The 63,687-nt window shown below is 56.1% G+C and overlaps 2 protein-coding genes across 7 annotated transcripts in view; both read left to right on the top strand.

Moving 5' to 3' along the window:
* The first annotated feature begins 3,287 nt into the window (after positions 1-3,287).
* On the top strand, positions 3,288-36,419 carry ATP9B (ATPase phospholipid transporting 9B (putative)). The gene is made up of 15 exons (XM_073890122.1): positions 3,288-3,337; positions 4,085-4,385; positions 5,073-5,165; positions 8,981-9,064; positions 9,321-9,491; positions 12,059-12,157; positions 13,773-13,862; positions 16,638-16,782; positions 16,974-17,038; positions 17,757-17,912; positions 17,995-18,059; positions 22,912-23,020; positions 30,045-30,102; positions 30,742-30,945; positions 35,911-36,419. Exons 1-15 carry the CDS (start codon positions 3,288-3,290, stop codon positions 36,045-36,047), a joined length of 1,827 nt encoding a protein of 608 aa, XP_073746223.1. The 3' UTR covers positions 36,048-36,419.
* Positions 36,420-54,250: 17,831 nt separating this feature from the next.
* The window catches only part of NFATC1 (nuclear factor of activated T cells 1), a 102,252-nt gene continuing 92,815 nt past the window's right edge, over positions 54,251-63,687 (top strand). For 2 of the 6 annotated variants that reach the window (XM_073890125.1, XM_073890126.1), the window contains exon 1: positions 54,251-54,733. In XM_073890125.1, coding sequence (XP_073746226.1) covers positions 54,607-54,733 — 127 coding nt within the window. In that variant the 5' untranslated portion in view covers positions 54,251-54,606. Of the gene's footprint in view, positions 54,734-58,742; positions 59,046-63,687 lie in introns of those variants that run through there. The other 4 variants (XM_073890127.1, XM_025860240.2, XM_025860237.2 and 1 more) reach the window with 4 other exon arrangements.

Genomic DNA, 63,687 nt, shown 5'->3' with positions numbered 1-63,687 from the left:
GTTAGGAGCTGCTGCCTGGAACGGGTCGCAAAGTACGTAGTAAACAGATGTGAGTCCACGAGTGTAGACTGCTGAACCCGCCTGGAGGGGCACGGAGGAGGTGATGGGGCGTCCACAGAAGCATGCAGTTTACCGTCAGAATGTAAGAGTCCCCCGTTCCCAGTGGACGTTCAACATTTCACCTGGGGAGTCCTGGGTCATTGGCACTGTATATCGAGGTTTTATAGGAAACGTGTCCAGTGTGCATTTCCTTTTCCACCTGAACTGAGTTGCAGAATTGTTCGCTTGCCCCTTCTGGATGTGCTCTTTCTGTTGACGACCACGTGTCTTTTTGTAGTACTGTAATTTAGAGCGTATTGCTGGTGCTCTAGATTAGAACGCTGTATTAGCCATACGTGGTTTTAGGGTCTTGGCAAACTTGAGGAGCTTGGGTAACACACTGGAAAGCCAGAGATGATGAGCTGCGCGGTGACTCACTGCTCAACAGTCTGCACGCCTCTGGGATGCTGGACTCATATCTGACCCAGCCGCTCAGCTCAGGAGCAAGACAGCCCCCACGTGTTACTGTTCCTGCAAACAAACCACCCAGCATGGAGCCTGGGGGGTGGCCGGTGGGGAGGAGTAGAAAAGAGCCACTTGAGAGCACTCCTGGTGCGTGGGTCTGGAGTCGGGGGCTCACCCAGCCTGCGGAGCGTGTGCACCCCGGGGGGCCGCCATGGATGCCCCACCCCAGGCAGTACAGTCAGCCACGGAGACCACCCTTCGCTCAGCAGCCTGCGGGGGGCGTGTCCACCCCTGCGGGGCTGTCCCATCGTCTGGTGCTGAGTGGGGACCTGAGAACATGTGAACACTTAGGCCCCTGCGTCCTCACTGCCGTGGGAAGACCTGCCTGCCTTCAGTTCTGCCACATCTAACGCACAGTCTCCACTTGTGGCCCTGGTCACCCCGATTCAGACATGCAGATCCTTTCTAGGACCAGAGATGTTGCCTTTCTAGATGGCTTTCCTTAATTTTAAAAAGCAGTGAAAAATCCTGGCATCTCCACGCGGCTTTTCCGTTCTCTGCCCAACCTGGGAGTTCCCTCTCCTGACCCAGTCGGGTGGCCCTGGGGAGGCTCAGCTGGCGGGGGGGTGGGGGGGGCGCGTCGCTGGTGCTCGGTACACACGTATTCTGCATGTGGTCAGACACGCGCTGCGGTTTGGGGTCCACGAGACCTTCTGCCGGCCTGGGTTCACCAGCAGGACTGCGCAGCCATCAGACTCACTTCACGGCGATGACCACAAGAGGACAAGTGGGACCAGTGTAAGGGGTGCCCAGGCCGGGGTCCCTCCCCAGGGGTCCTGTGGACAGCGCTCACTCATCAAAGCAATGATGCGTGACACCATGCACAGAGCGCTGCCAACCCAGGAAGCCCACCTGAGCCTTGGCGTCCAGGGTTTCCACTGGGGGTCATTTGTGTAGACGCGGGTGACCCCCACATGGCTGACCTTCGTTTCCAGCCCCTGCAGGTCAAGGGGACACCACGAGACTGGCGCCCCTCCATAAAGCACAAGGATGGTGCCGACCACGTGTAGCTGGCCCCCCATTCCCAGGGCTCGTTCCCGTGGCGTGGAGGTCACCCCCAGAAGCACAGGCCCAGCAGGCCATAGAGTCAGGCAGTCACCCTACGCAGGGGAGCGTTCTGACCTTGCATTCGCTCCCCGGCAGAGGTCAGGGGTCACAGCGTGCTCTCCTGACTCTGTGACCCTATCTGAGGCAGCTTTGGGCCTTCACTGTTTTCCGGCAAAACATTTCTAGACAGCAATTTCTCACAGTATTTGACAAACATAAACATTCAAGTTGTTACTAGTTGTCTAATTTATCTAATGGAAAAAGGAGTACAGAGATCTTACTGAAACAGTTAATTAAAATAGATAAAAGTAAAAGTTTGCTCATTTCCTTTATTTCCCAGAAAAAGGGGAGAGGCATCAATTACACATTGAGAGTGGGGCTTCACATTTATAAAGGTAAGGTGCTGGGTGTTCCTAGAACAGCGGGCTCCCGAAATGCAGCAGAGGAAATCCAGCATGTCAGACATGGTCTGACCATCCCGAATATTGTACAGATTCAGGGCTTTGGGCTTACTCTTGTTTCGAGTATTGCCTTAGCTCTTTAAACTCAGTCTTCCAGCCTTTTGAGCACATTGTCTCTGGTCAGTGGTTTTGGGTACCAGGCAGGTACCTCCTATCTAAGGACACCTGGTAGTGTCCTGGCTGCTCCAGGCACACAGAAGGTCAAGGTGGACACAGCAGAAAAGGCCCAACGTCAGAATTTTCCCTTCAGTGAGACCGTGGGAACACCCCCTGACTGGGGGTGTCTGTGCAGATGCCCTCGTGGGCGGGCCTGGCCCAGCGCGTGTGGACGGGACTCTCCTAGATGCCAGAGCTGATTGCACGGCGTTGCTCACAGCAAAATGAGAATCCTACACCATTAGATCTCACTGGTTGGCAATCTAATATGTAACATTTTGCTGTCTTGAATTTATAGGTCAGCTAATAGTATGATTTTATTAACTTAAATGAAACTTGTATCTTTAAAGGGAAAATTGGGGAGCAGAAATTTGCACACTGCACATACCTGTTCCTACCTCACCAAGCAGACTTGTGCCCAGCAACAGGCGGGGGGCCAGGCGTGGGCAGTCGGGCCAGACATCGTTTCTGGTGTCCCGTGATAGTTCTTGCCAGCAGGGCCCAGAATGATGTAGGGTGATGCCCTCAGCTGTGTTCCAGAACGTCCGCAGTCCACGAAACCTCTCTATAGTCCTAGAAAATATTTCACTTCAATTTTTCCTACCTTATTATCTTCAGATGCTCCCGGCCTTCACGGGGTGGCACTGGGTCAAGTTGGAAGCATTAAAAACAGCAAGTATCTCCTCACCCTCAGTTGACAGCTGTGCTGGAACTTTCCAGTAGTTAGAACTGCTGGAACTACCTAGAAAGCCCCACTTTAAAAGTGATTCCTGGCCTGCCCAAGGGACATCTCAGATGGCATCTGTGAGAGAGGATGAAGGGTAGAACCCTAACATCAACCCAGATGTGCTGAGCGTCCCCGGTGACTTTCACGTGCACGGTGTCCTGCTAAGTGGACCGGCCACCACCCCCATACAGATGAGGAAGGGGGATGGGGGCTGACCTGAGTGGTCCTGCCTCAAAGCCGGAGCTGCCGAGCCTTATCACAGCCTGTCCTCACATGACTTGGCAGTGGACGCTGAGGCTCAGCAGTAACGTTCTCACCAGACAGAACCCACGATGCTCCTGAAGGACTTGATTTCTCCAACCCTGGGTGGAGTGCTGGACCCGTAAGCGGGGAATAAAATACAAGCAAGGATGCGGCGCTGGGCCAGGGAGAGACTGTCACAGGAGGCCCGCGCTGGCCCCCAAGGGGGAGCCAGGCAGGAAGGCAGGAAGAGTGCTGCCTTCTGCTCGTGTGGCCATCCTTGCTGAGCGTGGGATCAGCAGACCTCGTGCCAACTGGTGAATCTCTTGTCCTGAGATGGCTTTTAAAGGCAAGCTGATTTTTTTCCAGAAAACACTGTTCATAAATTAACCTTGAAAATTATTCTTCTGTTTATGATTTTCACATCCTAATAGTGAACACTAAATAACCATAAATAAGAGCACTTCTGTGTTTGCGTGCTGTCAGGGAGGTTTGATCTTTCAGATCCAGAACAGTGTGCGCTGTTTTCCCCGTGACAGAAGAGGCCAGCAAGGCTCCGTGCCCGGGGCAGCTGGGGCCGCTGGCGGAACTAGGCTCCGACTTCTCAGACGTTCAGGTGACCTGTGTGCTGTCCTCAGTCACCCACTCAGCTCTTATTTTAGGAAGAGCAGGAAAACACGAGGGACGTGGCGTTGTGAGGCCGCCGGAAGTGCTTGGGGGGCTGGGCGTCCCTGGCAGCGGCGTTCTGTCCGGATCTTAGAAGCCAGCCTCTGGGCAGCACATGAACACAACTAGCCCCAGAAGTGTGATCAGTAATGGCTGTTCTGCTAGAAGGTGCGACCAGGGGCTCTCACAGCGCCGGTCCTTTAGCCTTAACGTTGTTATGAAGTGCCCGACACGGTCACAGCTGCCGCAGCGCTCTCGTGAAGGCCTTGGAAGCGGCTGGTGTGCGCGAGCTGTCCCGCCACTCACCTGTTGCTTCCCTTCCTGCGAAGCGCGTGGCCTCACGTCTTGCTGGTCTCCCCCAGGTGGCCCTGGTGCAGTGGACGGAGAGTGTCGGCCTCACCCTGGTCCGCAGAGACCTCGCCTCCGTGCAGCTGAGGACCCCCAGCGGCCAGATCCTGACCTACTGCATCCTGCAGATGTTCCCGTTCACCTCGGAGAGCAAGCGCATGGGGGTCATCGTCCGGGTAGACTTGCCGCTCGCGTTCCCTTGGGCTTGCGCGTGGCTCGCTGTACGCACCACGCTGGAGACTCGGGGTGTTTCTCTTTCACTGCCCATTCAAACAATCTGTGCTTCTTGCTTATTTTTGAAATAAGATCTAAACTAAGAATTTATACTGAGAACCCAGTGAGGCCCCAGCAGTAGTGATTTAAGGTAACTCTCCCAAGACGACAAAGGCAGAGCAAGTAAAAGGTGTTAGCGATTAATGTTTGAAATCAGCTAAAGCTGTTTTGTTTCCAACAGCAGTAGCATGCCAAGGAGCTTTGCTGGGGAATGATTTATGACAACAAAGTTGCTGACATGCATCTCTATTAAATTTTTTTAGCAAATACCAGAAACTATCTTGGAAGGTGGCTAACCAAGGAAAGCTTATCAATGAAGCAATGAAAATTTGAGAGAATTAACCTTTACCTTGCAGTTGGACTTTGTTTCCACAACCTCAGCACAACATCTCAAGATCTGCATTTGTGTTCTTGGTCTTGTCTGCCTGAACAGCTAGGGGCGGACGTTGCCTTGCATAGAAAACTATTTGGGTAGCTCACTGCAGAATAGGTTCAGGGAGAATGGCGTTCCCTAGTGGGTTTCTGTTCGCGCGGCCGTCACTCCCGGGAGCAGCGTGGCCTGAATGTGCCTGTGTTTCCTTCTGTCCCAGGACGAGTCCACTGCAGAAATCACCTTCTACATGAAGGGGGCCGACGTGGCCATGTCCTCCATCGTGCAGTACAACGACTGGCTGGAGGAGGAGGTAAGCTGCACCCCTGCCCTGCGCGCTGTGCGCCACCGTCCCTGGAGGACGTACGACATCACCTTTTAACCAGACAGTATTGCTTTTCCACCATGTTATTTTAAGTGATTCCGGTGTCTGTCAACTTCATGAAGTAGGAAGGACAGGAGTTTTATGTAATTACAAATGGCTTACTTTCTATATAAACAACTACTGTTTTTGGTTTTTGTGTGACTGCGTGTAGATATATAAGTAGGTCCTTATTAGTAATATTTTGTTTATATTAGTGAGGAGGTAGCATTACTAATCATTCACTAAAAATCCTAAAGTAATATATATACAACGAAAGTTATATTTTAATATATTTATTTTGTAACCTATGTTATTTGCAAGATTTTAATTAGGATTTGAATGTCATTCTAATTTGTGTGTAGGATTCACTATAAAAATAGAAAATAAGATACAAATATGATCAATCCTACATTTCATCAAATTCTCCCTGAAGAGATAGGATTTATATTTAGCCTCATGAGGTTATTTTATTGCCTGTATGTTTCTGTGCTGACAGAAAAGTTGGATTTCAGAGTAAAACTGAACCTCTGTCTTACATACGGGTCACCCCGTCGTGGCCCAGGCATGGTCAGTCAGTGTGGGGGCTGCACGCACCCCCACGTCCACAGCAGTATTGGCAATACGAATCAATAGCTCCTTCAGGCACTTTGATTTAATCAGGCACATGAATAAATTAAATTCCCTGAAGACCTAGTAAAATGCCATAAAAATTACTTTTGGTCATAATGATGTGCAATTAATTATAAAATACTTGTTTAATTTATTTAGCTTTATGAGGTCAAATCAATAAATGTCTTGCAACAGACAGATAATGTCAGATTGTTTTTCACAAAGATAACTTTATTAAAAATCCTTTGTGCGTTTATTTTCCCAACGTTACACTTTCTTCCCTTAGATGAATCTTTTGATCCTCTGCACATGTCTTTGCTGGAATACTATTATGGTTTGAAAGCCTTTACCTTATTTAAAACAAACACAAACATAAAAAACCCAGCATGTTCTGGGAGCCTGAGCCTGCACGGAGCTCCTCTGTCTCAAGCAAGCTCCCCACATTGGATTCTTGGCTATAAACTTTTATTCTCCACGAATTAAAACAAACACATGCCACCAGCACTTCACTCCACACATCCCAGAGCCAATTCTGTAAAGCCCTCACTGTGCACAGACGTGGAGTACCAGGTCCCGGACGCAAGAGGTGCTCGGGTACTCGGCCTCCTTGCTCTTCGTGCAGGTGTGTAGCGCAGGTCAGCATCGGGGATCTGGGACGGCGTGAGCGACTAGCGCTCTGCTGTCCCCAGAGTGTGTGTGAGGCGGGAGCTGTGCAGGTCCGCGTGCTGCAGCCCTCGTCAGCCAGATGGTTAGGATTTCAGAAGGAAGGAGTAGTTTCTACTCTGTATTTGCAGAGATTTTAACATCCTGCAGGCAGATGTGGTAGATGAGCTTGGTTAGACCCGAGCGCCCCACCTCGAGAGAGGGGCAGGTATGTGCAAGCACCAGCCTTCACCCCCGGGGATCGCGGGGGAGGAGGTCTGGGCACATGGCCAGGCAGGGCAGAGTCGTGTGCAGAGTCGTGTCTGGACGGTCAGTCTGTGGGCATGACATTTCCACTCAGGCCTCTGATTCTCAGTGCATGGAAGCTCAGACGCTCCAGGTCACGGCTCCCTCAGTGGCCGTCTGCCCATCTGCCCCAGGCACTGGCATCTGTGTGCCCGCATACGCGGGCAGGGCATCACACGGGGGACGCGCTGCATGTCCGAGCTTCCTAATCACTGCATCTCCTTTTCACTAACAAAAAAGCAGCTCATTGATTTGTCTGGGATGTATTTGCTTAAATGTGTGACTCCAGCATCAGGTTTGCATCTTGAAGTGTACTCGGGAGACACCGATTTTGATTGGCTGTTGTTTGGCTCTAATGTAAAGTCCCGTGCCCCTTGGTGTTTGGTAAAAATGCTTCAGAAGATCCTCCTTCTGTCTCTGGGGGTCCTGGCACCAGCCCTGCCCAGAACACCTGCACCACAGGGCTGCAGCCCTGAAAGACTCACATCCAAAGCGCACTGTCCACCGTGGCGCTCTATGTCATCTGCCAAAACCGGCTACACGTGCTACAGTTGGGAGCTTTAAAGCATGGTCAAAATGTGAAATAGTTCCTCAGAGTTTGAGATTTAAGAGTCAACAAGAAAGAGGTGAAGGGGCTCTCAGGAGCCGCCATGGCCTGGATAAGCCTTGGCTAGTTGGTGGTAGTATTCCTAATGTGTAGACACTGTGGCTTCAGAGAATGGTACAGCTTAGCATTCACATTGTTTTTTAAACTTTATTTTTCATGAAAACCATTATTCTGAAATACTGCTGTTGACGTTCTCAGTTTGGGCATACCCCGGGCAGCACCTGGTCATCAGACGTCCTGTGTGTGTGTCTGTCCCCACCAGCCAGGCAGCCAGGGCCTCCCTTGGGGCCCCGCTCAGCGTCTTCTCCCCAGGACTCTTTCTCTCCCTGTTTCTCCCTGCTCTTCACTTGGGGGCCCTCTGGGACATGGGCGCCGGGGACACGGCCCTGTTTGGCTCACCTCGGAGTCTGAGGACGGTGACCAGCCCAGGACGCCTGGCCCTCTGCACGCGTCCTTCACCCCGGCCCTCGCGGTTCTCCAGGAGAGGCTTATGTTCGGGGTGAGACAGCTGCCCGCCGCACAGGGCTGCTCCCAGCCTGCAGAGACGACACTCACACATTTCCACAGCATGCGTTGTGAGGGCCTCAGCAGGCTTCATGCGTGCGGCAATGTCCCGTCAGTGCAGCCTGAGAGAGAGAATGCACCATCACAGAAGGCAGCGGTGCGGGGGGCCCGGGGCTCCGAAGAGCCGGCATGTGCCTCAGTCTCTGCCGGCACGGTACCGCTTTGTGCACCACCTCAGGCGAGGCTCTTCGGCGCCCGTCAGTGTGTGCGTGTAAGCTGGAGAGCTTCCGGGCCCTTTCCCCGGAGTGGCCCCGCGGCCACCACCCACCAAGGAGCTCGGGTGAGCCTCCTCTGCGAGTGTGGGGCAGAGCGCCAGCCCGTTACCTGATGGCAGGTTGGGACCAGTCCCGGAAGCAGCCTAGAATCAGGCTGTTTCTCTCCCCCTTCATCAACTAAAACTGCCTAGTTTTTCCTCTAACAGCTGAAAAATACCGTTACTTTCTCTACATTCTCTGTGAGTGGAGTTGATATGTTTCCACACACTTGTTGAATGCATTTCCATTTCTTGTTTCCTAATGCACGCCTGGGCCTCAGGCCTCGCTACGGGCCACTTGCCCTGCAGGGTAGGACCCAGACCCCAGCACAGAGCCCCAGGACTCTCAGCGTCTTCCCCTCCCCCCACCGCACTGCCACGTGAGGCTTCCCTGTTCCACACCTTGCCCCTCCCGCCCCAGCACCAAGCATCCACACTGCCCGTGCTGCTGCGTGCGGCCTGCTGCAGACCTTGCTCGTGAGACCATTTTTGAAAAGTCTAGTCGAATGTGGGAAAGCAGTGTGCTTGTTGTCTGAGGGCTGCCCCGTGCCCGCCCACCCGCGGAGATTAGGGGAGCCAAGCCATCCTTCCGGCGAGGCTGTGATTGCAGGACATGTCCGCGGAAGGAGGCGCACTGAGAAACCGTGGGTAGCTTCCGACGCGGTGACAGACCCGGGGGGGCAGGGCCCTGACTGCGGCGCAGTATCGGCGAGTGCCACAGGTGCCAGGCCCCATCGCGGTCAGCACCTGGGGGCCGCATGTGACCTGCATCTCCTTTTCCAGTGTGGAAACATGGCCCGGGAAGGTCTGCGCACCCTCGTGGTCGCCAAGAGGGCACTGACAGAAGAGCAGTACCAGGACTTCGAGGTGAGCCGACTGTCCAGCCCCTTCTGCCCCACGGGCATCCACCCCTCAGACACGTCCCTGTCAACGTGGGTGCGAGCTGCTGGTGTGGACACGCACACGACCTGGGGCTGCCTGGCTGCCCCCGAGCGCCGGGACATCCACTCCAGTCTGCTGGGAAAGGGGTGTGTCCCCGCCGCAGACAGGCTTCTGTGATGGGGCAGATTTCTGTGCCCCCACACGTCCCCCAGGGTGACCCGCACCCTCCGTCTCTCCTCAGAGCCGCTACAGTCAGGCCAAGCTGAGCATCCACGACAGGGCGCTCAAGGTGGCTGCGGTGGTGGAGAGTCTGGAGCGGGAGATGGAGCTGCTGTGCCTCACGGGGGTGGAGGACCAGCTGCAGGCGGACGTGAGGCCCACTCTGGAGATGCTGCGGAACGCAGGCATCAAGGTACGGTGCAGGCCCTCGAGACGGACTGCTGCTGTCCTGGAAGCGCCGGCCAGCTTCTTCCTCCCGGGACGTCCCCCCGGACCAGCCTCACCCAGGCCAGTGCCCCCCAAAGTCACCTGGGACCTCCCCTTGCCGCTTGCCCCAGAGGAAGCCCAAATTGTCCTGTCACTAGCAACAGTCCCCCCTGCCTTTTCTCTGCCCCGCCCCAACCCTGCCCCACCCCTGCCCCATCCCTGCCCCATCCCTGCCCCATCCCTGCCACCAGGGTCTCAGACTCACCCACCGCCCAGCTTTGTTCCTCGAGACTTTTGTGGCCTTGGGCATCCATCAGGTGTGAGCTCAGGACAATCCAGGCCTCAGGAGACCTTGGCTCTCACACGGGATGTGCTTCCCTCATGCTCCAGAGCTTTCTGCTCACAACCAGATGTTACCACGAGGGTCCCTCAGCTCCGCTGTATCAGCTCATTTTGCTCTCATTGCTGGGGTCCCTGTAGGCCCTGTGACTTGATGCTGAGTGTCCACCTGCTGACCTTCTGTCCTGCCGTTTTCATACTGCTTTGTCCCCTTCATGTCCAGGGAAATTAGCATTGTGCTCTATGTTTTAGCTTTCAGGGAACTGCTTTCTGACCTTATGTACCATTAAAGCCCAAAGTTCAGTTACAGACGGGAGAGAAAACCTATCCTGAGGCTGCCCTGAGGACTGGGGCCTCGTGTTGGAGAATGAAAACAATCCAGCTCGAGTTTCAGAGAAAAACTAAATAGCTCGACTAGAGCGACAGAAAGGAAGGATGGTATCGGAGGGAAAGCTGCCTGGGGCTGCAGCCGAAACGCACACAGTGGGTTCTGACGGAGGCGCCGAGTGTGCACAGCGGGTGCACCCTTGCCTGCAGGGGTCTTGGTGGGAGAGGAGACCCCCGTCCATGCAGGACAGCAACCTGGCAGGAGGCGCATCTGGTTTCAGAATCACAAGAGCAGTTCAGACTCAGGCTTTGTGCTGATTGTGGTGCGCAGCCGGCACTTGGGTGAAGAGGAGGTGTGAGGGCCGCAAGCAGGGCACTTGCTCGTTTTCCACAATGTTTCATACACTTCGTGTCCCTCCTTCGCCGAGCTGTGCGCGCTGAAGCCGCGGGTGCTCTTGGTGCACACAGTCTGGGTATTTCTGTTGATTGATTGCTAACCCTAAGTGTGTGGGGTCCTGCCCTTCTTCCTTCACATCTCCCGTCTAAAGAAGAGGACCCTGCATCCCTTCACGGAGCGTGAGGTTGTGATGTCAGGTGGCGGTTTCGCAAGTCACACGTGCCCCTGAGCCACTCACAGCTTCACCAGGGGTGGTTGCTCTTGCTGTCTAGCGTGAATTGTTCCCAGGTTTGTCTTAATGACGTGTCATAACCTGAGGTCCAGGCTCAATAAGGTGAATATTAGTTGTGCGAAATAAATAAAAAGCACAAGTTCTCAAACACTGAGAAGAGCCACAAGCAGATGATGCCTGAGCAAAAAATCAGTATGCCATGAGTTTTTGTTTCCTGTGTCCAAAAATGCGTATTTATATATGATACACTAGACATCTGAGAAAATCAGGTGTCAGTGGGAGAGCACTGTAAGTATTTTGCTGTTACATGAAATATGCGCGTGAACCGTCCTGTCATATCTCAGATGTCTGGTTTTGTTCTCGTGGTGGTCTAGCGATATGCTTATATGTATAATACGTGAAGTCAAAGTAGTATTTGCCATGTTTTGATACAAACAAATTTTGGCTTAACCGTTTCACCTTTTTGAACCTCAGTTTCCAATTGAAAAATTAGCAAGTTGGGCTAAGGATGTCTAGGGCGCTCCTTGCTCTGCGGCCCGTGACCACGTGGCGTCTTCCGGGCCGGCTTGTGTGGCTCGCAGGGCGGGTGAGCCTTGCCCTCGGGTGCACACGGGCGCCTCTGTAGCCTCAGAGTCTGAGGTTCCTGAACCCCCACCATCCCCGTGCCTTCCCATCTCAGCTGCTTCGTCTAACATCATTTTGCTCCTACTTGTTTTAGCTAAATAAGTCGACAGAGACGATTCTTTATTGTGGTAAAATGTACATAATGTAGCATTTATCATCCTAGCCATTTTTAAGTGCACAGCTCATCGTCACTCAGTACATTTGCACTGCTGTGCAGCCGTCCCCAGACCGTGTAAACCTGAACCTCTGTCCCCACGAAACACTAGCTCCGCTGCGCTCCCCCAGCCCTGGCGCCCCCATCTGCCTCTGTCTCTGTGGGTGCGCCTCGTCAACAGTCCTCCTACCAGGGCAAGCCCCACAGCCTTTGACTGTGTGTGGGGGGCTCCCTTCACTGAGCTCAGCGTCCTCCAGGCCCATCCATGTCCCAGCAGGTGCCAGAATATTCCCCCCTTTTCAAGGCTGAGTACTGTTCCACGGCATGCATGCCGCATTCTTATCTGCCCGTCTGTCAGTGGACACCGGCTTGCTTCTTTGGTTTGGCTGCTATGAATAGTCATGCTGTGAACATGGGTCTGCAAGTGTGTGTTCAGGAAAGGACGCTTCTAAGGGTTCTGCATCTTCACTTGTCCCCTAGGTATGGATGCTAACAGGCGATAAACTCGAGACCGCGACTTGCATCGCCAAAAGCTCACATTTGGTGTCTAGAGCACAAGACATTCACATTTTCAGACCAGTGAGTATATGTCAAAAAGCACTTTGACTATTAAATGTTTTATCTCACAATCAAAACTTGTTGGTTTTGTGAGAATGTATGTGCAAATATTTAGTAATTACTAAAGAAGAGAAATATAATTTTCTTGCTGAATTTATAAAAACATTGCAAATAGGTTTCTGTTAGCTGCTCACATTGCATGGGATGAAAAAGCTACATTGTGATGGAGTAAAACAAGATCTAAATTCAAAAGTGTTTTTCTGTTGTACAATGGAATTAATTATTAACCAAGTATCTATTTTAGAATAGACCTACCACCATCGTTTTCCATTCCATTTACAAAGTGTATGTTGATAAAAATTACATTTTTGTAGTAGCTACGCCCATTAGTAGGAATGTGTTTTTAATCTATCATTTTCAAGTGAAATGTTGTTTAATTATCTCAAAGAAAATTAGTAAAAATGGTCTAAAGTTTTGTTTTTACTGTATTACTTATGACTAATGTTTATAATTCAAACAAAAATGCAGTCTCCCGGGTCTTGATTGATGGTGGTGAGCAGACACGGTCCATCTGCATCTGCTCTGAAGGAAGCACTTGGACCTACAGAAAGAGTGATTTGAATATAATTTACATGTAAATGTCATTTGTTTCAAAGCATCAGAATGGCAAATTAGGCCCTGCAGATGACTATTTGCCATTAAATTATTAATGGTTCTGATAGAACTTTAGATCAATTTTTGTTGACTTTTCAGTGTTTACAGCCGCAGATTGAAATTTCCACAGTAAAGCCTACCTATCTAAAGAGGAGTCTGAGATTAATTTGGACCACGTGAAACTTACTTCTCAGTCCTGCAACGTAGCATTTCTTGTATGCCCCATAAAAATCCCTGCAGAAAGAATGTCAAAAACCAGTATGGGTGCTTTCTGAAATGCTTTCATTATAAAATTAACAGTATTTCAAGAATTTGACTTGATTTTACTTTTAGATTGTTTAATCCTTCGAGTGTTTTTTGCTTGAACTAACAGAGAAAGTTGAAACCCGTGGCAGAGAGAGCAGAAGCATTTCATACGAACATTCTGCATCACGTGGCATTTACAGAAAGGGGCATGTTCAGATGAAGTCTGGGCTTGAGACCACGGCCGCTGCGTGGGCAGCCTGGGTTCTGGCCTTGGACGCACAGAAGTGTCTAAAGAACTGTGTCCCTACTGCTGACAGTCACCCCCCAGCACATGGCTACCCTGTGAAAGTGCCAGAAACTCCCCCCATCTCTTTGGGGGGAATACCCCGCACACAGCTGGATGCCCCCCTCATGGCACAGCTGTCAGCACCTGGGTCCCCTGCCCTCTGTCTCTTGATGAGCCACCTCAGGGCACTTTATCTCACGGTAACTGTGTCCTGCTTAGAGTTGTCACAAATTGGGAAACAGTCGGTGTTAAGCAAGTAGGTATTTATTCCTGGCACCGTAAGAGAAATTTGAAAGAGCACTTTGTTACAAGACTGGACTGCTTGTGTAAAGCACCTTTTGATTTTGAATAATGTGTCTAAAGATTTCACTGTGATTCATAAATAAGGGTTGTTTGTACCTCTGATTTAGATAACACTGTAATTTGGGTGCTTTTCTCCCTTTTGTGGAGGTAACCAGTCGGGGAGAGGCCCACTTGGAGCTTAACGCCTTTCGAAGGAAGCATGATTGTGCACTGGTCATATCTGGGGACTCCCTGGAGGTGAGGCTGGTCTCCGACCAGACACCTGTCTGTCTGTCCGTCAGTGTCCCTGGGGGTGAGGCTGCTCTCCGACCAAGCACCTGTCTGTCTGTCTGTCCGTCTGTGTCCCTGGGGGTGAAGCTGCTCTCTGGCCAAGCACCTGTCTGTCTGTCTGTTCGTCTGTGTCCCTGGGGGTGAGGCTGCTCTCTGGCCAAGCACCTGTCTGTCTGTCCGTCTGTGTCCCTGGGAGTGAGGCTGCTCTCTGGCCAAGCACCTGTCTGCTTTTCCCGCCCGTGGGCCAAGGGTTTTCTGAGTCAGATGTACTTTTTCAGTTATTACTATCCGGGTGGTGGTTATGCAAGTTTCATGAGCCTTTATAGCCTGAAGAACTGTCATGGCAATACCAGAGGGGTGACTCTGTCTGTCCTTAACTATGTTCGAGGTTGACCTATTTTAGGCTTCTTCAAAGTTCTCCTTCGGCGCTAGGCCTCAAGCTCATTGTTAATAGCACAGCTCCCCGTGGAGTCTTGAGTGTGGCACCCACTATCTTGGCCTAAATGTGCCCAAACCAAGATTTCTAAGAGTGGGCCGTGGGACACAGGAAATGGGCTTGCGGCCCTGCAGGAGGGGCTAAGCCAGGTTCCGGAGCCCTGGAGCCTGTGCCCCAACTCCCTGACCTCTTTCCCTTCACCTGCCCTCCCGCCTCCCTATGGGCCCTCCCCAGGGATAAGCCCCGGCTGTGCTGGGGCAGGAGGTGCGGCAGCCTGCGGCCTCATCTCGGCTGTTTGTGTGTGCCTGGCCGTGTGCTGGCGTCGCCTGGACCCTCTGGCGGGGCATCCGGCACTGCGGCTCCTGGGCCTCACCTATCCTCAGCTGTCCCGCTGTTGGCTCAGAGGATTTCCCAGATACCGGGTCGCGGAGCAGTGTCCCTCCGCTTCCCAGCACTCAAACGTGCACTCCTCCTGCCCCCAGGCCCGCCTTAGACACACATGTCTTTTTAAAAATCTCTCTTTACAGTTCTGTCAGTGTGGTTTGTGAAGGAGCAGAAGTAGCTCCTTGTGTTAAATCCACCATCTTTTATGAGTATGTATTTTTAATTAACTGTTCTTACTACTTTGGTCCCCACCAGAGCTACACATAGTCGGTCAACACAGAAAACTGATGGTGGAAGAGCCCCCCGCCTGCCCCTCCCTCCTCCGGTCCTGCTCCCCAAACGCCCCGTCTTCCATTTCTGTGTCTGGGGCTTCTGGGGCTTCTGTCTGTCATCTCAGTGGTACTCTGTCCCTGCTTCATCATCCGCCCAGTACCTGCTGGTGGGGGACGGAGCTTACCGTCCCAGGTTTTAGGGGAAAGTGCATGAAGCCTCCCCTCGGCCCTTCGCGTGGCCGTCTGTCGGTGGCCCCCATGCACTCTGCACTCCGGAGGTTGGCTGAGACGCGTTGGCCTTCTGCTGTGCACACGGCACACGTGCATGTCTTCCACGGGCCACCGTTAGTGACGTGGGTTCTTGGCGCGGTGGGAGACCAAGACACACGCTGGTCTGCCTGTCGGAAGAGTTTGTTGTAATTGATCCGATGGTGTGAGCTTCATGGGTCTGAAGTAGGGCCTGCGGGTGGGGCGTGTTGTATCCTGTCTTATTAACGAAGTTTTTAGACTTGAATTGTAAGTGTCTGAGGGTGACGCTGTCGCCTGGGGGCAGTGTCCTAACCGCCTGGCACTCACTTTGAGCCCTGAAGAGGGTTGAGATGCGGAGCAGGAAGTGCACACGGGCTGTCGGGACAAACTAACGTGAACACGAGAGCCGCGGAGCCAAGGGAACATGGGCAGAGGAAGTAAGATCCAGTTGGTGCCAAGACATCCTACGGGGACGAAGCCGTGAGGGCCCAGGGGGCCGGAGGGGTGGCCGCGAGCTGTTGGCCACCAGGGAACAAGAGAAGAGAAGATGGAGGTGGCTGCAGACCCGAGGCACCCGGGCACAGTCCTCTGCTGTCCCGGTCCCGGCCCTGGTCCTGGTCCCGGGGAGGAGCATCCGCACCCCTGAGGGGCCCTGTGGGGTCAGGGGAGCATTGGTCCAGAGCGGGCGCAGTGCACCAGCCGTCCTAGGACACAACAGCCCGCGGTCCCCGGCAGGTGCGCATGCTGTCGGCGGTGGTGGGTGCCGTGGGGCCTCAGAACCCGGACCTCTGACAGGATATCCCACACACAAGGGGGCCCCAGGGTCTAAGGCAACTTTAAGGGGGTTTTGTTTTGCCGACCAAGTTGGAGACTTAGGTTAGAAACAGTATTTTATATTAAAGATCTTGTTTAGCCAGGGTGGGGCTGAAATCACCTGAAAAGAGACAAAGACTAAGCAGGAAGCTGTCTGTGGTGGGATCCCCCACGTCGGTCACGCAAGCAAGGCGGCATCCGCCAGCCGCGTGCAGACCACAGTGGGCCGTGGTGATGCTCAGGGTGAGATGCGGAGTCGTCCGCCCGCCCCGACCCCAGCTGCCCGGCCCTGCCTGGACCCTGACCACCACACGCTGCCCATCCACACGGACGGTTGTCTGTGCAGGTGCCCCGCTCCTCCCGTAGGGCCTGGACACCGGCCCTCCCACCTCACCCCTGCCTCCTCTGCGTGCCTGCAAGCCCTGAGTCCCCAGCCAGCCAGGCAGGGCGGCCATGAGCTGGGGAAGGGCACGCAGGCAGCGTGGCCCCGCATATGCCGGCATGAGGCTGTTGCGTTCTCCCCGCTCTACCCCTCGTGCCCCCGCAGACCATGGTGGGTGGCAGGTGCTCAGAGGCTCTGTTTCGCAGGTCTGCCTCAAGTACTATGAGCACGAACTCGTGGAGCTGGCCTGCCAGTGCCCGGCCGTGGTGTGCTGCCGCTGCTCGCCCACCCAGAAAGCCCACATCGTGAAGCTGCTGCAGCAGCACGCGGGAAGACGCACCTGCGCCATTGGTGAGTGCCCGGCCCACTCCGTCAGCAGGGGTGCTCGGAGAGAAACGATCTTCAGAGCTACGGGCAGCGCAGTGTGTTGTCTTAATAGCAGGTGGATTTCACCTGGGTGTTTTGAGACAGCTTCTCCGGGTAGAAGAGAGGCCAGGATGGGGTCTCGATGTTTGTGTCATCTCCCATTTCCGTGCCCCCAGGTGACGGAGGAAATGACGTGAGCATGATCCAGGCGGCAGACTGCGGCATTGGGATCGAAGGGAAGGTACGTGTGCCCTGTGGTCACCGTGTCCTCTGCGTGCTTCCCACCAGCCCTGAGCTGCACACTCGGGTCACAGGCGAACCAGCCGCCCTGTCTACCCCTTAGGAAGTGCAGGTAGGACGCGGAAGCTGCCAGCGCCAAACCCCCCACGTCCCCACGTCCTCGCTGTTCTTCAGGAGGCCTGGGACTAGTGCCCTGCAGTCTCCTCCCCGCCAGGCTCAGCTCAGGTGTCGCCAGCCCTCTTGCACACCTTTCTTGCCATCCTGGAACCCCCAGCTTCTTGCTCACCTTTGCACATCTGTGTCCGCAGCCAACCATGAGCTGTGGTTGGGGTCTGTCTTGTGTGCAAATGAGCCTGATTGCAGTCTTCCCCTCGGCCACTGTGCTTCCTGGTGCCTGGTGGCTTCAGGTAGCAGCCTCGAAAGGGCTCTCCTTGCCCGCCTCGCGCACCCCCCGCGGCTCTGGGAAGCGGCCAGGCGCTGTTTCGGGACCCCAGGGCAGTCTTCAAGGCAGGTTCGCTTCTCTTCCTCGTTTCTGTAATACCGACAGGCTCCTGCCATCCTGGCCGGCAGCCGCCTGACGTGCCCTGTCAGCCCGTCCCCTCCGAGGCTGTAGGGACAGCTTCCACCTTCAGTCGGTGGAGGCTGAGTTCTAGAAGCCCCTTCTGGAGGCGCCTGCTCCGCATGTGCCCTGTTTCAAGAAGGCACTGTGCTTGTTCCAGGAGGGCAGACAGGCCTCCCTGGCCGCGGACTTCTCCATCACGCAGTTCAAGCACATCGGCCGGCTGCTCATGGTGCACGGGCGGAGCAGCTACAAGAGGTCGGCGGCGCTCGGCCAGTTCGTCATGCACAGAGGCCTCATCATCTCCACGATGCAGGTGCCGGAGCCTGGCGCCCAGGGCGGGGCGGAGCCGTGGGGAGGGCAGGTGTGGGACTAACAGGCGCTCCCCTCTCTTGAAGGCCGTGTTTTCTTCTGTCTTCTACTTCGCATCCGTCCCGCTGTACCAGGGGTTCCTCATGGTGGGGTAAGTGGTGCAACTCGTGCATCTCAGCAGCCTTGCTTGGGGAGGACTTCTCATTTCCAAAGACGCTGCCAGAATGTTGTCTGAGTAACTCCACACACAGTCGGTATTCAGAGTGAGAACCCGGTGTCAGGCGCAGGACCCCCGCACCATCTTATTGTTGCTTTGTCAGGAGAATGTCTGAGTCCCTGGGGGGTGCCCGGGCCCCGTGGTGGCCCCATCCCAGCTGGGATCGGGGAGGCTGGGACACGGGGTCATGCCGGGGACATGACCAGCAGCAGACACACAGGCACAGGGTGCCGGGATGGGACACGACACGCCCACGTGGACAGGGGCAGAGTCTCGTCAGTAGTAACAAGATCTCATCTCTGAAGGTCCCCACACGGCAGCTTGGAAAAGTACGTCAGAGACTGCCGCTTGTGTGCAGTTTATGATTAAAACCGCCAGTGTTCTGTTAAAGGTGAATGAGTTAGAACTTCTCTTCCCCCCATCCTCACGCCAAGAGATAAAACCAGTGTGGCTGTTGGCGTGGCGTAAAGTCCACGTGGTGCCTCCTGACGCCTCCGCACCGGCCCCACGGAGCCCAGCACCCCCGATGGCCAGTGCGTTGCCCATGTGTGCTCACGCTCGGAAAGCAGCAGCGGGTCACACCAGTGCTGCCTGCACAGTTCAGAGCGCTCATCCCATCGGCGTAGCGTCCCTGTGACACGGGCAAGGAAGGAGGTGCCCAGGGACCCTGGGAACGTGCTGGGGGCCACAGGGCTGCTGGGGGACAAAGCCTGGGGCCGGCCTCGGACAGGCTGGCTGCCTTCCCGCGGCATTTAGTGTCTTTCCAGGGCTGCAAAGAACAAACACACGAGCTCTTTCGCCCTTTGGAGCTGTTTTAAGTACACTTTCTGAATGCGTTTCATCGGACAGCTCCCCGAATCCCAAGGTCCCTGATAATTTGAATGAGAGATGGAGAGCAGCAGGCTGGGCCATGTCAGGCTTTGCCGAACACGTTGGTGCCGTAAGTCGCCAGCGTCCCAGGGCAGAGCCGATGGCAGATGCTTCCTGCCACTCCTGCAGCTGTGTGCGCTGGGGCCCGGGCTGATCTCCCCGCCCGACGCCGGGCCGGACCTGAGGACCTGCTTGCAGATGCCGGTGCTGCTGTGACTGCCCTTGGTCTGGGCCCTGGGCCTTCTCACCTGCTGTCTCCCTGGCTGGGGCTCCTCCTCAGGGCGCTGGAGCAACGCCTTCCTGCAGGCCGCTGCGCCAGCTCTGCGTTGCGGCCCCCATTCCCGATGGGCCAGGCCCAGGGAAGGCTCCCGTCATGGCCTCGGCTCTGGCTTCCAGGGCGACCGGCGCCGTGCGCAGCTGTGTGCTGCGTGGCCACCAGCGTGGCCACCAGCCGTCCGCGGCTCTGTGCCCTCCCCGGGACTTTAGTTCCCCGTGGCCTCAGCCTTCCCAGTACCCCTCCCGTGACTGATCTTCAGAAGGCGTAGGATTTGCACCTGACGTTACTGCATCTGGAGTTTTTCCAGCGCACGGCTTCCCTGGCGGCAAACAAACACTGTTTCCCATTTTAAAACCATGGATTTGAAACATTCGGAGGAAAACTTCCGGGGCAGTGGTGATTACTCCTTAGACAGTAAAGCCCAGGCCGGTGAAGCCGCGGTTGTGGGCCTCACTGGATTCTTCCTTCGTCAGCGGGAGCTCCGAGTGCTTTTAAAGCTCCTGTTCGTGTTGGCTTTATTCGAGGTTTCTCCGCGTGTCCGTCATGTGAGGCATCTGTAGTTTTCTTCAGCATTTGGTGGGAGTGAGGAGAGGTGCTTTTACGTGAAGCTTCTTCACCGGAAAACCTTAAAATCAGTTTTGCCGTCACCTAGAAAACAACAGTCGGACGTGGGTGGGAAGGAAAGTGATGTTTTTATCAAAGTCTAAGGAGACCAGAGTCATGTCCTGAGATACATCTGTAGTGCCTCAGGGCCGTTGATGAACTCACCTCCACGTGTTTCAAGGTTTTTATCCTCCTTCGTGTCGTTGGCTCAGAAGGGCCGCTGACGCAGGCGAGGCTGCGTGGTGCCCCCAGCACAGTCCCTGCCACGCACTGTGGCCTCCCCTCCAGGAAGCACTCCTTGGCAAAGTCCTGGGGAAGCCCCGCATATCACAGCCCCTCTGAGAGGCTCACCGTGCGGGTCAACAAGTGGACGTCTCCACACGTGTCTGACCTTGTTGCACCAAACCCGTTCTTTGCCCAACACCTATCAGCATCGCACATTCTGAGCAGTACCCTCGGGGACAGGCCGACCTCAGCTGGCTGCAGGGCTCGCTCGTGTGACGGGTGCCCCATGTTGCGGGGGGGCCCGACGCGTCCCCATCTGCCGGGCTCTTCAGCCCTTTCAGCCTCCACATTCTAAGCAGGTGGGAGTTGTTCCGAGAAGACTGACAAAGTTAGGAATTTGGAAGAAAGGGGCGCCTGGGGGGCTCAGTCGTTAAGCGTCTGCCTTCAGCTCAGGTCGTGATCCCAGGGTCCTGGGATCGAGCCCCACGTCGGGCTCCCTGCTCAGCCTGGAGCCTGCTTCTCCCTCTGCCGCTCCCTCTGTTCTTGCTCTCTCTCTCTGACAAATAAATAAAATATTTAAAAAGAAAAAGAAAAATTTGGAGGGAAGTTTGGGCCGTAAGCCTGTTTAACCTCATGCAGGACTGACCACTCTGAAGCACATGGATTTCCGCCCCCGGGGGCTTCCACGGGCACACAGTGAGAGGAAGCAGGCTGAAACGCCCTCTCTGACACAGTGTGCCCTTCGTGACCCGCGGCCCTGGACGGGGCAGCACCGCCTGCACCAGTGACCGTGGAAGCCTGTCCGAGGAGACTGCTGCTCACACATAGAGCTTCCCACCTGGCTCTCCGCCCCTGGGTACCTTCCCGACACCAAAGCTTTCTCACAGGTGAAAATGTCATTTAAAAGAAATTCAGTCCTACTTCAGGAAAAACAACATAAATGCACTTTTCCTCGTTCCCTCTGTTGAGCACAGCCAAATTCTTGCAGATGTCCCAGATGGAACACACGTGTGCTCTGGCCCGCCGGGTGGAACACGCATGTGCTCTGGCCCGCCGGATGGAACACGTGTTTGCTCTGGCCCGCGGGTGGAACACGCGTGTGCTCTGGCCCGCCGGACACACAGCGTTCAGACAGCAACCCCTCTGCTCCAACCAATGCCATGGAAACGCCACCCCCATCTCCCTGCCAAGTGGGGAGCCGGGACCCCACACACACACACCCAGCAGCAAGGAGCAGCCCTCATCGGTGTCCCACAGAACTTGGGGGATGGCAGCAGCGCCGCTTCCCCCAGAGCAGCACCGGGAGACCCAGCATCCCAGTGGCACCCAGATGTCAAGTTTCAGTAGAGAATCACTCGCCACGCCCAGAACCAGGAAGGTGTCAGAGTTGGCCAAGAAGAGAATAGATGCCAGCCCCGAGGTGCCGTTGGTGTTGGAATTGTGCAACACGGTGTTAAAGCCGCCACGCGGACATACTTTAATGAGCAGCAGGAACACTCGGGGCAAACAAAGATGAAACGTGTCCGCTTAGAAATAGAAAGTAGAACCAAATGGAAACTGACCACCAAGCCCATCGTGACACGGACCCGACCCACAGTGGGGTGGAGGGCCCACTGAGGACACAGGACACGGGACGGCGGTCCTGTGAGCACCACGAGAGCCCGGAGACCAGAGCCTCAGGGGCTGCAGCTTTGTGTCCCTGGGGCTCTGGAGGGAGGACGGGGGTGCTGGGCTGGAGGAGAAAGAATGGCTGAAAACTTCCCAAATGGGTGAATTCAGAGACATCCACACCAAGACGTGCAACACAGAGACTCAGGAAGACAGAGGACAAACGGCATGAAGGGGGCGAGCTAGGGGAAGAGCAGCCCCAGAACCAGGCAGGAGGGAGCGGTGTGGGCACAGACGGCCACCTGCAGCGAGCTCTTCCTTCAGGAATGATGGGCGTACGCACACACCACACGTCCGAGAGCTTTCAGGGTCCAACAGGAAGAGAGCCTCCAGTTAGCAAACGGGCAGGAGGCACAAGCAGACGTTTCACCCCAGAGGATGTCGATGGCATGTGAGCGCGCACACAGATGGTCCCCGTCAGTAGCCGTCGGGGACATGGGGAGGGGGGATGCAGAGAAGCAGGGCCCCCCGCACGCGCCCGGCCCGGCGGCACAGCCCCTGTGTCCCCACAACTAGACTCTTGAGCTGATGACCCCAGGTGGCACTCCTGTTAGAATAAATGGAAGATCTCACAAAACGATCCGTGCGGTGAGTGTTCATAGCTGCATTATTTGTTTCAGCGAGCGGGTTACAGAGGCGGGCACACCCCCACCCACGGGGGTGAGCACGGCCACAGCAACTCCTGGAACAGCCTCCTGTTCAGGCTGAGGGGAAAGGCACGCGTGTAGCCTCGCCAGGGGGGTTACAGAGGAGGTGGGAGGGAGGTGGGTAGCGGGGCCCCCGGGGGTGGTGGCGGTTCTGTGTCCCCGACACCCTGGCGGTGAGACTGGGCTGCAGGTTTGCAAGATGCTACCGCGGGCAAACCAGGGCGAGGGCACACGGGATCTCTCCTACTTCCTACACCTGCCTGTGGGTCTACGGTGACTTCCAAATAAAAAGTTTAATTAAGAAAGAAAAATGGATTCCTGTGAGCATTTATGGCTCACAGACCAAGTTATTATATTGCAGGGCAAGTATTAAGTTGTAGGAACAATCATACCTGAATTTGCTGTTGAGGCTTTGAAACTGTGGCCTCTGATTGTAGAGGTGTATTGACCGTGGCACACGCCCCTCCCGCTAATCTGCCTCCCTCTTGGTTGTAAGGTATGCAACTCTGTACACCATGTTCCCAGTGTTCTCGCTAGTGCTGGACCAGGACGTGAAGCCGGACATGGCCATGCTCTACCCAGAGCTCTACAAGGAACTCACCAAGGTACGGGCACCAGGCCGCTGCTGGTATCCTAGCAGAGTATTTACTGCAAGAAAAAGTGCCAGTTGTGAAGCAGCTTCCAGACAGGTTTTATTTCTAGTTATTGCTGACATTTTCCTTTTGAGTTGAACTTCAAAAAGGGAAAACAATTGTTTTCCCGAATGTTTGCAGTAAAGCTCTGATGTCATGTTTTCAATTAAAATTTTAAAGGTGCTCTGAACCATTTGTGGGCCTGTGGTGACTGGGCTCATCCTGTGGCTGACGCGTGCTTGGTGCCCATTTCTGTGTGAAGGACACTTGCTGACGGTGGGGTCCCCTGGGGCGGGACAGACTTCTGTCCATCTGCAGCGGCATCCTGGCGCTTCAAACTCAGACTCACTGGCTGGGAGTCCCTGTGCCTGCCCAAGCCTCCCTCCGCTGTGCATTCAGAATCACGTCTGAGAAAAGATGGACAGAGGGTCTTTCACTGCAACCCAGGGCTGAGGTCGCAGGGATGCTGCTGGGGAAAGTCTGCACCCTCAAACTGCAGAAGATTCATTTATCTGGCCCAAAACTGTGTTCCGATGGAGGTATTCCTGAAGGAAGCTTCAAGGTTGTCAAATTTCTTTGCAAGACCATATTTCCCTAGCATGGAAAACAAGCTCCTTGGGCTGGGACACCTCCAGCTCTCCAAGTACAAGTTATGGTGACTTTGGAAGTTACCTGAAGCAACACTGAGAACCAAATCCACTAACCCCAATCAAATCCAGGTTTACAATTGATAACCTGAAATTACTGACTCAGATCCTTAAAACTCTAGCAGTATGGAGAAAGAATCAGTTGGCGTTAAGCACAGACTCAGCGAACCACTAACCACTCAGAGATGAGCTGGCCAGGCCATGTTGATCCGCAGGCTTCATGGTGGTGGCATAAGGGCTGGAGGGAATTGAGACTTAAAGTTCCTTGGAAAAAATAGAAAGTGCTCATGTTACGTTTACAATCAGGACAAAAATAAAGGTAGTTCACCAGCAGAGTGTAAAATAAAATAACAATCATGTGATAACATCATATTTAATTTGATAATAAAATGCAAATATAAGATTATATATATATCTCAAGCATTAGTATCCTGGTGATAATATTATTGTGAATATTATAAATAAAAAGAAAACTTTTTGGTTTAATATTCTAAAATGGTGAGACTGTTACCATTCCGTAAAGCTGAATAGGATCAAAGATCCAAAAACTACAGGAAGCTTTTGTGAGGAATTATAATTTTAGTAGATTATGTGTTTCCTTATTTCCATAAACTCCAGAAATGTTTACTTAAAGCTGCCTCACAGACGTAAGGGGGAAACAAGCCCTTCATCTATGAACAAAACTAGATGAGCTCCCTAAAATCGTAGGCGGTCAGTGTCTGAGCCGCTCGTGGTCGCTGCAGGTCAGCCCGCGTGACATCACCAGATGGTGAACGCTGTCTCCACCCACTGTCACTGTTGATAGGATTCCGACTGTAGGAACAAGAATATGGCCGCAGGGTCAGGTAGCCGCGAATCTGCAAATGCCCCCATTAGCTGGCACACTAAACACGAGAGTATGTCAGGAAACTGTGTTCAGTTCTGACGGAGTTGGGTCTCGTCTTGGTGAAGGCGGCCGGTTTGGAGTATCTCCGTACCCTCAAGTGAGGACGTCATTCCCACATTGTTGTGACAGGAGTTCAGTTACTTGTGATCTTGAGCTTCCTTTTCTTCAAGATCCAAAATCTATTCCTTTTGTGTTTATACTGTATATATTTCTTTCAAAATCTGATGCACTTCAAGTCCTTGAAAACAAAGTAGCACTAAAGTACTCAACCACCTAAGTTGATAAAAGTTGAGTTATATTTTCTTACCGAAGCCAGAGAGAGATTTTAAAGCTGCGTTACTTCTGAACGCGTGGCGGGTGACTTGGGAGGCCCGTCCGTGTGGCAGGCGCTAGGTCTGTGGGTGCTGGAGGCGTGGGCGGGACGTCATTCCTGGCTCAGGAAGCCCATGTTCAGTCCGGAAAGAAAACGCAAATTCAGGGCAAACTACATGTTAGTCAAAGCAGGCCGCAGGAGGAGATGCGGGCGCTCGTCCGCTGCATGACGCGTCCAGCCTGTTCTGAGCAGAAGGCCAGGGTCACAAGAGATTCATAAAATACTTTCAAAGGTAATGAGGGGAGGCAGAGTACATATCCTTTGCAAAACAGAGAGGAAAGTAGCATGCTTTGAAAGAAAATACCGTGTTTATGCTTATTCGATCGGGTGTCTTTTTACTCTGAGAGTGTGAGTCAGAACCAGGCATTGCAGCTCTGGCTTACGTGCTCCAACAGGATCGGCCATTCCGGAATACAAATGTTTGCTCACGGCTCTATCTGGAGAAGCCTGAGCCCAGCCTGGAGTCAGTATCTGTTCAGTAGTCCATGAGCAGGTGAGGGAGTCCAGCAAAGAAGCAGCGTTCCCCTCCCCTCCCCTTCCTAAAGCCACATCGTTTTCATTCCTTGCAGAAAATGATGTGTCCAGAACAATTTTTGGTATTCCTCTTTTAAAGGTCAAATTCTGCTTTGAATGCTCACACTTCACTCATGAGGAATAGCCACTTGCAATTTCCTGGTACTGCCACGACACAGGGACCTTGTGTGCCCACCGCCCTCCCAGCTCCGCAGAGGACTCTGTTTACCCCAGATGGTCTGTGGCCTCTTAGGGAAGGCCACGCGAGCCTGAGATCCAGGGGTCACCCACGCTGACCTGAGCCAGCCCACATGGTCCTAAGATACCTCAGACTTGCTGCTGTGGATTCCATAACCAACATGTCATTTTATATTCATAATAAGTAACCTACTAACTGCAGAGGGTTTGGGTAGAAGCTGAACTAATTGTCAAGATAATCAAGTAGGTAATGTCATACAGTCCTTCATCAAAATCCTGGACACCATCAGACACACAACTGTTAGGATTGCTTCACTATTTTTTTATTTCCTGTTGAATTTTTACAGAGTGGTTTTAGCTTTGAAATGTGCATTTGTATTCTTATATAATTTTAGAAATAACAGTGATAAGGCAGGAAAAAGAAATGAAAGACAGAAATTAGGGGAGGACCTGTTTGCAGATGACATAGTCATCTGTGGAAAAGCCCAAAGAATGCACAAAACCCTTCTAGACTAGTAAGTTTGGTAAGGTTGCAGGATTCAAGGAAAAAATACTCTTTATCCTTTCTAATTCTATATACTAGCAGTGGACAATTGAGGTCTGAAAAATGTTTTTGAACAGTGTTTTGCAATAACCTAAAAATGGCGAAGCTGGTGTAACTAACTGTGTGCAGGACGTGTGTGCTGTGGGACACCATCCAGAGGGATTTTGGAAAGTGCAAAAAGTGTGTTGGAAAGCTGACAAACTGACCCCACAATTTACATGGAAACATAGGAGAGCTAGAGTTAGCAAGACCATTTTTAAAAAGAGGAACAAGTTCGGAAGACTCACTCTACCCGATTTCAAGACATTCTGTGCAGTAGTGACCAAGACAACAGGTTCTTGGTGGAGGACAGACACCCGGACCAGTGGGGTCGACAGAGAGCCCAGGGAAGAGCCACGGGCTTCATAGCTGATCTTTGACAAGCATGAAGGGAAACCCAAAGGGGAGGGACGACCTTGTCAGCAGATGCTGCCAGAGCCACCCACAGAAATGGAGCCTCCACCGTCACAGTTTTGGGGAAACGCACTCAAAATGAGTCATAGACCTAAATGTAAAATGTAGAACTATTTGCCTTCTGGAGTAAAATGCAGAAGAACATGTGCATGACCTTGGGGCAGGCCTAGTTTTTAGATACAGGGTCAGATGCATGATTCAGAAAGGGGAAAATTGGTAGCTTGGACTTTATCATAATTCAAGACTTTTGTTCTGTGGGTGGCACTGCTAAGAAAATGAAAAAACAAGCTACAGACTCGTAGGAAATATTTGCATATCACACTTCTGACAAAGGACTTATATCCAGAAAATATAAAGATCCCTCAAAACTCAGGAAGAAGACAAATAGTTGTTGAAATGGGAAAAGCCCTGAACTGACAGCACAGCATGGATCACAATGTGCACGTGGCCAGTGAGCATCTGGAGACACTCTGCGCACCACCATTTCTCACGTGGGGACGGCACCGCTGACGGGCACACGGTGCAGCATGGCCACCCCGGGGCACGGTTTGGCAGTTTCTGGTGAAGTGAAACATGCACTGAGCACGTGACCCAGCATTTACTCAAGAGAAGTGTAAACGTGTTTACACAGAATCCTGTAGACAGATGTTCACGGCCGCTTTGCCGTAATCGCCAGTAACTGCAGCCATACCATGCCGTGTCCAGCACCATGGGTGAATCTTAAAAGCATTCTGCTGCACAAAAGAAGCCAGACTCAGAAGCTCGTATGATCCCGTTTGCCTGGCACCCTGGGAAATGCAGAACTTGGGGCCCAGAGGACAGGGGGCCGGCGGCCCGGGGTTGGGGTCGGGGACAGAGGGGCAGAGGGAGGCAGCTGTACCCACACGTGCGGACGCTTGTCCTCCACGCATCTCAGACCAAGACGGATTACTGAGTGTTCGCATGACCTTCAGGTGGATTAACCTTTCCTGAGATTTGCTTGATTTAATTTTTACAGTTTGATTGATATGTAATAGAAATGTACTTTCGGGTCTCTAAGGTCTAACATTGAAATACTGAACATTTGCTAGGTTTCTGGCTTTATGCTTATTTTATCCACATGAGTACGCGCTGTTATCATTTCTATTCGCGGAAGACGAGACCACTCACAGAGGCTGAGTGTGTGCCCTGGGGTGCCACGGGCAGGACTCAAACCCAGGTCGGCCGGGTCCTGAGCAGTGTCTGCGCAGTGCCTGGACAGAGCTCCTGCTGGAGGAGTTCCCATCAGCCAGAGACGGGCCGTTCTTCCTCTCCTAACATGGAAGGAGAGGCATGTGGGCCCAGGAGAGCCCCTGCACACGTGGCCTGGGTCTACCGGAAGTGAACTGTGTTCATGCATATTTGTGCCACCAAATACAATGAGACTCTCGCTTTTGTCTCTCTGAGCTGAAGTCTGGGAGCCATTGATGAGTATCACATCCAGGAGCTGGTGGTTTATGCATATTTTTCCATTATTTCTCCAGTTATTTTATTGACAGTTTTTGTGCCTATTCTGTAGTGTTTTGCCTTATTAATCTACAGTCTGCTTGAATGCAAGAGCTTTGACCTGAGTCAAACACTGTGTGGGGAGTTTGTAGCTCCTGATGCGAGATATAGCACAAACAGCCCCCCATTTGTATCTTTCACTATATAAACTGAGAGTTATATCACATAAATAATAGTGAAGAGATGTCAGCAAGTTTAGCTACAGAGGAAATCTTTTATGTTTACACAAAAAAAATTAAATTTAAGTTCTCTTTTAAAATATTCAAATAAAATTAGCCACATACTTAATTACATGAGTTTTATCAAAGACCAAACACCTGCTGGTATCTGGTCAGAGAAATGCACTTGGGAAATACATACTGAGATATACACATGTTGCACCTGAAGTTTCCTGCCTTTTTAAAAATCAACATTGCCTTCTAGTGATCTCTGTTATATCGAACCTTACTTTTCACACGTGTAGTAAGGACTCAGGCTCAGCCGGTATTGCCCAGGAAGATGCTGGAGTGGCCACACCTGCCTTGTGGCATGCGTCTCTTTTGAAAGGTTGTCACTCGACTCTAGGTGGCCAGGCTCAGATCTAGAATTCTCTGGCTGTCATCCTGGCAACACGCCCCTGGGCTTCTCTTCCATAACGGCTCGTTCTTCATTGGTGGCATTTGGCAGAGCTTCCAACTCTGGTCATGTGTGGCTGACCCTTGAATACCGTGGGGTCAGGGGCACTGGCCCCCTGCACAAACATCTGCATATCACTTTTGACTCCCCGAACACTCAAGGACTAACGACCTCCTGGTGACTGGAAGCCTCACCCACCCTGATGAACATCTGATTCCGTTGCATGTGTTATATGTTGTATTCTTACCATAAAGTAGGCTGGAGAAAAAAAGTTAAGAAAATTACAAGGAAAAGCAAATACATTTACAGTACCGTATTTATTGAAATTAAAAAAAAAAAAAAAAAACTCCGCATGTTAGTGGACCCAGGCAATTCAAACCCAAGTCAAGGGTCAACTATACGCTGCTTAGCGCAGCTAACCTGCGGCGTGGACTTGTGGGAAGCACCGAACTTTTCGCACTTCTTCATGTGTAAGTGGAGACAGCGTCTGCCCTGTCTAACGGAGATGCTACACCGCATGAGAGGGCTGACGCACGGGTGTGACCACACGGGTCTGGCAGTGGTCCCCAGGGCCTTTGTCCTATAGCCTTCCATCGTCCCCACGGCCTCAGTAGACAAGCACTGCCGTGGACCAGCCCTGAGCACTAACAGGCCAGTGCGGTTGGCGAATGGCAGGTCTCCGTCTTGGGTGTGGAGGGAACGCAGGCCACGTTCTTCCTTCATGGACGCATCCCGAACAACCCAGTCAGAGTTGAAAAAGTGAAGGCTGTTACCTGAAAACCACTCTATTTGTCCCTCTTGGACTGACTTGCGTGGCCTCTTTTCCAGAAGGGACCTGTGAGCTGGTAAACGCCAACCTCTGTTGTGATAGACCATCCTTTTTCATCTGGAGAAACTAAAAAGTAAATACAGGAATATTTGTTCCCAAGAAATAAGGAAGTAAAGGGAGTTGTTTTCACGACGGAGAAAGCCTTGACCCGCTAGTGCATCTCCGTGTTTGCTGACCTCCATCGACATCTGGGGAGCCAGGGAGCCCATGGCTGTGGCCTAAAGGTCACCGGAGGGCGAGCAGAGGGTGCCGGCGCTCTGGGCCGCAGGTGCACGCAGTGGGCACGGGGGACAGTGAGTCTCGGGCTCGGGACCTGCGGGTCTTTGAGAAGACACTCATAACTGGCTGTTTGAAACCTGTGAGTCACACGTGTTGCTCCACTCTGCTAACTAAGATATTCCACTGTTTACCCTAGGGAAGATCCTTGTCCTTCAAGACCTTCCTCGTCTGGGTGTTGATCAGTATTTACCAAGGTAAGACTTAGGGCCTGGACGGAGGGTTTCTTGTCTTCTGCTGGCGATGTTGTTTTTCCCTCTCGGTTAAAGTCCAAAGGCTTTACGTTTCATCAGTAGCTAACACTGTGTTTTGTTTACCCCGTAAACCAGTATTCTAGCTATTGGTCATCCGGACCCTTCACAGTGCAGTGTGGATGGGTGGTTCTTTACTGATTAGTGTTTTTAATTAAATGTTAATCCAGAAAAATTTTACCAACCACGTACATCATATGCCCCCACACAGTGGTTTCCTTTGGCAGAGTGATGTCCAGACCTTGAGAAATCTCACTTATGTAAACGGAAGTCATTAGCCATCCTCTGATGAGTGTTCCAGATAAATGAGAGATCGCTGGAAGTGACTTAACAGATTAGATACATCGAAAGCATAATTTCCTCCAGATACTAAAAAGTTCCTGAGCCTCTCTTTGGTGCCACGTCTTCTTTTATTCACAGTCCAGAGTTTAAATTGACTGTTAGTCGACACGAAGTCTGGGGGTATACGTAGTCCCGTCTTCCCAGCGTGGTGTGTGTCGGTCAGCCACGGCCGTGATGTGGCACGTTTCCCTCCAGGCAGAAGGAGCTGTCCTCTGAAAGCCTGTCCCCGCGCTTGTGTTGCAGGCGGCATCCTCATGTACGGGGCTCTGCTCCTGTTCGAGTCCGAGTTTGTGCACGTGGTGGCCATCTCCTTCACAGCCCTCATCCTCACTGAGCTGCTCATGGTGGCCCTGACTGTCAGGACGTGGCACTGGCTGATGGCGGTGGCCGAGGTCCTCAGCCTGGGCTGCTACGTGGCCTCGCTCGCTTTTCTAAATGAGTATTTTGGTAAGTTGCCATGGGAATCTTTTTTGTCTGTTACTGGTTTTTATACATTTTTTATTGTTACTTCTTCATACACTGCCTTAAATTGCAAATCACAATAAAACCCACATCAGAAAGCTTCATTACACAAAAAGCTTATTGTTGTGGAAAGATTAAACTCCTTGCAATATTTTATAAAATTCAGATTGTCACCATCTTGGCTTTTTTAAAAGTTTATATTGAAGATGTGCTGTTCCCAAAAATTCTTTCCACAAGGGCTGCGTTTTTGTCCTTTTGCCTAACTGACAAGCACTTGCAGGATGGAGTCCAGGCCCACCTTTGGACACGGAGCCCACGGGGCCCACGTTGGTGGCCTCAGCCCCAGTAGCATCTTCAGTGTGTCAGAAGCGTCGAGGACTCCGTGGCGGGGTCCCTGGCTGCACACATCCCAGCTCCACCATTATCAGCCTGGCGACCTTGACAGAGTGGCCTCACAGAACCTGTTCCAACACGTAGCTGCTGGGACACACTCAGACTGTGGCTGTGGTTGCCACCAAGCTCGTCTGTGTCACCCTGTTGTACAGATCGAAGGGAGACTGGGCCGGACTTGCCCTAACCTCTGCAAGCTCATGTGACTTGCCCACGCTTCTTCCCCAGAAAACTGGGGAAGGACCCACCTGACCGCCTCGGAGCACTTGCTGCGGGAGGAACTCACTGCGCACAGAAGGCCCGTGCCACTCGCTTTGGCACAGCGTCCCCACCAGCAGCTCTGGTCTGCCCTCATCTCGGCCAGCTGGTCACTCCCTGCCCCCAATCCCGGGCCTTTCCATCCAGAGTTTGTTAGTCACATCCCTGGGCCGTCCCAGAGTTGATCAGTGTGGCCCACGGGACCACAGAAGATGCTTTTTAGGGTTTTTAGAATTAGGGCACCGAGAAGAGAAGGAATGTGGTCAGATGAGCCCAGAGGCAACGTTCATCCTACCGGTCGTCACCGTCCGGTGCTCCAAGGCTCTGAGCTGGCCCGAGCCCCCGTAGGGCGGAAATGGTCACCCTGTCCACACCACACGTAATAAACACGGCTCGGGCTGCTTTCCTGATCTGAGGTGAAATTTCCCAGAGGATTTTTCAGAAAAGGGAAAACAGCATCGTGTCCCTGGTGGTATTGTCAATGGCCGTAGCCACAGCTGAAGACGCACCTCGCGTGCTCACCCTCGCTGTGTGAGGCCGGTTAGTTGCGGGCCCTTGTCACCCCTGTGTGACTGGTGTGGAGGCCACGACCTCCACTACTTGCTGAAGTCCACGCATCCCATGGACCAGCAGCAGTGTCTGCAGCCTGCCCCCCAGGGGCCAGGAAACCCGAGGACCTGCAGACAGCCGCTCGTCGGACTGCTGTCCACACAAACAAGCCCTTTAAGTTCTCTCACTGAGTAGTGAGTTCCCGTCAGCTGCCCGGCCTGCTGTGCCGCGAGGCTCGTCGGTGAGCCCGACAGGCATGTTCTCAGGCAGAGGCTGCTGGAGAAATGACACACCCCACAGAGGTTCCCACCAGCCACGTTGTGGCTCCCGGTGAGCAGAGAGCCGACAGCTGGGAAGACAGCAGCAAACCTGGGGGAGGGGGGAGGGGGGCGGCGAGCTGCGTCCAGGGGCCCAGAGCGGCGTGGGTGGGAGGGACCCTCCGGGAGAAGCACGCTAACAAAGAGCTACGTAGCAGGAGTGGAGAATAAAGCCAAGGAGCCCTCCAGGAGGTGAACAGAGAGGTGAAGGGTTGGGGGAGTGGTGAAAGCCAGGGAAATTCCAGGTTCGTCCAGGAGGCCTGCCCTCTGGGGCCCCAGGAGAATGTACAGGAACAACCCAGATCTGAAGTCCGTGTGTTTGCAGGCGGAAGCGCCTGCCAGGGACAGTGACAGGACCCACGCCAAGACCCAGCTTCCTCAGAGGCTCCAGACGCTCTCAAGGATAAAAACCAAATCCCCGAAGCCCTGGGGAGAAGCCGGCTCAGCGTATGCCGGGGGCCAGGGGTCGGGAGCAGGAGTGCCTCCGGCAGGGCCCACAAGCCGCGGAGAGAGAAGGAGGTGGTGTGGACGCAGTCTGTGAAGGCCACTTCTGGAAGCGTCGTCCGAGGACGCAGGCTGAGCAGAAGGTGATTCAGTTGGCAGCAGTGTCCTCGGCCCTGCCCTCTGGGATGGGCTGTCCCTCGGGGCACGGACGTCCTGGGTGCCTCTGCAGGAGGCCAGGAGGCTTCCAGAAATTCTCCACATTCAGTGGCCCCTTTTGGAGCAGGTCACACCCTGGGCAAGGGTTCTGCTCCGAGGCAGCACCAAGGAGGCTCGAGCTGTGCTGGGCACCACTGGGCCTGGGTCTGGGGCTGGCCTGTGTGGCTCCCGCCCCGCCGTGACTTGCCGTGACCTGCCGTGGGAGCATCACTCCTGTGGCTTCTCAGGGGCATTGGGGCGACTCACCCAGACCCCGCCTGTGCAGATGCAGGACCCCATAGCAAGGACCTTGGTGGTGAGGGGACAGGGGAGGGCCCATCGGACCCTCAGAGAAGGAGCCACGTGTGTGGCGGTGACACAGGTGAGCACTTCAGAGAGCAGGCGTCTTGACGTTGGCGCGTGTGGGATTGCGACACGGGGGGGAGGTGAGGGCAGAGTCCCGCGTGGTGCTGGGGATGAGGGTGGGGGGAGGGGCCCTGGAACCTAGATGACTTGCACTGACAGGTGCGGCCGGACTTGCCTACCTTCAAATGCTGGTGGGCCCTCCCTGGTCAGTTACCTAACTAGAGCGTTGCCGTGTGTATGTCAATGTCACGGTTCATCTTAGCACTGTTGGAAAATTCATCTTAAGGCGAAAGCATTGACCCTTGAAAATCGAAAAGTCTACATGTATTTTCTGTTACAAGCAGCATTTCAAATGCACACCAGCTGTCTCTGGGATGAGTTGTCTTCACCAGGAGGGAAGAGAAGATCCTCACGCTTCTATTAAGTGCAGTAACACAGTGTACCGTAAAGTCGTGTGGGGTGAAGATCGGTGGTAAAGCTGTACCACGGAAGCATCTCTGCTCTTCACACCAGAACTGCAGATCACAAAATGAGTGTGTTTGGGCGAGTGTCAACAGCAGGAATTGGGTATTTCATTCCTTTGTCGTAACTAACGTATAAATGGCAGAGAAGTAAACGGAATTCCACTATAAGTGTAGACATGGGGTGAATTCACATTTAAGCATCTACTCAATGGCAAATATATGGATAGAAAAAATATAAAAAGGTAATGTTTTTATATTAAAAGAAACATTCATGGGGCGCCTGGGTGGCTCAGTCGGTTCAGGGTCCGACTCTTGATTTCGGCTCAGTCCTGATCTCAGGGTCGTGAGACTGAGCCCCATGCCGGGCTCCACGCTTGGCGGGGAGTCTGCTGGAGGTTCTCTCTCCCTCTCCCTCTGCCCCTCCACCCTTAAAAAAAAAAGGGGGAAACATTCACACACACACAGAAAATAGATACAGCACCTAAGAAACTGACTATTTTCAAATTATAATGTCTTGTTACTTTTTTAAAGAATAAATATTTAGTATATTTTCCTGTATGATTAACGACTAGGAAAAATGTCGGTTTATTTTTGTGTCATTTCATTTTAATACGTGTGTTTCCTTCATCTAGTGATATTTACAGAACACAAAGCAAAACACTAAATTGGAAAAATATACTGCTAAAATGAACAAACATAAAATGGACATAAAACTGAAATAAAAGCTGCAAAGACAAACCATGGTCACTCAGGGACGATCACCTTCCTCATATTTAAGGGCCGTAGTTTTAGGTGCAGATGGCTCGGACACGCCTCCCTTCCTGGCGTCTGGAGCATAGCCGTGCACACGTGGGTTTTGCACTTTGAGAGTAAATCCCTTTGGAACCTTGAGATCTGGATCCGACGGGGGAGTGTTGGATGATACGCTTTCAGTCGGTTCAGTTATGCTTTAAAAACTCGTGTGCGGACAAGCAGTGACAGGAGGTGTTAAAACCAGAGTTACAAATGTGTTTCCCACGGTCATTTTTACTGCTAACCACTCACGGTGTCCTGATAACTCCCTCAGTCTGTCCTCTGTTGTCTTCATTCCGGTTTTGTGTTCAAACAGGTGTAGACGGAGTGTCTTCCGGAGCTTTCTTAGGTCCGTGAAGCCTCCTTTCCTCCACAAGTAGAGAAATTCAGCAGAAGTGCTGGAGACACGTGGCTAATGAGAGCAAGCTCCCTCTGTTCCTTGGTGACTCTCTTCGTGGCACAAGCAAGCGTTTGCCGTGGGCTTTTCCCCGCCGGGTGCTGAGGGCTGGCGCCCAGACCTCCGAGTGTCCCTAAGGGCACCATTCACCCCTCCCTGCAGCACATTTGCCTTTTCATCTTTAGTGGTTGAGCCCCTGGAAAACATTTTCAGGGTGTTTCAAATATGGTGAAATCCAGACTATATCCAACCCTCTGTGGGCTGGGATACACTCAGATTGACTGTGTATGTGTGTAAAATCCGTGACTCCAGTGGGCTTCTCCCATTGGTAGGACCAGCTCTGGGTGTCAGCTCTTCACTCACTTCTTCCTGTGAAATTCAAATAGCCCAGCTTTGTTACGTGAGCATAAGGACGAGCCGGCGGGGTCCCCTCGGGTGACGGCCCCACCCACCAACACAGCCGGTGAGACTTGGATCACACAGGTGTGTGGTGTCGCCTCCCAGGCCAAGCACCACAATCCGTGCGTGGGCCTCCACCCGCTGAAGGGCATTTGGGGATGTCACACATGGTCTCTAATACTTTAGTCTCATTTATTCTGTTCAAAGAACTCGTTACACCTGGTAGACAGGTGTAGTAAGGACCGCCTGAGGTCCCGTGTGGGCTGGTCCCTGCAGCGCCTGGCAGTGACGTGAGGAGGCTGCAGATCTGCGGCTTCCGGCTGTGAGGGCCCCTGGGCGCCTAGGCTGCCTCTCACACTTGTTCCTGTGTCTCCTACAGACGTTGCCTTTATCACAACCGTGACCTTCGTGTGGAAAGTGTCGGCCATCACCGTGGTCAGCTGTCTGCCGCTCTACGTCCTGAAGTACTTGAAGCGAAAGCTGTCCCCTCCCAGCTACTCCAAGCTCACGTCCTAGCGCACCGCGGGACCGGCTCCAGCAGCTTGGGGTTCCTGCAGGGGTGCAGGGAGGTCGAGGGACCGGAGCCCAAGAGGGGAGGCAGTCTGGATGGCACCAGGCACCCCCAATCCCTGCGGGAGGACACATCCCCTTTCTGTTCTTTTTCTGTTTTTCAAAATTTAATTTTCATATCAAACCACTTGAGTTTCTATCAAAATGAGCCCTAATTATCTCACTATTACTGTAAAGCGTTCCTCTTACTCTGGCGTTCTGAGAATTAACATGCAAGTGTATTTAATATTCTGCAGTTTCCTGACATTCAGACTCTCCTTTGACGTCCTGTTGTAGAAAGCCATTTCTACATGACTAGAATAAAATCTAGATGCTGAACGCGGGCATCTGTGTTTGCTGCTGCTGCTGCCCGGAGCCCGAGTCGCGCCCGCTTCCATCGCACGGGGACTCCGGCTCCGGATGAAGACACAGCCCCTCTCTTGGCGCGCCCTGAAGCCCGGCTGGCGGGAAGGGGGTGTTTCTGCACGCGAGTCCACGGCTGCCGCCACGAACGCACAGTCCAGGGCATTGCTGTGAAGTAAGCCTGTTGCTAAAGTTGGTATTTGTGAAAGTCACAGTAAAACTCCAACACCGCGTGTGGACCTGTGCCCGACGTGTCCCACTGGCCTTGTCCCTGCGTCTCCTGCCGCTCAGCACGCACACCTGACTGTTGTGACAGAAGAAGCCCTTTGCCCTCCCACTTCCCGTGAGAAGCTCAGTCGTGTTGGTCAAATAGGGCCCTTCTGTGGGGCGCGGAGGGGGTCCCCTCACTGCGTGTAGCACCCCGCTGTCACTGCGTCGTGGCCCATGTCACTACCTGTCCTTTCCCGGGAGCATGAGGGGGCGGGTCTCAGTCGCTGAGGGGGGACTGGAGGGGGCACTCGCCCCATTTCCTGAGGCGGGTGCTGCAGCCCCCCTTCCCCCCGCACCAGGAGATTCGGGTCCGTTCGCGCTCTTCAGCCCAGCCTCCCCCAGAATGCGGCCCGTCGGCCATCGCTGGGCCGGCGGGCGGCGGCCTCGGGCAGCACCCAGCCCCGCTCCCCGGTGGCATCTTCCCAAAGAGGAAAACCGTCAGCCACAAGGAAAGCACGCGGTGCGCGGAGCTGCCTGGCACTCGGGTGTGTGCGCCCGAGGCCCCGCCGCCCACGAGGCGTCGCTGTTTCCAGCCTGGGAGCCGGCGGGTGGCGCTGCGGGGCTCCTGTCCTGAGGGCACGGCCCGCAGCTCTGCGGCCGGGCGCGCACCTGCAGGGCAGACGGGAGCACACGGAGTTTTGGGGGCACAGAAGCCTCCGCCGCCCAGCACGCGGCCTGTGAGGATGTGGGATGTCCTGGAGCAAAGGCGTGGCTGTTTTAATAAGCCCGCCCCCTTGGGGTCAGTGTGTTCAGTCATAATAAATTGTAAGTGACCCCAGAAAAATGGGAAACCACGGACCTTAGGGACGAGTACTTCAGAGCGACTTTAAAGACACACTTTTATGAGCCCTAAATTATGGGCTGGACTCTTAAGCGGACAGAGTCTGACACTAGTCCCGAGATGTGAAGACCCGTCACGTCCACACTTTGGGAGGTGAAGACACCCTCGGGCCCAGCCAGCTGTCCTCGGGGCGAAGTGACTCCATGGCGGGAGTAACGGAAGCTCACAGCAGTGAACCACAGGGACAGCCGTGGTTCCAGCCACTGCCTGGTGCAGGGTCCCACGGCCCTGCTCCGGTTCTAGTTTACGGACCAGCGCTCCAGAGAAGGGAGGGCGCCGCGCAGGGAGGTCTGTTCGTGAAAGCCATCCAAGCGCCTGGGACCCTAGCATTGGCTGTTCTCCGGGCGCAGCAAGTGCATTTTAGCTGTTTGATAGAGTAGCCGCGTCTCCCCGTGGGTCCTTCCTGCATCGTGTGCGGTGCCCCCCCCCCCCCGCCGCACGTGTGGCCAGACCGAGGGTCCCGCTCCGTGAGCTCGCCCGTGGAACACCCTCGGTGACGGTGACGTGGAGGGGAGCACTCTCCTCTGGGGAGGGAGACTGAAGCGGGGGAAGGAGCCCGGAGGGCAGCTGTGGCGCGGGGAGCACTCAGCGCTCAGCACCCAGGGTTCGGGCCGAGGGGAAGCAGCACATCAGGCAGCCTGGGAACAGGGACAAGGGGAAGGGAGGGCAAGGTCTGGGGGCGGAAGGTGCTGGAGGGCCTGGCACTTTTACAGACCAGACCGCGTCAGGACAGCCCGCGAGCGGTTCAAACTAAGGAGGCAAGTGGGCACGAGAGGGGCCAACGGTGTGCGGAAGGGCTGAGTCTGTTTTACCCCAAGTGCCTCCCGCCGCTGGTTCTCACTGGTGCGTGAGGTAGACTTGCACCAGCGGCGGCCGCGGGCAGGCGGGTGGGCGGGCTGGTGGAGGGACAGGTGGGCGGCTGCCCTCTACAGCTTTGTCCTGTGCCAGACGAGTGACTGCTTCTGAACATTGAGGGCTAAGCTGTGTTAACACAGCCTGTAAACTCACCCCAAGAAACCAAAGCAGCTTGTGGGAGTGGCCGTCTGTTCCTTCCCTGCTTGGGTCAGACAGAGAGGCCCCCTCGTCCAGGTGGGATGGTCCTGGAGCACCTGCCCTGGGCCCTGCTGCTCCTTTCCTGGCTCCTGAAGTGCGAAGGCTCGGGGACTCAGGCAGCGGACCCCAGCGAGGAGCGGACTCCCACCTTGCGGGAGGGTGGCCAGAGCTCCTGCACCTCGAGCCTGGCTGGAGGCCCGGCGGACCCTTCTCTCCCGCAGCTCCCCACAACACCGTGAAACCCTGGAAAGGCTCTGCCATCCAGGGACGCAGGTCAGGGGCCGCTACCCCTGTCGTCTGGGGCCCCAGACTTGCAGTTCTGCCTGCCTCATTCGGTGTCGTCACATCCCCCCTGGACACTGTAAACACAGTCCAAGGGGCTAGACCCCAAACAGATGCCACCCCCACCACGTCCCTCGGGCTCTGAGCCCGAGAAAACCCCCCAATGGCCCACCTGGTTCTCCAGAGTTCACGGCCCCCTGATCCAGGGAGGGGCTCACCTCCCTCGACCCCAGCCCGTGCCCCCCTGAGATGCGCCCACAGTCAGTACCTGTGACCAGGTGGGTCACCAGGGCTGACCGTGGCCCTACCCTACTTCCTCCCGACTTCTGTCCAGGCTGGCCAGGTTCTGTCCTGGGATTTCTCAGCGGACATGGGAGAGAAGCGGGTAGGCCCTGGCCCTGGTCTGGCCTTCGTGGGGAGGAAGACACCCTGAGCTGAGGGCTGCTCGTGTGTGGCCAGACCACACCTGTCACGCCCTGTCCCCCACCCAGGTCTCGAAAGAGGCCCTCGGGTCCCTGGAGGTAGGCTGGCCTCGTCCCCATCCCAAGACACAACAGTCACCTGACGCCTCTGAAAACGTTGGACAGCGTGGGACAGTGGAGAAACCGAGGCATGGGAAGTTTAAAGCCTGGGAGGGCAAGGTGCTCCTTCTTAGAATGATCCCAAATCTGAGGTGCACAAAACACCTGGTCCACCTACCTCCCCAACTGTGCGGGTGAGGACCTGAGGGTCACCGTGTTGCACCCCCACCAGGAGAATGGTCAGGCTTTGCTCCTCCTGGTGCCACCCCCCCAGGCAGCCAGCTGCCTCCGTCCCAGCGCGGGGGGCCACCTGCCCAGACGGAGGCCAGCAGGACTGGCCTGGGGCATCCTCCATCCCAGGACCCGCCCCAGCCGGGACCCACAGTCGAAGCCTCCGGTCGCCCCGCGTCTCCGCGCAGCCCGGACTCTGGGGTCCTGGCAGGACTCCTGCTGCAGTCACCTCCAGGCGTGTCCCCACGTGGTGGGGCTTTCCTGCAGCTTCTCTCCCGAAAGCTTTCATCTTGGAATAATTCTCGGCTTTCAGAGAAGCTACAAGACAACTGAGCTCCCCTTTCCTCCCGCACACGCCCTGGGCCGAGGGGCTCCGTCCTGCAGCCTCCCCCTCAAGGACGGCGGACACCCCGTCTCCCGGTGATGTCTGCTCCGTCCCGGAACCGAGGCACTTGGCCTTCGGGTCTCTGGGTCCCTCTCTCCCTGCCGTGGGGAGCACTGGGCGGGGGTGTGGGGTGACCCATTGGGAAGGACACGTGGCACCTGTTCGTGTCCTTAGGTGGCGTCTGTAGCTGCTCCTGAGATTCACGAATATCCCGCGCGCTCCTGGCAGAGAGTCAGAAGCGGCTCTGATCGTTCTCCCTGAAACAAAAGCCTTAGCGCCTGTACCACTGGGTGTAATTTCGGAAGGTTCCAGAAGGTGGTGCTGGAAGCTAAGAAATGCTGCCCTGCTGGCCGGCATCAGGATGCCGGGCTGACTTCTCGGCTTGGGGACAGCAGAGGACACGGTTCTGAAACAGGGACGTCTCCTAGAGCTTGACCATCCCCATTCCAGAACTGAGCAATTCTCGCCTTGGCCTGCAGACATCGTAGCAAAACAGGTGGGGGCCGGGGCCTGAGGCCCCAAGGAGGCGCCCGTGAGCGCTCGCCCAGGCTCGCGGCCCCCTCCCCACGGACAAAACCTCCTGCTGGGCCCGGGCGGCCTCCAGGGTCTGCGGGCCTCAGACCTGCTGGCTGAGCAGAAGCCACAGAACCAGAACCAGGCTTGCGTCCGTTTTTTCTGAGTCCTGAAAACACTCAGAACTAATTGCAGAATTTTCCGGGGTTCGTAGCCCAGCCGTTTCTCGGCTCTTTCCAGGGTCCCCCACGCCCCCCCGCCGCTGCAGCTCCCCACCTGCGTCCCAGGTCACCCCGTGGTCCCGGCAGGCGCCAGCTCTGGAAACACCGAGGTGGGAACACCAGCCTCGCAGGGTGAAGGCGCACTCGAGTTCCCGCGGTGGCTCCGCGCTGTGAACGGCGCGCGGCTGAGACAGCTCGGCCGGCGTCCTTGCACGTCCCCTCCTTGCAGGTACTCATAGCCCTGCCCCGGGCACCTGGGGCGGCCGTCACAGGGGCCAGGCAGGGCCTGGGACACGGGTGAGAGCCCCGCGCTGCGGCCCTCCCCCACCCAGGCCTCCCCCTGCGGACCCCACCGGCTGGAGGTGGGCAAGCGCCCGGCTCCCACGCCCTCAGGGGACTGCTGTTGCTGGCTGCGCGGCGTCCACTCCCCCGAAAGCCAGCGCCCCGGCCAGGAGGCCTGGGCCCGCCTCTGGAGCTCCACCATCTGTCCAAGCGGGCGGATGGTCGTCAGGGCTGGAGGGGAACCGGGGCTCGTGGCGGGTCCTGGGCCTTCGGGGGTCGACGGGCCGCACACCGCCTCTGAGCATAGAGGACAGAGGCCCGGACCCGTCAGGGGCGCAGACGTGTGCCCCGGCCAGCCTCGGGCACCAGGACACACAGGGCCCTGCGGGAGAAGCTCCCGGGTTCAGTGGATGCAGACGGGCCCCCAGAATGTGGCTGAGGATCCTCACCGCATCCACGCACGGCTGAGCCATCCGCAGCTCTGAGCCCCTGCCCGCAGGGGAGCCCAGAGCGGGGTTCCCAGCCAGAACCCCCGGCTCCGAGTGCGGGGGCCCCCACCCTGCCAGGGCCACTGAAGTGCTGTCCGGCAGGCCAGGCCTGGAAGCAGCAGACTTGTCCGCTTGGTTCCTGGGCCCAGACGTCCGAGGTCAAGGTGCCCAGGGCCTTGTCCCTCAGGGACCCCGGGGCCGCCCCTGTCCTGCGGCTTCGAGCTCTGGTGCTGGGTGCCTTCGTGGGCCTGTGGCCTGTGGCTCCGCTCCGTGCCTCCGCCCTCATGCACATGGTCTCCCCACGTGTCTGTGTCCAATCCTCCCGCTCGAGGAGGACGCCCATCAGGGGCGTGAGGGCCCAGGGCAGCCTCATCTTAGCGAATTCCATCTGCAAAGATCCTGTTTCCAAAAACCATCGTGTCCCAAGGTGCCGGGCAGACACAAATGTGTGGGGACACCACACAGCCCCGTACAGTGGTGTTAGGGTCAGGATCCCTGAACAGAATTGATTAAATAAGAACTAACGTCAGCCGGGTTTCTCCTGCCCTTCTGTACCTGAAGGTCCGGAGATGCCACCAGCCGAGCAGGGAGACGGTTTTTGTGTCACGACTAGACGTTGCGAACCCTGGTCCGGCTGTGCCCGTCCCACCTGCCTCCAGGGAATGGGTCCTTGAGGAAAGTAAAAAGTCTGCATGTTTATAAAATGTTGGCGCTCGGGCGTCGTCGGTGTGGTTTGGGTGAACCCGGATTGCTGGGCAGTGCCGTGCGGTCACCATCCACACCACTCACGATCTTCGCCGCGTGGTGTCCGCCGGGCTCTGGGGCGCCTGGACCTGGTCTCAGGTGTCTTTCTGTCCTGGGTGACACTCTCTGTCTTGCTGCCGTGACTCGGTTTCTCCCCATGGCTTCCAAGGCACAGGCAGGACTCTCTGAGCGTCTGGAGGCTGTTGTCATGCGAACAACTTTGGGTTCTTGCCCAGAAGGGGACACTGATGGCTACTGTTTTCCTTGAATTAGAGCTGAAACGTGGCCACCCCACGGAGCTTACCTTTCCTGGGTCCCTTGAGCGGAGCCCTGGGGTGGGGCCCCCGCTCCCTCCTGGGAGGTCCCCACAGCCTCTACGGTCATGGAGCAGAATGACCCACGGGCCCCGTCACCTGCTGCACCTATTCCCGTCCAAGCAGCCGGCATTTAGGGCAGATTCTGTCGAGAAGATTAGCTTGTGTCGTAAGGACTCACACCATTACCTTCCAATTATGCATCGAACTCCAGCGTCCCTCTGATGTGCTTTTAATTGTCTGTATTTCTCTGTTTTTCTCTAAACAGTCTATTTGTTGTCCCAAGTTGGGAAGCTAACATTACCCGCCTGTAGGTTCTCAGGGAGAAGGCCACCAGTTTTCCTAATTCAAGTGGTTATTGATAAATGCACACTCAGCACCTTTGCCAGGATGAGCTCTGAGCAAAGGGAAGATCCACTCGAGGTCCATGGGGATCAGTGTCCCTCCTCTTCCACACCCATCCCGCTCTCATGGCCGAGCCTGGATCGGACGGGTTTCCTTTGGTTCCGTGGGAGTCAGACGCGCCCGGGCACGGAGGTGTAGGTGCCGTGGGCTCTGGAGGGCCGAGCGCACCAGCTGCAGACCCGCGGGCCCCGCCCGTCCCTCCGCCGACCTGTGTCCTCGGGCCCTGAGCCCTGGGCCAGCCTCACAGGGGCTGGGTCCCATTGCCAGCTGCCCAGGAGACCTGGCCACAGGGGGGCAGGGGGGCCCCAGGGGAGACGCAGGCTGGGTGACTGCAGAGCAGAGGGGCTCACCGCCTGCCCCTCTCCCCCCCACCCCACGGAGGTCCGAGGTTGGTCTGGACAGGACGCAGCCATTGCAGAAAGCACGTTTAACCGGACCACAGTCCGTCCTGGAGGTCAGGGGTCTGAAGGGGTTTCTCTGGGTGACAGTCCGGGAGCGGGCAGGGCTAGCTCCTTCCAGAAGCTCCCGAGGAGAACCTGCCCCCGCCACCTCCACGTCTCCAGACCCCACCCCCCATCCTCCCCACCAGCCCCGTGGTGTCCTCCAGCCGTCTGCCTCTGTCCTCACGGCCCCCGCTCCGGTCCCCAGCCTCCTTCTCTCCAGGACCCTGACTGCACTCTCCCAGCTCCGGTCCGGCCTTAGTCCTCCTGCCGGGAGAGGCAGGGTGTTGAGAGGTCCCGGGGCCATCGTGACCTGGGCCGAGGTTAGTCCACACCGTGGCTCCCTGGGCTTTGCTCTTCACACTTCCACTCATCGTCCCCCAAGCGCCCAGGGTGTGTGCCAGGGGCCGGGCACCTGCGGGCAGTAAGGCCCCTCACCCGGGAATCGAGGGCTGGCCCCACTGACTCCCAGCCAGGTTGCCGGCTCGGCCTTGGCCTGGGACGCCACGTGGCATACAGCCAGAGCCCGGGTGCCCGGGTACTGCTTCTGCTGCCGACCTACCCACAGGAGTCCGCTTGCAGGAGGGGTGAGCTGCTGCCGCCACCATGACCCAGGGCCGCTGCCCACAGGAAGCAGTGGCTTCTTCCCACGGGGCCACCTCCAGCTAGCAGCGCACCCCGCCAGGGGGTTGTGGGGACCCCCTCTTGCCGGCTCGGCCCGGCACCCCAGCAGTGTGGAGCAGCAGCAAGACCAGGGTCGGTTATGCAGCAGGGATGTGGGCGCCCGGACACAACCCACGTGGGGACAAAGGGGTCGGTGGTAGAGCAACAGGAACGCCCGCCCAGGGACCCACTTCGGCGCAGGCGGCTGTCCTGTGGGTGGTGCCGGCCGAGTGGGAAGGCGGCCAGGAGCCTGCGAGGCCCCAGCTCCCTGCTCTGCAGGCCAGTGGGGGGGTGGGGCAGGAGAGGACCAGGGGCACAGGCACAGCAGGGGCTGTGGAGGATGGCCCCATGCCCAGCACTCGGCAACCCTGGGGGCTCGGGGAGGCCGTCACCATCAGGCCGTGGGGGGCTGTGCGGCCTCTGATTCTGCCCCCACCTTGCTAACGCGGTCCACCCTCGCACCCCGAACCCCACCCGCTTCCTGCCACCTGGTGCGCACTGGATTCTCACCGCGGCTTTCGCGAGCTCTCCCTCCCCACCTTGCCCCCCTTGGGCATCCCCCACCCCAATTGGTGACAAAATGGGAAGGAACGAAAATAGCAGGAGAGAAGCAGGTGACGTCTGTCTGCTTCCCCGCGAGCCAGGTCGGGCCTCAGGGTCAGGGCGCCGGGGAGACGGGTGGGAAGGTGCTGCCGCGGAGCCCAGGGCATGGGTGCAAGGCCGCGTGCAGGGAGGCCCCCAAGCACAGAAGTCTGGTCAATGGGCAGTGGCCGCAGGAGGCTGATGAGGACCAGGACCCACCGGGACACCACCGGCGCGCCAGGCGAAGCGCAGGGGAAAGTGTGGCGGCTCCTCACGGGCACGGTGGGGTCCAGCCCCCAACCGCTGGCATGTCCTCTGGAGGAGCCGAAGGCCGGGTCCCAGGGGATGCCTGCAGCCCACGTCCACAGCATCTGTCCCTCCGTGGCCAAGTGGGCGAGCAGAGGGCGGCATACTCTCTGTGAAATACGGGTCAGCCTTCAACAGGGAGGAATTAGCGCTGTAACGGGGCGGAGGGGGGCTGAGGAGCAAGAAGTCGAGGGCCGGGGCGGGGGGCGTTCGTGTTCAGGGGAGGGCAGGGTGTTGGTTTGCAAAGGGAAGGGGTTCTGTGCATCACTGAGCAACATCAGTGTACTTAATGCCACTGAGCCGTACGCCCAAAATGGTGGAAGATTTTACCATGATTTTAGAAACCAGCCCCTGAGGGGCACTCTGGTGGCCTGAGTGCCCGAGACCCTGTGGGCTCAGAAAGGATCCGTTCTCCCTCACAGGCACTGCCCACCTACCGCCCGCGGTTCCTGGGGGCCCTCACGGCCCGAGGCCACGGCCGCAGCGCCAGGCTCGCCGGCGCGCAGTGTGAAGTGGCCCCGGCGCTGAGTGCCTGATTCCTGTGTCTGAGAAGAAAAGGCTGAAGCGGGCTTGTAAAAACCTGCCGTCCACTGGACATCAAATGGCTCTCACGCAGCATCTTGATGAGTTAAGTGTAAATGAATCAGAAGCACATGGATTAAATTTCCCTTGAAATTCAGTCTGGTTTAAAAATTAATGGAAAAAGTGCCTGGCAAAACTTGTTTAGAATTTTATTGAACCAAAAACACTTTAAAAATAGTTTGGGGAGTGGAGCGAACCCAAGTGGAGGCTGGGCTCCGCATCTTGGGTGGATTCCACCCTGTTTCCCGGGGTCGGAGCCAGGACTCGAGAGGGGGCTCTGCCTGGGGGAGGGGGTTCTGCAGAGCCTCCCTCACGAGAACGGCACCGGCACCGCACAGAAAAAGGAAGTCACTTAGAATCGAAAAAGGAAAATAAGAAGACCAGCTTCTCTGTCTCAGGCTGACTCATTCAAGCGGACTTAGGCAGCCAACTAATGTAAGGAAAAAGTTACAACGTTACCATTCGAAAACACTGAATTCACAGGTGCAAAGCCCAGGTATTGCCAGAAACCAAAGATGTTACTATTTCCCACCCACCGGCTGGGTGACAGGGCAGATGCCCCAGCATGAGGAAGTGGTTTGGGAGCCACGCCGGAGGCTTTTCTCTGGACCGGGCCAGAAGCGCCTGCAAGGACCCTCTCTTTCTGGGGCACGCAGAACAGAGAAGGCTGAGGCCCACAGAGCCCGGCGCCTTCCGCCTGCCGCTCACAGACGCCTCCAACTTCCTAGAAATTAAGCCAAGCACAAGAGTGTGCGGCCTCCGGGAGCCTGTGGTCTGCCCCAGGCTGGCCGGGAGAGGAGAAGGGGGCCGGGGTGCCCAGGGGGCTCAGGGCAGGAGCTGTGTTTCCAAGGAGCTTGGGCCGTGTGTTATCAACCAGTACAGCCAGACCCGCACATGCCACGTGAGTGTCAGCTCAACCCAAGAGAAGTCCAGCTGCCACGTGAGGCGTCTTCCTTGCCGAGTGGGCTCTGCCAGACCCAGGTGGGCACAGGCCTCGGGGCAGGGCGGCCTGTCCGCCTCCTGCCACTTCGTGGAGCTGTGCATCCTTCACCCACCTCGGCAGCAGGGCCCCCATCCCTGGGACGGGCCATGGCCACTTGCTGTGGCTTCCACAGCCTGGGGTTCCTGCAGCTGCGATGGAACCCCAAATCAGACCAGGCGGAGCAAGAGGGAAGTTGTCTCCTCAACCCCGGGGACACACTCGAGTAGGCTCTCAGGCCCTGCCAGCGGACCCCGCCATTCGGAAGCTCAAACAGTGTACAAATCCACCTCTGGACTTGTTTTCCTCCACGTCAGCCTTGGCTGGTGGTCGCTTCCCCAGGAGGTGCCTCGGAGCCACGGAGCCACGAGCTCACCCCACACCCCCCAAGAGGACGAGAACATGTCTTTCCAGGCGGTGCAGGAAGCCTGCAGGGAGCAGGAGGGGAGACTCCATGAGCCCATAGGGACTGTGGGCCAGGCCTCCAGATCCCCCGGCAGAGGGCCGAGTTGGTGTGGCGCTCGCGGCAGTGGCTGGCCTGGCAGTAAAGGTGATGGTGGACGCAGAGGTGCCAGAGCCGGGACGTCCGGGGAGGGTTGGGTGGGATACAGGCATTCAGGGGATGGGGGCAGCACAGCAGGGCGAGGGTGGCGTCCTAAAGGAAATAAAAACCACCTGGCATTGGTGCTGGTTCCCTGAGGACACGGTGACAGATCACCACAAACCAGTAGAAATGTCCCGTCGCACTTCCCGAAGCTCCAGGTCACAGCCCGGCATGGCTGTAGGGAGGAGCCTCCCCTGGCTCTTCCAGGCCCGGCGTGCTGGCGAGCCTCTCCCTCCATGGGCTGTGCGCGCATCACTCCAGCCCCTGCTCCTTGTCATGTGACCTTCTCCTTCCGTGTGCCTTCTCTTGCCCTGAGCACCGCGGTCACTGGATCATAGCCCACCCGAATGCCCTGCTCTTAACTAATCACGTCTGCAAAGACCCTATTTCCAAACAAGGTCCTGTTCGCAGAGACCAGGGTTAGGACTCCAGCACATCTTTTTGGAGGACACGGTTCAACCCATGACCATATTGCTCTAAAATAACAAAACTTGTTGAGGGATTCGTAGCTGCGGTCCCCGATGTGAGCGGTGCCCCCTCACTTAGCCTCACAGAGCTGAAGACCTTCCTGGCGGCTCCCAGGCGTGTGCAGTGGGAATTCGAACTAGGCTGTTGTGGAGAAGCCACCAGGATGGGAGCCTGAGGCACGCGCTGACCTCCTGGTGAAACTGAGGGATGTCATTTAAAACAAAAACAACCGTTTTGAGCCCCTAGAAGCCTTCCTAAGGGCAAACAGCAAATGAAACATCTATTCAAGAAAATCTATGCAGATCCATTAGGAAAGGCAAGAAGCATTGGTATTTGAACCAAGACAGCTCCCACCCCCAGCTCAGTGAGAAGACCACTTCAGAGACTGCGGCCAGGGTCACAGGGCCCCCTGCCCCCGCCAGAGGGCTTTCCTCCCAGGAGGAGCAGGGCTGTGGGCTTCCCCACACTGGGCCCCTGGGAGCAACGCCAGAGGCTGGACACTTTGGGAAGGGAGCAAACTTCACTAAAATAATCCAGCCAGCCACTAAACAAACAAACAAGCGAACCCTAGATTGGTGGCCGGGGTGGGGGGCTGGTGCCCGAATCCAAAGTTGCTACAAAATATTATCTAAAATGTCCAGTTTCCAATGAACAATTATGAGGCATGCAAAGAAGCAGAAAAGCATGACACAGATGTCAGGAAAAAAGCAGGAAAGAGAAGCTGCCTAGGAGAGTCACAGATGTTGGGTCTCACAGAAAAGTACTCCAAAGTACCCACTACAGACGTGTGCACAAAGCTGGGAGAAAGCCTGACTCAGGGAGTGAAGGGGTGCGTGATGATAACATCACATGAAAGATGCTTTCAGTAAAGGAAGCATCGGTAAAGGAAGAAACGGTGAAAAAGAACCAAATGAAGATTCTGGAGCCAAGAAGCACTATAACTAAAGGAAAAATTCACAAACGGGCAGAAGAAAGAACTGGTTTACTTGAAGATAGATCAGTCAAGATTATGGAAGCGGAGAACAGGGAGAAATACAACGAAGAAAAATGCAGGGAGTCCTACACGAACAACAGCGTCAGTGGCACCAGCTTACGGTGGCGGGGAGAAACGAGAAGGACTTGGCCGGAGACTAGTGGCCGATGCCACAAATCTGTTGCCGACAGTAGCCCTCGTATCCAGGACGCGCGGTGGGGGATAAACACGGAGACCCACAAGCTTACACGTCGTTGTACAAACGCTGAAAATCAGACGCAGAGAAAATCTTAAAAGTAGCAAGAGAAGAATGTGTCACTTACAAGGGACTAACGGTGGCTTCTCCGCAGAGACAGTGCCGTGGGTGACACATTCAGGGCGCTCAAAGGGAGAAACTCCTGTCAGCCAAGAACGCTACAGTCAGCAAAACCATCTTTCAAAAATGAAGGGAATGAAGCCTTTCCCAGCTTAAAAACAAAACAAAACAAAACAAAAAAACCCACAACACAACAACAACACAGAATTTGCTGCCAGGAGACAAGAAAGGACACTCTTCAGGCTGAAAGCAAGGGCCCCGGACAGAGACTGCGTCCACACGGAGGAACAGACTGCCCATGAAGATGACTACAGAACACGACAAGTGTAGACTCTTTCTCCTTTCTCCTATAACCAATTCAGAAGGCAGCTGTATAAACCAACGTGCCTGTGACCTAACCTTGGGCTTATAATTCATAGAGATGTGATTTACGTGTAACATACTTGCCAATCACAACACAAGGAAGTGGGCGGGGCAAAGCTGTGTCCTGCTAAGGAAATTCATCCAGATGGAGAAGTGATACTATTACAGGTATTGTCAGTTCGTAACATTACTGCTTACACCATATGTAACAATCGAAAACAAGGGGAAAGAGAATAAACCTACCTAGGACTAGTGTTCATACCCATCACTGGGATTAAGTTGGTATAAATCTCAAATTGATTGTGATTAAAATGCTACATCAGAAAAGAGTCAGGGCGCCTGGCGTTAAGCGTCCAACTCTTGATTTCGGCTCAGGTCTTGATCTCAGGTCATGAGATCAAGCCCCACTCGGGCTCTGTGCTTAGCGGGGAATCTGCTGGAGATTCTCTCTCCCGCTGCCCCTCACCCCTTGCACGCGTGTGCTCACTCTCTCAAATAATAAATAAATGAAACTTTAAAAAAAGTCACTTAGACTTTAAAAAAAGCAATAAAGGGGGACAGAAGAGCAAGAAAGATATAAGAAAAGCAGAAAAAAAACAGTAATAAAGTAGATGTAAATCCAACTCTATCAATAATGACATTAAATGTAGATCAATCAAACGAGCCAATCAAAAGGCAAAGACGATCAAATGGACCAAAGCAAACAAACAAAAACCCCAGGATCCAACTTTAAGGAGGAGACAGGAGGTGCATTTTGGGTTCAAAGGCACAAATGGACCAAGAGGGTGGAAAAGGTGTATCATACAAAGAGCAGCAGGACGTGAGCTGCAGAGGCTCATACTGATGTCAGACAAAATGGATTTTAACACAAAAAGTGTAATTAAAGATGAAGAGGGATGTTTGATAATGATAAAAGGGCCAGCCCAGGAGGAAAACCCAACAACAGAGCCCTGAAATACATGAAACAAAGCTGAGGGAAAGAAGACAGAAACAGAGAGTCACGCACTGGGAGCTGGAGACACCAAGACCCCATTTTCCACGTGGTTCTAGCAAACAGACCCAAGCCCAGCAAGGAGACAGGAGACCTGAACTGCAGCACAAACCAACGAGACCTGTGGGACGTAAGCACACGCTCCACCATGACAGCAGGAAACACACCCTTTTCGAGGCGGTGGAAGATTTCTCCAGGCTATAAAACAAGCAGGCGCCTAAGGCCATCGCACAAGGAAGTGGGAGAGGGCTATGGAAATGGGGCCAAGTCTTGTGGGGGAGGTGATGAGGACCCTGGGCAGATGGGGCAGGTGAGTTGGAGGAAGGTTCTGGAGATGGGCTAAATACGGATGGAGAGAGAGGACTCCCAAGTCCCAGGAGGAGGGTACCAGGGACAGAGACCGGTTCCTGGTGAGGCGTCCCTGCGTCCCTGCTCCAGGTGTGGAGGGTGGCGATCATCAGGTGCCATGCTGGACAGTTTGGCTTTGACCCTGATGCCCTGGGCAACTGTCCAGGGGAGACAAGTGGACTGATTCATTGATGACTGAGGTTTTAGATCTGGTGGTGGTGCCTGGACTGGGTAGTCAGGCTGAGTTTGGGCAGGGAGACGGATAAGAAAAGGCCTCTGCCATGTCCCAGGGAAAGGGAGTGGATTAAAGAGATACTTTCCAAGTCAAAGTCCAGTGTAGAGTCTCAGAACCCCGAATTTGTGGATCTCTAAGAATACCTACACTAGAAAGGAAAGTCTGAATGTGCTAACACAGGTGTCTAATCAAAGGGAACTCCTTTCTCAACTCCAGTGACAATTGTGAGACTTGGCTGCACTGGCGTTTTTAAAAATCTCAGCCCTTTACTTAAAAGTAAATAACCCCTCCATAGTTCTGATTTCTTAATAATGCCAATCTCCACGCTCCAGCTCTTTGTCAATTCCCCAAGCACACTTGCTGGCATCTCTGATCAGCCCGGGTGCATCCTCCCTGCGGGTTAGAAGGTGCCACCAGGAAGAACCCACACCTGTCTGTGGAGAGGGGCCAGAGGCTCCCTGTTCCTCCATGGAGAAGTTCAGCCCCTGCTCTGGTTTGGAATGTGCATCCAGCAAGGACAGAGCACTGACACTTCACTCGGGGTGTCTGAGGTGATATCCAGGGGCAAGAAGCAGCACCTGGTTGTCCAGTTGAGGAACAGGAAGAAAGTGGGGGAAGGGGTGCTGGCCAGAACACTGGCCCAGGAGCCTCTGCCCGGGGCATCCTGTGCCGAAGCCGCCCAAGAGGATGGAGCCCCCGGGGCCAGTCGGGTCTCCCAAGTGGGAGGACAGCAGCGGCCTGCAGCGCAGCCCCAGCAGGCCGAGCTCTGTGGGGCCCTCCTGACCCTGCCCCGGAGCCCCGACGGCACAGGCCCGCGCCTCCATAGCTCTTGTGCTTAAACCCAGAACCCAAGCAACAGGATCGCCCGGAGGCTCTAGAAAACATTGAGCAGGGTGGACGACACTCCAGGGCGCTCCAGGAGAAAGGATTTGGCATCCAAAGGGATTTTGAAAATGGTGAGCTTCTCTGGGTGTATTCGCCCCAATAATCCGCAGAAACAACAGTAACCTAAAAATAGTCTTGTTTTCTGTCCTAAGCTCCTTTTAACTTCGTTAGTCATCACCAATCCTTAAAATAAAACCCGTGTAACGTCTCTCCTGGTAGCGGCTATAAACACATCCCGAGAGGAGGCCGAGGCCCGCGAGAGGCGAGGCGAGCGCAGGGCCGCGGCCGCGGGACGGAGGCCGCGGGAGCCGCCCGGGGCGGACACGGGGGCGCGCTGGCCTCGGCGCTGCCGCCGCCTCCGGAACTCCCTGCGCCCTGGCGCACCGCCACCGTGGTCCCGGCAACGGCATTAAACACAGGGAAACAGACGGGGATTCCGTCACCGGGCGGGGGAGTAAGGAGGGCATTGGGCACCGACAGGAAAGGAGCTTTTCTGGATGGAGTGAAAATTCTTTATGAAAGAGGAGGAGGAGGAAGAGGAAGGGATGAGGAAATGGGGGGAGGTAGAGGAAGAGCAGGGGAGGAGGGTGGCGGGAGGAGGCAGGGGAGCGGGGAGGAGGGGAGGAGGGGGAGGAGCCCGTGGGCCCGGCGGGCTCCAGGCTCAGGAGCCGGGCTGGGCGCGGGTGACGGTGCGGGAGGGGCGGGCCGGAGGGGATGGGGGTCAGTCACTACTTTACTACAACTTGCCTGACCTCCCTGCCCGCCTCCCTACCCCAGGCGCGGAGCCACTAGGACCCGCGGCAGCACCGTCTTTGAAGGGGCGGGGCGAGGGCGGCGCGGCCCTGGCGCCCCCTGGCGGCCTCCCACGCAAGATGCGCGCCCCTCCCCCTCCCAGACTCAGCGTCTTCGCCGCGCCCCCCCCCACCCAGCCTCGGGCATCCCGAAGCGGTCCCCCCCAGTCTCAGCATCCTCGTGGGGTCTCCCTGGATCTCAGCGTCCTCGCGAGGCTCCCTCCCACCCCAGCTATGGTATCCACCCGGGGTCACCCTCTCCCTGGGCCTGGGGCACCAAGGCACCTGCCAGGCCCAGTTCACCGAGTGGGAGCAGGTCTTCAGGTGGGGACACCTAGAAAGTGCCCTTACAGCCACTCAGACACCCGTGAGTGCGCGGCGGCCCCGCCCCGCCCCCAACCCCGCCCGGCCAAAGACGTAGGTGGAAAGAGGGATTTCAATTCTGCCCCCAGCGTCCTGGATAACCCTATAGACGGCGGTGGTGACGTGGGCACCGCTTCCGCTGGGCACCGTCCTATAGTCCTATTACTAATATGGCACCGATTAACCAGCGAAACTCAGCGGACGGGTCAAATGTTGCACCGCCCCCCCATTCCCCCAGGCCCCGGGGCGTGGAGGCATCTGGGGCATCCACAGGCGTCCTGCAGGCCTCCCGGGTCCCCGCGGCAGACACAACTTTGCTTTTGGGGTTATTTGAAACCACATAAGGGTGTCGTGCAACAGATTTATGGTTTTTATACACCAGACATTTTAACCGCCCTAACGCTCCAACCCCTTGCATCCAAGGCCAACACGAAAATATGGTCCGGTTTTGGCCCGGGAACTGCGCCGAGGAGAGGCAGGAGGTTTTGAGAAGTGTAAAGTGAACCGGACGGCGTTGGGGAGGCTTTCCCCGAAACCAGCTCTCAATCTCAGACCCCTCCCCCATCGGTTAGAAGCCCCAGAGTCGTGCCTTAAAGTGCCCCAGGCCCTCCCGGGCGGCCGGGCTAGCGGCTGGGAGCCCCGGGGCGCTGCGCGCTTGGTTCTCCCCGACCTCCCCCCCCCCCCCCCCCCCCAGCGAGCTCACGCAACAGGCAATCTGGGTCGCTCAGATATTTACGGAGTAAAAATGACAATAACTCCACGTCCCGGGACTGCCATGCAATCTGTTAGTAATTTAGCGGGATGGGAATTTCCTTTCTCGGGCCTGCCAGTGGAAGCGCTTTTCCAAATTTCCACAGCGGGGGAAGCCTGCGATTTTACATAATGACTTCAGCATGCAGGGCTCTCTAGGCCCCCCTCGTCTCCTGCTCCTTCCGCCCCCTCATTAAAGCCGAGTGTGACTCCCTTAGGACACGGGCCGGACCCCGGTGTCCGGGCCGGTTCGTTCTCCGGGTGCGCCCAATTCGCACCCCGTGCGCCCCTGCCCTCCGCGTGCGCCCCCGCCCACCCCTGTGCGCCCCCGCCCTCCGAGTGCGCCCCTGGTCGCCCCCCGTGCACCCCAGCCGCCTCCGGCGCACCCTCGTCGGCATCGTGAGACGCGGCCCGCCCCCCGTGCGCCCAGCGGGCCGGGCGAGCAGCGGCCCGGCGCGGGGAGGGCAGGCGCTCGGCGACTTGTCCTCCGGGCCCTGCGCCGGCTCGGGCGGGGGCGTGATGTCACGGCAGGGAGGGGGCGCGGGAGCGGCCGGGCCGGCGGGGAGGCGGGGGAGGTGTTTTCCAGCTTTAAAAAGGCAGGAGGCAGAGCGCGGCCCTGCGTCAGAGCGAGACTTAGAGGACTCCGAACTCGCCGGCACAGTCACCGCGCCGGATCCGGCGGCCGGGCGCGGGCACCGGGGCGCGGGAGCACACCTCCAAGCCCCCGCCACCCCGCCACTCCGCCACCAAGCTCGGGTCCCAGGGCCGCAGCTGGGCCCGCCACGCACGCACACGCCCCTCAGTGACAGTTCTCCCGGGCGGGCGGCGCTGAGCCGGGCCCGCGCGCGTCCGCTGGGGAAGAGGTCTGCCTTCCCGGGAGACCTGGCCGGGGCGGCGGCGCCGAGCGCCCGCTCCTCCCGCTCCCCCTCTCGCTCTTCCTGCTCCTCCTGCTCGCCGCCGCCGCCGCCGCGTGGATGCCAAGTACCAGTTTTCCAGTCCCTTCCAAGTTTCCACTCGGCCCTTCGGCTGCAGTCTGCGGGAGCGGAGAAACTTTGGGGCCCGCGCCGCCCTCCGGCGGCACCATGAAGTCGGCGGAGGAAGGTAAGCCGGAGAGGCCGACCCCGCCGCGGGCCCCCGCGCCCCCAGCCCCGAGCCCGCCGCCCGCGCCCCGCGGGGTCCCGGCCCGGGCGGGGCGAGCAGGCGCGGCCAGGGTCTGCCGCCGGGAGGGGCGCGGGCGGCGGGCGCGCGGCACAGATTGGGAAGCGGTGTCCCCCTGGTGTTTCCCCAGAGCAGCCCTGATTTCGAGCGCGCCTTCTTGCCAATAGGTGTCTCCTCTTCTCCAGCGCTGAGCGCAGCCTTGCGGCGGATCCGCGGCCGAAACTCAGTTCAAACGCAGGCGGTCTGGGGACCGGGCGAGGTTAGGGCCGTCACAACCACAAGAAACGCTTTGCGATGAAGGAGGTTTCTTTGGGAATGAAGCCGGGCCGGTTTCTTCCCCAGTGGGGCAAGGCCACCCTGCGGTTTCAGAGACCAGCCACACGACGTGAGGTGGGGGGTCTGCGCCTCCCCCGAGCCCTGCTGGTGGCAGAGTCTCTCCCCGTCCCCGGGGGCTGTCAGGCTGGTGGCTCGACCCGCAGGACTACAGGGCATCAGATGTGCTGTCTGGACACAGCCCCTAATTCAAGCCATTTTGCAACCTCATAGACGTGAGTTCCAGCCGTAGTAAGTGAGTCAGGACAGTGTGAAAAGGGACCGCCAAGTTTTACGCCGCTTGTTTGTAGTCACGAAAGTGCGTAAGTGTCTGTCCTGAAGCCACTCCTGACAGTGAGTCTTGCAGAGTCCCCGCACCCCAGCCACCTGGCCGAGCAGCCTGGAGCACCTCCTGGGTATGCTCCTGCAGGCGTCTGAAAACAAACAGCCTCTGGAAGGGGCAACCGACATCCCGTTTAGGGATCGGGATAGCAAATGTGCCCCGGAAACTGGGAGACACCTTTCCAAATGCCTCATCAGTGCGGGAGGATTTTATTTAAATTATTTTAGGAAACCCGGCAAACTTGCCAGTGTGTAGCGAAGACTATTTTCTGAGGGCAGACAGGCTTCTGGGGAGCAGCCGCTTCTGGCACCTTCCTGCTAAGGACCCCCAGTGGCCCTAGAACTACTCTCCTCTGAGACCCACAGCTTGGAGAAAGTCCCTGTCCCTAACCAGGATGAGCCCCAGGTGTGCCCTCAATAAAAGGAGATCAGTTATTTTCTCCGTGTTTTGTATCAGTGAAAGAAGAGGTATGTTTCTTACCATTTCATCCCAGTTTAGGAAATACTTAACTGTAAGCATCAGGTAATATTTATGGGACAAGCTCTTGCTATCAGAACAATTTCTAAAAAGTGTGCTGAGGTTTTGGTCTTAACTTCTTGGACACCTTTTTCAAAGTCGGCCCACATATTTTTTAATACTGCTTTAAAAAAATGCACGTCTTTCGGGTGCCTGGGTGGCTCAGATGGTTAAGCGTCTGCCTTCGGCTCAGGTCATGATCCCAGGGTCCTGGGATCGAGTCCCGCATCGGGCTCCCTGCTCCTTGGGAGCCTGCTTCTCTCTCTCTCTCTCCCTCTGTCTCTCGTGAATAAATAAATTAAAAAAAAAATGCACGTCTTTCAAAGTTTAGATTTCTTGATTTGAACAGTCGGTGGTCCATCCCGCAATAATCTCTTCTCTTTTACAAGAAAAAAACCATCTATGGGGTGCTGGTGATTCTTCCTCTTTCCTACTTAAGAAAGTGCATTTGAAAGGGCCTCTGCGGAGGTAGCGCCCAGGTGCAATGAGTAAACTCGGTGAATGTGGGTATGTTTTCTAAGAGCTGCAGCATTAGGCCACAGAAAGTGTGATGGAGTCCCTCCCGGACCCAGGCCGAGGGGATGAGAGGCATGCAGCTCCTGCAGGTCAGTGCCTGCCTGGCCGGGCGCTGGGGGACATGATCTGTCCTCTCCCCAAGGCCTGACTAAGGCATCAGCTGCCCATGTGAGAATGTGCTCGATGCCCCAGCACTTCCCTCTAGTCTAATGAGCATCTGGGTTGAAGCTCATTAAGCACTGTTGTTTCTGAAGGCCCTGTGCTTGTTTTTCCGCGTGGAGAATGCAGAGAAATGCAAGGCCTTGTAGGTAGCCACCCACCCACCCATTCCGAGGTTGCTCCACACAGAATGCCCTGGGGCTCTCCGGAGCAGAACAAAGCGCGCTCTGTTCTCCGGACACTTAACTCCGTGGCCTTGTTTCCTAATCCAGATTAGAAAAGGCCGTGGTGCTAGCGCCTTGCTCTATCACACCCAGTGCTGGAGCTCTGAGCGCCGTGAACACCCGCAGCCGCCGAGAGGAAGCGCCAAGCTAAACATTTTCATCGGGACAGGAGTGTCTGCTGAATTGGCAGTAGCTCCAAACCTTGTACCAGTTGAAAGGCTCAGCAGTGCTGGCGGTGGGGTGGGGCGCATGGTTTGCTGGGAAGAGGAGCATTTAGAAAACTGGCCTGTGCATCTGGCCACTTTGGTTGGGGATCCGAAACCAGGTGGGGGGCAGCTCAGCCTCAGGCAGAGCGGGGGCTGAGCCTCCATCCCCGTGGCCAGGTGGGAACTGGGTGGGCACCTGTGCATGCGGAAGTGTGAACCCACTTTCTCTCGAACCTTGAACAAAAAGCTGTAGTCTACACAGACGGTAAGGGCTGTTACTTCCATGTAAATTTTTGGTGGGGATTAGAGGCGGCTTCGGGGAAAATAACTGGAAAGAGAAAATGAAGTGCTGCTTTTCAACAGAAACACTCTATTTGCCCGAAGGTCAGCAAAAAAGCTAACTAAAACACAACTCTCCAACATACATCTCAAAGTGAGGACTATTATTAGAAACTAAATCAGGCCAAAGTGAACCATAGTTTATCACTGGAGAAAACCAGCCATTTGAAAAGGGTCCTGGGAGAGAAGCATGGCGTGGGGCGGGGTGCCGCAAGTGATTTGCCGGTTATTTACTTCCCCGGAAGGAGCAATACCCGCAGGGCCAAAGGGCCAAAGGGCAGAAGGGAGGGCACGTGCTCATTGGCAGCAGAGTTGTAGAAATGGACGTCTGTACCACCCTACCCTGCTTTTTCTCGAGTCCTGTGAAGTCCCCCCTGCTATTCCAGATGTTGGTTGCACGTGGTGCCAAGGCACTGGGGACAGTCAGAACAAACAGCTGGGAGAAAGAACATAAGGCAAGAATTGTGCGGGGATGGGCCTTTGCCCTCCGTTTGCTGTGGCCAGGCTGCTCTGTGTTCTAGCCTTGGGTTTGGATGCCCGCGCACTCTGAAAGCTCTGCAGTTACCTGTGGACATGTAGGAGAGTGAACATGTATTTTAAGAAGTTGCGGGGCCAAAGTGAACGGTGTTACAAGGAAGCCCCGGTGGCAGTGGGCGCTGGCCTGGAAGGAAGACGCCAGAACTCAAAGCGCACAGCTCCACGGTGCAAAGTCTCCTTTCCCATCCGTATGGGGGACTCCCATTTTCTTGGCACTTTCGGGTGATATGTTTAGCTTGTTCCAAGTGGGAGGGAGAGCAGCTTATAAAGCCAGCCGGGCTGCCACTGGACTGCGTGTCCGCGCCCGGGCGGACGTGCATGTTGTAGACTCAGGCACCAACCAAGACGCGCTAACTCCTCACTCCCCAAGAGGCCCAGCAGTTTGAAAGCCGTTTTTTTGTTTTGTTCTGTTTTGTTTTTTAACTTTTACACAAATTCAGTAGGCTCGGGTGCAGTCGGCCCTCTCTTTGGGAATCAGTCTTGATCTTTGCGCCACTTGGGGCCGCGCGGGCGTGCGGGGCGCGAGCGGGGGTCCCACCCACAGGCTCTCGGCCCGCCCCCCGCCCCCGGGCCGCCTGGGCGCGGGCCGGGGTGCACATGGACCCCCGGGCGCGGGCGCGGGGGGCGGGGGACACGAGCGAGCCGCGTGCGCCCCGGCTGCCCGGAGAGTTTATTTAAAACTCGGAAGCCGGCGGCCGGCGAGCGGCTTGTTTATGTCAACCCGGAAACAGCAGGGGGGCGGGGGAGGGGCGCGGGGGCGGGGGAGGGGCGCGGGCGGGAGTCACGTTACCCGGGGACGCGCGGCCCGGCGCCCGGCGTAGCCGAGCCCGGGGCGGCGCGACCACAGGTGCCGGCGGCCGGGGCCGCGACCCGGGCCCCGACCCCGACCGACCCTGACCCGGGGTCCCGGCCCCCGAAACCCCAGGCCCCGACCTGACCCGGCCCGGACCCTGACCCCAGACCCTGGACCCCGAGCCCCTCCGCGGACCCCAACCCCGACCTGCCCCGTACCAACATGACAGGGCTGGAGGAGAACCAGGAGTTCGACTTCGATTTCCTTTTCGAGTTTAACCAGAGCGACGAGGGCACCGCCGCTGCCCCAGGTGGGTCCGCGCGGGGCCTGGGAAAAGGGGGGGCCGCGGGCGAGGGGTGCAGGGCCGTTGGAGTGCTGGGCTCGAGCCTGCAGGGCCGGAGGTGCAGGACCCCGGGGGTGCAGGGCCTGGGGGATGCAGGGGCGGGGTGCGGTTCTGACGTGCAGGATCAGGGGGTGCAGGCACCTGGGGTGGTATCTGGGCCGGGGGTGCAGGAACCAGACGAAGTCGGGATGGGCTGGCCTGGGGGGTGCCCTGCCCCCACGACGCTGGGGAACCTACTAAAAGGGATCCAGTGTAATGGGGAGTTGTGGGTGGCTGGGAGAGGCCAGCACTCTCGTGTGTTGCTCAGTGTGGACTTCGGGGTCGGGAGGTGAGGTCTCCTGCCTGTGGTCACACGTGTGTGGGGTCTGCCGAGCAGTCCTGCTGGAGGAGTGTCTCCTCCAGGCTGCTGACACCAGGGGACACAAGTGTCCAAGGCCCTGGACTTGGACACTGTCGAGGGACAGGTGGTGAGCGGCCATTGCCAGAGGGCAGGAGGCCATGGAGCCCCTCCAGACCTGTCCCTGAGCACCCTCGGGCCCCTGGCCCCTCCCAGAAGCAGCGTTAAGTGGAACCAGCCCTCAGGGGCTCGGAGCCCTTTTCTCTTTCATTTTCTCTTCTCTGCAAAAGTAAAGGTTTCAGTTAAACAACAAATAAAGGAAGCCTCCAGGTTTCTGGAGTGGATGCTCTTGAGTAAGGGTGTGAGCTACCGAATAATCCCAGGCAGCTCAGGCTGCCGGCAGTGTCCGGGGGGTTGGGCCCGGGTGGGGGAGACCCCGGCACTGGCCCCCACCTCTCCTTTCTGTCCTGCCCGCGTGGCGGAGAGTGAGGAAGCTGCCCGCCGCACACTTGGCTCGCACACGACGGCGTCTCTGTGGTGATTGTATAATATTTTCCATGTCGTTCACCACCCCTCTTTTAAAAAACTGTAACGTCCTGTTCATTTTTAAAAAATAAACGTTCCAACCAGGCAGAGGCTGCCTGAACTTTGTTATCCGCACCCCGGCTTCATCTTCGGCGGCTGTGGGTCTCCAGGCCTCCGGGCTCGGCGGGAGCCAAGGCAGTTGTCTGGACCGGGATGGAAGTGGAGAAATGGTCTCTGAGGCCTCCTTGCTTTCCTGCCCGGGTCTGGCAGGCCGTGCTGCGCTCTCGGAGCGTCCCATCCCAGGATTTTCACCCCCCAGGCTCAGTCCTCTTAGCAGGTGTCTGGTGAGAGGCGCGAGGTGAAGACCACTGTATGGTGCGATAGCCTGTCTGGACAGGCCTCCCTCTGCGGTCCTGGGCCCTGTGGCTCTCAGGGACCGTCCCTGTGCCCTCAGGGCTGCTGCCGTGCTGGAAGGCTGGTGTGCACAGGGCACAGGCTCTGTGCCTTCCGTGACCGGGGGCTCCGAGAGCCAGGGAGGGCCTCACCGCCTCCTTGTGCCTCCCAGAATGTCTGCTCCAAACTCCTAACTGATCCGTGAGCCAGTAACGTTCTTAAGGCTGCCTTTAATCATCTTGGCTAAGTCAATGCCCTAGCCCCAGGCTCCCAGGGGGGCACAGTCCAGTGAAAGCCTCCTTCAGGAAGGCCTCCAGGATCCGGGTGCCTGGGGCCCAGCATTCACCAGGCTCTGGGAGAAGGGAGGCCTCAGGCAGCTTGGAGACAGCTCTGGGCAGAGGAGGCCAGGCGGAAAAAAGAAAGGCTTCTTCCCCTCGTCATGTGTTAGAAATTGCTAGAAAACATTCATTTTTTTAACATATTTTTCTGACAGATATTCATGTTTTCTTCCTTCATTTTGTTAAGATTATTTTTTAAGAGCAGTTGTAGGTTCACAGCAGAATCGAGAGGAAGGTAGAGAGCTCTCCCCTAGACCCCCTGCCCTGACATACCTCAGCTGCCCCATCATTTAACACCTGCCCAGAGTGCAGCACCTGTTAACTGCATGGGACGTCCGTGGACGCGCCATTCTTGCCCACAGTCCACAGTGGACATTAGGGCTCACTCTCGGCGGTGCGAGTGTGTTCGGGCTTTCCCAAACGCACGATGTCACCTATCCGGCATAACACTACCTACGGAGGAGACTCGCCGCCCTGGAAATCCCCCGTGCTCGGCCTGCACATCCCTCCATCCATCCCCCAGCTACTGGCCACCACGGGTCTGTACTGTCTCCATGGTTCTGCCTTTTCCAGAACGTCTTAAGTTGGAGTCCTACAGGACGTAGCCTTTTCAGACTGGCTTCTTGCACTTAGTGAATCGCACTCAAGTTTTCTCTGTGTCTTTTCCGTGGCTTGTAGCTCATTTCTGTTTAGGGCTGAGCAATATCCCATTGTCTGGATGCAGCACGGTGTATGAATCCATCACCTTCCGAAGGACGTCTGTGGTTGCTTCCGGGTTTTGGCGATTATTAGTGAAGTCTTTTGTTTTTGTTTTTATTAATTATATTGTAATTATTAAATATTAAGTTAATTATCACATTGTTGTGTTAAATTGTGACGTTGAATTCTCCAGCCCTTAATGGATGATAGAAACGGCTTCACATTATTTCTGGAATGAGCCTGGATATAAATACGTGAACGGGTGACTCACACTGAGTTGGGCCGCGAGGCGAGGTAACACAGCCCTTACAGATCATACCGCACACAGGGCTGGGCCCTCTGTCCAAGGGCACGGGAGCCCTGGCCATGGTGGCTGTGCTTCCCGGCGTCTGTCACGGTCCCCCGCGCTGGGAGCAGCGTCCTCCGCTTCGAGGAGTCAGTGCGGGGCCGGGGGGGGGGGGGAGCCTCTGCGCGCATGGTCACTCCCGTCACTGCGTGCCCCCCTCAGGCCTGTGGCAGCCCCAGGGGTCGTGTCTTCCCCAGGGCTTCAGGGCCGGAGTCCTTTCCCACAGTGCTCGGCAGGAGCAAATAGAAACCGTTAGTTGAGAGAAAGAAAAGTGAATTTTTAATAATTTGCCCCAGGGCTGGGCAAGAGTGTTGTTTGCTCTCCCAGGGCCTCCGTGTGTCCCTGAGGCCACGGGCCCTGAACCCCGTGGGCAGAAGGCTGGCTGGGCGGAGGCTGTCCCTCTCCGGAGAGGAGGGAGCAAGGAGGCCCGTCCCTTCGGTCTCAGGAAATAGCTGCTCACTGTGGGCTGGGAGGCGGGCGTGGTCCTGCTTCCCACCGCGCTCCTGTGTTCTAAGCGATTTTGGCCCCAAAGCTGCCAGGGCTGTTGCCCTGGCAACTCTGGAGGAAGTTGGCCAGGCCTCTGGGTCGGAGCTGGACTGTCCCCAGCAGACAGGCCGCCTCACGCCCCAAGAAGGCAGGTCTGCAGCTGGGCGCCGCGGGCGGCCCGTCCAGTTCACGCAGAGAGGGGAGTCTTTGGAGGGACCTTTATTCCTGACTCCGTGCCCCGCAGTGTGTCGGTGATGGGAGGAGACCGGGGTCTCTGGTGCCGGGGACTCGGGGCGGGTGGGCCCTGCACCCAAGCGGGGATCTCAGGGGGCACCCTCCACTTGTGGGACAGGCATCCACACGCGTCCTCTGGGCAGCGCACCCTCTACAGTTTGTTCCAGAGTTCCAGAGATGTTCTCTCCAGGATGGTTCTTTGTAGGACTTTTTAATTTTGTATCTTTATCAAGGAGCACTGAAGCTGATAACAACTTGGATGTTTCTTAGTTCTTCAAAAACAGGGAATGAGAAGGTGGAAGCCTGAGGTGACAAGATGTGTGTAGGGGATGCCATCAGGGCCCCCCCGTGAGCTGTGCTGTGCAGGGGGGTGCAGGGGGGCACCGTCAGGGCACCCCATGAGCTGTGCTGTGCAGGGGGGCATTGTCAGGGCACCCCCGCAAGGTGTGGTGCGCAGGGGCACCGGGCTGGACCGAGGACCCGATGAAAGGCGAGGTGTGCTTGTTTCTGGAACTCACAGCAGTGTGTGCTGGTGTGACAAGGCCGTTCTCCTGGCCTGAGTGATCTTTCTTCTGGCAGGTTGTTGAGCCCCCGATGGCTCCATGCATTTCTGTGTGTCCCCCACGGCCGCCCTGGCCCTGGCCGCTGACGCAGTGCCTCCCAGGTGCTCAGTGTAAACAGCGCCCTGCAGCAAGCTCTGGGCAGGAGTGTGTTTTGGTTTTGTGTTGTGTTGTTTTGTTTCCACTACCTGGGAAATTCTCATCCCGCTGCCTGGTAGCTTCGCAGTGCCCCCGGTGGGGATGTCTGCTCAGGCCTCTTGGAGGGCAGGACCCTGCGTCCCAGCTGCTCGGCTTCTCCATCCAGCTTCGTGTCCTGGGGTTCGACGCCAGCAGATGCCAGAGGGGAGAAGCCAGGCTGGGCGTCTCAGTTTGTGGGAGACCGGGGGAGCCTGGGCCGCTGCATCTGCCCAGCGTGCTGGGCCCACGGAGGGCAGGTGCTGGGCGCAGATGCTGTTGGCTTCGGTAGAAAGGACATGGATATACCTTTTTGGTGGTTGATCAGAAATGACAAAATTGTCTGGTTCTGAAATAAATTCTTTCTCAGAATGAGAGGAAATCCTTCTGACAACTCCAGCGTGAATTTGCCGAGTGCTGGACCAGCCTGGGTGCCGCACGCATCCTCCGCCCACCCTGGTGTCCATCCTCGGGTCCCCAGAGCACCTTGCCCGGGGCTTTGTGACTCCAGGGTGGA

The sequence above is a fragment of the Callorhinus ursinus genome, unplaced genomic scaffold (genome assembly GCF_003265705.2).
Source record: "Callorhinus ursinus isolate GAN/ISIS: 27379988/994484 unplaced genomic scaffold, GSC_fseal_2.0 scaffold128, whole genome shotgun sequence".
Lineage (NCBI taxonomy): Eukaryota > Metazoa > Chordata > Mammalia > Carnivora > Otariidae > Callorhinus > Callorhinus ursinus.
Note: the sequence above shows the minus strand (reverse complement) of the source record. Positions and strands in the feature narration are given on the sequence as shown.

What these genes read in the sequence shown, in the direction of transcription:
- ATP9B (XM_073890122.1), top strand. Translation starts at nt 3,288, where the DNA reads ATGCTCCTGAAGGACTTGATTTCTCCAACCCTGGGTGGAGTGCTGGAC. An exon ending in GCATGGGGGTCATCGTCCGG is followed by an intron (nt 4,386 to 5,072) that starts GTAGACTTGCCG and finishes CTTCTGTCCCAG; the next exon opens with GACGAGTCCACTGCAGAAAT. An exon ending in TATCTGGGGACTCCCTGGAG is followed by an intron (nt 13,863 to 16,637) that starts GTGAGGCTGGTC and finishes TCTGTTTCGCAG; the next exon opens with GTCTGCCTCAAGTACTATGA.